The 72,089-nt window shown below is 37.1% G+C and overlaps 2 protein-coding genes across 3 annotated transcripts; both read left to right on the forward strand.

Moving 5' to 3' along the window:
* The first annotated feature begins 23,297 nt into the window (after positions 1-23,297).
* On the forward strand, positions 23,298-32,395 carry LOC103966217 (transcription elongation factor SPT6 homolog). Its single transcript, XM_048573341.1, is given in 18 exon segments — positions 23,298-23,511; positions 23,624-23,719; positions 24,259-24,388; positions 24,698-24,773; positions 24,901-25,048; positions 25,143-25,275; positions 25,402-25,648; positions 25,732-25,917; positions 26,004-26,129; positions 26,220-26,606; positions 26,686-26,796; positions 26,889-27,668; positions 27,874-28,015; positions 28,095-29,254; positions 29,594-29,803; positions 30,223-30,289; positions 30,292-30,717; positions 31,624-32,395. Coding segments are annotated over 18 exon segments (4,947 nt in total). The 5' UTR covers positions 23,298-23,480; the 3' UTR covers positions 32,115-32,395.
* An 8,186-nt stretch (positions 32,396-40,581) lies between these two features.
* LOC103966218 (4-alpha-glucanotransferase DPE2) lies at positions 40,582-58,958 on the forward strand. 2 transcript variants are annotated; one of them, XM_009379373.3, is made up of 23 exons: positions 40,582-40,859; positions 41,048-41,472; positions 42,016-42,133; positions 42,239-42,294; positions 42,450-42,577; positions 42,694-42,820; positions 42,960-43,156; positions 44,007-44,085; positions 44,255-44,293; positions 46,351-46,470; positions 46,589-46,690; positions 46,845-46,928; positions 47,038-47,280; positions 47,376-47,501; positions 47,629-47,703; positions 47,879-47,950; positions 56,177-56,293; positions 56,689-56,786; positions 57,008-57,167; positions 57,289-57,387; positions 57,729-57,926; positions 58,116-58,209; positions 58,361-58,958. In XM_009379373.3, the coding sequence occupies exons 2-23, from the start codon at positions 41,107-41,109 to the stop codon at positions 58,597-58,599; spliced, it is 2,937 nt and encodes a 978-aa protein (XP_009377648.2). In that variant the 5' UTR covers positions 40,582-40,859; positions 41,048-41,106; the 3' UTR covers positions 58,600-58,958. The 2 variants fall into 2 exon arrangements, with proteins under 2 accessions (XP_009377648.2, XP_009377649.2); XM_009379374.3 differs by having other exon boundaries at positions 41,054-41,472.
* Positions 58,959-72,089: the final 13,131 nt, after the last annotated feature.

The raw sequence follows: 72,089 nt of genomic DNA on the forward strand, positions 1-72,089 counted from the left end.
AAATAGTTAATCCATGGACAATGGATCGATGGAAGAAGTAACCTAATGATGTTAGATTACAGAGACCTTCTTCTCATAACCATCATGTCCAAAAAGGTTCCTGGTCATAAGGATTGTCGGAGGGATACTGACAATCCATAGACCGGTACATACTATGTCCGCTTCAATTGGAAGGATGGAAAGTCTCATCCCATTCGTGTAGCGACACTAAGACAAGCATGTAGGTGCTCATTAAGGGAATGAGTTCACTGAACACAATCGAACGAGAGTACTTGCATGGAGGTCTACTCACATGTCAAGCAAGTAACTCTAATGGTTGGAATAATGTAAGTAATCCTTTGACCTGAGGCATCGTCGTTGTCTTGTGGTTAAGTACTTAATCTTTGATTATGTTAAAGTCATTCCGTTCGCGAGTGTCCAAGGCATCGTTGGGGTTAAGCCACTTAGCCATGAAGGCAAGTGAATGCGCAACAAGGAATCTCTAATCCTCGATAAGAGAGGATGAATACTCTAAGATATGATTCGGGAATCTTCGGCCGAAGTATCGAGCATAATAAAGGAAAGCGTTCCTATACGTCTTAAATGAATCGTATAAGAAGGAATAATCACATTAGGGGTTTGACATTATAAATCCATACCCTAGTAATGTGATTGAGAGTATTGTTTTAGAGAAGGATCGAATTACATTGTAATTCCAACTGAATAGGTTCTCCGAATAACTTCTACATTAGCTTGGGTAGCCATGATATATGGTTAGATGTCACTCATGGCTTGTGAGTTCTTCTAAATGATTAAATGTAGTCATCAAAAGGAAGGTGAATAAAAGTAAGTTTTAATTCACTAAGTGATTGGATAATCAATTGGATTGGTGCCAATCACCTCACTGCCTTGCTAATTAGAACCTAAAAGATTGTTCACCAATACACTCTTGTAGTGAGTAACTAATGGATGAAGGAAATAATTAATTGGATTAATTAAGTGTTTTGATTAATTTAGAAAGTCTAAAGAAATCATAAAAGCGATAAAGATCGTTTTGGGCTTAAAGAAACGTTCGGGTTTAATTAGGCCCATTGGGCCAAAACCCATTGGGCTTTTATTCAAGCATTGGATGACTTGAAATAATTAAAAGCCCAAAGCCCAAACCAAACACAAAGGGCCGGCCACCAAGGGAGAGATAGGTTAAAATGTTGACTTGTTTCTTTTGTCTATAAAAGGAACTTTATAACATTTTGTTCATTAAGGGTTTTATGTGTTCTAAATACAACAAAAGAGAAAAAGAAAAGCTCTCTCTCTTGAACACAAAGGGCCGGCCACCAAGGGGGTGATTTAACTAATCATCTATAGACTCTTTTGGTTATTCCTTCATCTTTCTCATTACAAAGTGGGTGAGGATCTTTAGAGGTTTTCATATCTTTGGAAACTTGAAGAGAACCTAGGAGCACTTACTTTACAAATTGGAGGAAGCAAGGAGGGAGGCTAGGCTCAAGGAGTTTGAGGAGCAAAGATCTTGAAGGTGGTCCATCTTTGGTCTAAGATCTAGATCAAGAGGTACAAAACTAAACCTCTAATTTGTTCTTCTTATAAATTTTGTTTTGATGCATCTTATATAAACCTATGCATCTTGAAGGGGATTTGCATGACTATAGCTTTGATAAAATGTATGACATGCTTCCGTTGCTTTCGTATATAAATTTTGAATTGTATATGCATGCTAGTCACTAGAAATCCCACATGAATCTCATAGATTTCCCTTCAAGTGGTATCAAGAGCCAAAGGTTTATGTATGATGTGTCCTTTTAGATTTTATGCATATGGGTTTTAATTTTATGTATGTCATATTATTGCTTCATTCAAAATATGTTTATCTTTTGTTTTTTCAAAGTGTTGAAAAATTGTAAATCAAAAGTTGAAAAAGGATATGCAAGAAAAGTGTTTTTGATGCATGAATGAAGTTTGAGTTTAAATTGTTTTTCATTCAAAATATGTTTATCTTTTGTCTTTTCAAATGTTGAAAAGGTGTATCAATAGTTGAGAAAGATATGTATGCAAAAATGTTTTGGATGCATGATGAAAAGAGGGTTTAGAAACAAAAATTTTGGGGTTTTATTCCTCAAAGGGGGTTCGGCTAAATGGGGATTTTTTTGTTAGTGTTTGTGTTTTGTTTTGAACCTCACACACACACTTTGAAGCTAGAAAGTAGTGATCTTGTCACTTTTGTTTTTTGGGTTTGAAAAATCACCAAGAACATACAAATCTTGAAAATATGTTCATGGTTTTGTTCTTGGTGTTCATGGTTTGGTTTTTGGTGAAAATGGTTTTACATGCATTGTTTTGTGGTTATGGATGATGTACATACCATCCATAGCCTACACCAAAATTTAAATTAATACCTAGAATTGTCTAGATATATATTTCCATCACCCTTTTTCCCTAAAGTCCTTAAAGCAAAAATAAGTGACAAACAAGATATATTTTTCTTCTACTTTATGTTGGTTCAATGCAAAATTGGGTGAGATATCCCATCCCTTAAAAATGTGGCCGGCCACCCTTAGTGGATTTCCCACTTGTGGGGTTTTTGTAATTTAAAAAGTTGTTTTTACTTTTGAGTATTTACGGTTTAACCCCTAACTTTTTCATATTTGCATTTAGGCCCTTACTATTTGTTAAAGTTAAAATGTTTGATTTTAATTGTTTGAACTCAACATAATATTATGCCCATATGCACTAAATCTAATTGTTTATATGTTGCATTCCATTTGATTATTTAATATGATTAAGTAGTTAGAAAATGGGTGACTATGGACTTATGCCTTAAACGATAATTGAGCTATGAGATAAGGCGCTAAAATCAAATTGTTTGAACCTTGGGAATGTGTTTTAATTACTGTTTCAATTGGACCTTGTCATGTTTCGACATTAATCTATCTCTCCCTCTTAGTATGTGTAATTTGTAGGAATTTGTACAAATCGGTTTGTAATTCTTATTACTTCTTAATCTCTTTTAGTTAGTTGATTCCCTCTAGTGCTAGACTAGAGTTTCTTTAACTATTGGTAAGGAGACATAACTAAAAGAGGGTTTTGACATGAGATTCAAGATTAAATGGGTCCAACGCCCTAATAAGCAATGAATGATTGTCTTTCATTTCTAATGGCTCAATGAAAATGTTTTAATTGGATTGAAAAGCACGTAATTAAAATGACACAACCTCCCCGATATCTTATTCAACAATGTTGGCTCGTTGTTGCAATAACCCAATAAGTCCATGGTCATCCAAGAGCCTAAGGTAACTATAAAGTCCAATTTCAAAGGATTGCAAAAACCGTAGTAGTAGTAGTTACTTCCAATATTTGAAAAATTCGTTTTTGATATTGATTTGTTTTTCTCAAAACAAATAGTGGGAGTATCATACGCTACTAAACTATAATGATTTCAATTAGTAGTTATATATATCTCCAATATTTTGAAAAATGTTTTGATATTGATTTGTTTTATGAAAAACGAATAGTGGGGATATCATATGCTACTAATTTCATTAACTTTGGACTAGTAGTTGTAATAGGACAATTTATTTGAATATGTTTAAATAAATAAAATTGATGAGACCTTAAAATCCCTCAACCAACAAAGAATATTAAGTTGATAAACGAGATATGTTTTTGAACATTTCTTCGTAGGCCTTCCACCGTGGTGGGCTCCAATCGTTTATGACTTGTACACCGCCTTCACCCTATCATGGGGGAGTGCAAAGTGCATGCTTATATTCAGGAGGAATCTATTTAAAGACATTTGATGTGGTGAAAATAGGCAACGAGTGTAACCAACATCATATCATCGTGAGGTTATACTTGGACCCCTATCTAAACCGTCATGGTGGGTAAGAACTTAACTAAGAAGAAATGGTGCCAACATCGTATCATCGTGAGGCATTATTCTCTAGAGGCCAATAAGATAGGTAATCACAAGAGGTTGTTGTGAATGGGTAAGTGTACCCTCTCATTATTATTTTTGCTAGCCGACATCGTATCATCGTGAGGTGGGCTTGGTAATAGTGAGCCTCCTATAACCTGCTAGGAGCTTTCTTTGAAATCTCCCGGATTCCATCTTGAGGGATATGGAATTTGCCAAAAATGGTGGGTGGTGTCATTCGGTTTAAAGACCCGAATCGTGTGACTTAATCAACAATCAAACTAATTTATTTTATTGTTTATGTATTAAGATATGGTTGGAAGCACGTTCGCGAAAATACTCGACAAACATTGCCTAGAGGGGCATAATTTCCCAACCTGGTATCGTAATGTCAAGATTCTCCTAACATTGGAGAAGATTATTTACGTACTTGACAAGCCTCTTCCTGACATACCTCTTGGCCCTGAGGCCACAGAGGATGAACGTGCTAAGTATGACAAGCACGTTGAGGATGATACACAAGCCAAGTGCTATCTGTTGGCTTCCATGAATGAGGAGCTACAGAGACAGCACGAGAGCATGGACAGTGCATTTTCCATAATACTCCATCTTACGGAGTTATATGGTGAAGGGACGCGCAACCGTCGCTTTAACACTGTTTGTGAACTTGTGAAGACCAAGATGGTCAAAGGGGCTCCAGTGCATCAACATGTACTGAAGATGATAGGATTCATAGAACAACTGGAGAACCTAGGTACTCCACTTGACGGGGAATTGGCCCAGGACTTTATATTGGCTTCTCTTCCTGATTCATTTTCGCAGTTTGTAATGAACTACAACATGAATAAGATGGATAATACTCTCTCTGAGTTACTAAATATGTTAGTAACTGCTGAGAAGACTATGAAAGAGAACGTTGTAGGGACTGTTGCAGTAGCCTACAACAAGTCATCCTCTTCCAATCCTAAGCCGTATGGCAAAGGAAAGGGGAAGGAGATAAAGTCTCCCACTCCTAAGCTGAAAGGAGGAGTGAAGAAAAAAAGAAAAAGGCAATAGAGCCCAAGAGGACTTGCCACCACTGTGGAAAGGAGGGGCATTGGAGAAGGAATTGCAGGTTTTACCTTGCAACTCTTAAGGACAAACCAAAAGGTATGGTTTATGTTCTTATCTTCAATTCTAAATGTTAGATCTTCTAAATATTTATATTTGATATAAAAGGCTAATCACTTGTATAATTGTATATATGTGAAGAAGCCAAGTAGAAGAGGAACAAGCAAAGGAAAGGTGGAGAAGGGTTCGATCACCATGTTTTTGCTTACTACTTCGGAAGTTTGTTAGGCATTTAAAGATTGTCTTTAAACTCTCTTATTTTGTTAAGAACTTATTGTGTGGCTTCATATGATGGATGATCACTAATATTGCCTAAATGTGTGAAGGTATTTTAATTAGTCTCTAAAAGTATAGAGCTAATGTCTTTTGTATTAAACATTATGAATGTTTGAATTATCATATTAATGTAATGTGAAGAATGCCTTCTAATATATTATTTCCTTAAAGTAGTGTTATGAATTGAATATTGTCTTGTTGTATCCTAGTTGAGATACAAGATTTATATCACATTATAATGATATAAGTAATAAGAAAAACGTTTTCTATGGTTATCACTTAAACCACAATAATCAAGGTCACTCTTGATTCAATTAGTAGTTTTGAACAACTAATTGGGCATTCTTAAAATTGTTTTAAAATGTTAAGTGTGTTAGTGATTAAAACCAAGAAAGAAGTGTCTAAATCTATAAAAAGTTTAAAGATTTTAATCACTTAATAACAAGGCATCAACTTAATGAAGGTTGAAACAAATGAGCTTGAAAGGTTTTAAAGCTACTGCACAATGTCCTCTACCCGTATATTCCATGTTTATACATTTTTGAATGTATGAAATTATTTCTCATTAAAAGTCATGAGAAATAGTGGGAGGTGTTAAAATGGATATAAACTTGAATATGATTGGTTTATAGTTGTCTAAATAATAATAGTATTTGACAATTATTAAGAGTTTGTAATTTTAATTGTTAAAAGACTCAAGCTCTTCAAAACGTTAAAAATCTATGTTGTGTAACATTCTAAAAGAATAGTCTTTGAATGTTGGTTTCGTCAACCTAGCATAAAATGGTTGTATGTTGGAAGTTGTCCATCATTCTCTTTTATGAGAACAAGCTAATAACAAAGCATATGGACAAGTTGATGAAACAAAAAGGGAATAGTTTCAAAATGAGTCACAACATATAGTTTAACAACAAGACAATCCAAATTCGTCACCTCATGGTTCAAAATTCGTCACCTCATGGTTCAAATCATAAAATTTAATTTAAGAAAGCATTTTCCTATATGATAGAAAATCATTTTCATATGTGTCATAAAATCACAAAAGGGACACATGTATGGACTTGTGAGTAGATATCCAAAAGTGAAAAACCATGGGTTATCACTTTAAGATATTACTATATCCCAGGATCAAAACCAAAGCAACTGATAGAGTATTATTGCCTTTAAGAAAGGAACATCAGAGTGGGACTTTGGAAGCGTGCATTCACTTAGGTTACGAACCAAAGTGAAAATAACCCATTTTAACAAATGGAACTTCATAATGGATGAAGTACTAATCATATGAATGTATTGTTAGTATCGTACTACAATGGTCTCAAGGTTGGAGCAAAGTTTGTATAAAGTATACAAACAAAATATATGTCGATATATTGTTTTAGAAACTGCTTCAAAAGGTGTTTTGAAAGGAAGGGGTTCTTTTAGAACCAGTGATTGAATCCAAACCATAAGGTCGTTAGTAGGATACTACGACATAATGGGGCGATAGCTCAAGCCATGGAATCAAGGTCTCATCAAAGTATTCGAACACAAGAAAGAGACATCATCAAAATGTTTTAGAAACATTTGATAAGTAAATCCCTTTTAAATTAAAAGGTGATTAATACATAACCAAGTTGACTTACGAGCATAAGCTCACTCAACTAGCATGTATAAGATACACTAGTGATTGACTTTAGTGCAAGTGGGAGATTGTTGGAAATATGCCCTGAAAGTCAATCTTTGGAAGAAACCTTTCAGGACAATGAATTGATGTATATATATGACTCTTATACATCGGAAGGCAAAGATACTAATTAGGACTATCTCAATGAACAAAATATGTCCTAAATAGTGAATCCATGGACAATGGATCGATGGAAGAAGTAACCTAATGATGTTAGATTACAGAGACCTTCTTCTCATAACCATCATGTCCAAAAAGGTTCCTGGTCATAAGGATTGTCGGAGGGATACTGACAATCCATAGACCGGTACATACTATGTCCGCTTCAATTGGAAGGATGGAAAGTCTCATCCCATTCGTGTAGCGACACTAAGACAAGCATGTAGGTGCTCATTAAGGGAATGAGTTCACTGAACACAATCGAACGAGAGTACTTGCATGGAGGTCTACTCACATGTCAAGCAAGTAACTCTAATGGTTGGAATAATGTAAGTAATCCTTTGACCTGAGGCATCGTCGTTGTCTTGTGGTTAAGTACTTAATCTTTGATTATGTTAAAGTCATTCCGTTCGCGAGTGTCCAAGGCATCGTTGGGGTTAAGCCACTTAGCCATGAAGGCAAGTGAATGCGCAACAAGGAATCTCTAATCCTCGATAAGAGAGGATGAATACTCTAAGATATGATTTGGGAATCTTCGGCCGAAGTATCGAGCGTAATAAAGGAAAGCATTCCTATACGTCTCAAATGAATCGTATAAGAAGGAATAATCACATTAGGGGTTTGACATTATAAATCCATACCCTAGTAATGTGATTGAGAGTATTGTTTTAGAGAAGGATCGAATTACATTGTAATTCCAACTGAATAGGTTCTCCGAATAACTTCTACATTAGCTTGGGTAGCCATGATATATGGTTAGATGTCACTCATGGCTTGTGAGTTCTTCTAAATGATTAAATGTAGTCATCAAAAGGAAGGTGAATTAAAAGTAAGTTTTAATTCACTAAGTGATTGGATAATCAATTGGATTGGTGCCAATCACCTCACTGCCTTGCTAATTAGAACCTAAAAGATTGTTCACCAATACACTCTTGTAGTGAGTAACTAATGGATGAAGGAAATAATTAATTGGATTAATTAAGTGTTTTGATTAATTTAGAAAGTCTAAAGAAATCATAAAAGCGATAAAGATCGTTTTGGGCTTAAAGAAACGTTCGGGTTTAATTAGGCCCATTGGGCTTTTATTCAAGCATTGGATGACTTGAAATAATTAAAAGCCCAAAGCCCAAACCAAACACAAAGGGCCGGCCACCAAGGGAGAGATAGGTTAAAATGTTGACTTGTTTCTTTTGTCTATAAAAGGAACTTTATAACATTTTGTTCATTAAGGGTTTTATGTGTTCTAAATACAACAAAAGAGAAAAAGAAAAGCTCTCTCTCTTGAACACAAAGGGCCGGCCACCAAGGGGGTGATTTAACTAATCATCTATACACTCTTTTGGTTATTCCTTCATCTTTCTCATTACAAAGTGGGTGAGGATCTTTAGAGGTTTTCATATCTTTGGAAACTTGAAGAGAACCTAGGAGCACTTACTTTACAAATTGGAGGAAGCAAGGAGGGAGGCTAGGCTCAAGGAGTTTGAGGAGCAAAGATCTTGAAGGTGGTCCATCTTTGGTCTAAGATCTAGATCAAGAGGTACAAAACTAAACCTCTAATTTGTTCTTCTTATAAATTTTGTTTTGATGCATCTTATATAAACCTATGCATCTTGAAGGGGATTTGCATGACTATAGCTTTGATAAAATGTATGACATGCTTCCGTTGCTTTCGTATATAAATTTTGAATTGTATATGCATGCTAGTCACTAGAAATCCCACATGAATCTCATAGATTTCCCTTCATATATGTGCTGATTCATTCGCTGCTTCTTCAAAAGCAAAAGTATCTCATATCATCAAGGGCGAAAGCAAAGGTATCTCATATCATGATCTTTCCCTGTCTTTTCCTTTGTCCTTGTTATTACTCGCATGGCAAAGTGAAGTGAGCAATCAGCCGGCACTTGGAGTCAGTCTTCCGATCTGGAACCGACTACCTGGAATCTATTCCCTGGTTGCTTACCTAGCGTTGCTCTCGAGTAGTCATCTTCAAAGGTTGATACACTTCCAGAGAAGGGACCACATCTGCTTGGAGAAAGACGAGTGACAATGAAAAATCAATCTTTCTAATTAGTATCCTCTAACCCTCTTCAATACGAATTGGAAAGATTGAACAAAGAAACAGGTCATAACCTCTACCTCGTGCTTGCCTGCCATGTGTCAGCATCCTCCAGCCCAGTTTAAGATTAGCCTGTGGAAAAACTCACGATCAAGCCTCAATGCAATCACCAAGGAGAAGATGGAATTTACACTCCATAACCAGATTTGCATCCCTAAACTCTTCTCTTTGTTAGATACATTCTGCCATGTTTAGTATGTTTAGTTGCTGTTTATGTGTTTACTTTTGTTTGGTGTGAATTTAGGCTTAAAACATTGAGGACAATGTTTGATTGAAGTGTGGGGGGGTAACTAAGTATGTTGATGCAAATTCGTTGGATTTTATCACCCATAACTTCAAGTGTTGTTCCTTGCTGTTTTAAAATGTTTTTAAGCTGATTTGGAGTGTTTTAGTGTGTTTTGTTTTATAACTCCGAAAATCACATAAAAATTTGAAAAACATGTTTTGAAAAGCCTAAAAAGAGTGTTTTGAGTCGTTTTGTGTGTTTGTGTCTTAGGGTACCTTCCAACACAATGATGAGGATTTGGTTTTTAATTGCATGACTGTTAAGAAGAGTTATAAACATGGAGAAAAGTTTGATATACTCTTGGTATATGCTTGGTTATGGTTATAATGTATGACTTCACATGCAATCCTAAAAGAAAAATTAGTTTTTGTAACATGCTTGAAGGAAGGAACTCAAACAAACGCTACAACCTTGTGAGACTTGAGCCTAAACGTTATTTGGAGAGTTAAAATCTGTGCATTATTGTTTCTAAAGTCGTTGCATGATCTCATTATTCTTTGCTTAGTTACTACTTAGAAGGCGTTTCATAATATAGTTCCAAATGCTAGAACTCATGCCCATTTCATTCAAAGCATGTTATTGATTTGCATAACATATATTCAAGAAGAAGTTGTGTAGTGACCACCACCAAAGCCAAATTGCCGTGTATCCTACTTCATTATATGTTTAAGTTAACCCCATTGAGCCTTGTTAAGCTTACGTTCTTTGTTAACCCACACTATCCTCACCTAGCCTAGATTAGGACCATCCACACCCTTATTCTTGAAGCATAGCAAAGCATGATTTGAATTGAACTCCTTTTGATTAATGTATGGCAGAAAACAAGTGTGGGGGAAGTAGTTTTCATGTGAGTTAGTGTGCCATAGGCACGGGTGGAAAAGAAAAAAAAAAAAAAAAAAAAAGGAAAAAAAAAAAAGAATTTCGTGGAAAAAGAAAAAAGAAAAGAAAAAGTTGTGAAAAGAAAGAAAAAAGAGTATGAAATAAATGAAAATAAGTTCACATGTTTGTGGTAGTTGAAGAAAGGGTCCAAAATGTTGAATATGGCCCTGAGTGTTGCTTAGATCTTCCCTTTGTGTTAAAAGTTGATTTCTGTGTTTTAAAGTGAGTTCTAAGTCTCAATTTCATTACTTCGCTTGCTATTGCTTTAAGAACCTTTGTTTTCCTTTATCCTTCCATTGTTAACCAATACCCCAAGCCCCATTACAACCCTTGACTTCTATTTTGAGTGTTGTGCATTTCAACTTGTGGAGTTTGAAGTTGGTATGAGCATATGGTGTCACTGGTTCTCGCATCTAAGTCGTAGCATTCCATTCATGAGATCATATCTAAACATGCTTATTAACTCCAGAAATTGCTTTCTTTGTGATATATATATATGTGAGTGCTCGTTTTCATTAATCTTCTCACATATAACTAGATTAAGGTGTGTAGTAGAAAATCTGAGTGAAAATTGAGTGCATATCTTGTAAGGAATTGAGCAAATTCTCTAAGGCATGTTACTACATTCAAAACATCGTTTTAAGTGGTTATTTGTGAACTAGTAAGTAGTGACTATGATTAAGCATGTGCTCGAGTGTAAAGATGGCTAAAATATGTGGGAATAATGATTTTTAACATGTCATGTGCATTGGAAATCCCTAAGACGATTGTTGGAAGGTTTAGGTTGTGTTTTACTTGTTTAGTGTCGTTTTGTTTGTTTGTTATCGTTTTGTTTTGCTCGAGGACTAGCAAAAGCTAAGTGTGGGGGAATTTGATAGGAGCATATTTATGCACCTTAGTTTAGCTTGTCTTATGCATTTAAAGTGTTTTTCCTTAGTAAAGTAGTCTTTTAAGCTAGTTTTATGTATTTTCAGGATTTAATTGCAAAGTATGCAAAAGGATGCATTTTGGAGCATTTTGGAGCAAAATTGGGCTTGGAATGGATAGCATATGCTTGGAGCAAAAGGAATGGACTGAAATTGAAGACCTAAAGGAGGATTTGGAGTTACATCCTTTCCTAAACTAAGTAATAAAGCCTTAGGATATTTTCTGCCCAATATTTCCCACCATAGCAGCACCCTACATGCATTCACTCTTCATAATTCACTCACATGCTCTCCCATCATCATTCCACACCTCCATTGCAGCCACCAACCAACCTAGCTGTCACCCACATGCTCTCCCATCATCATTCCCTCTTTAACCCATTCAGCCACATCCATGCACTCTTCATGATGGTAGCCACCAACCAACCTAGCTGTCATATTCCCTCTTTAATCATTCATCCACCTATAAATAAACATCCATTGCAGCCACAAAAGGACCATTCATTCATTCACCATTCACGCCAGAAATTCATCCCCTCTCTATAACACATCCATACTTGATGCGAGAATTATACGCACACAAATTAAACCCTCTTTTTGACAATTGTAGTAAGTATGTAAGTAGGGATCGTTCAGGACCGGGGATTAGGAGGGATTGTTAATCACTTGGATTTCACTCAAAAACGTAAAAACACAATATAAAACACTATACTAGACTCAAAGAATGCAAAACTAAACTTTAAAACACTAAAACAAATCAAAAGACTCAAAATAGCACAAACACACTCAAATCTGCCTAAAGACCACTTTCTGGGCAGTTTTGAGCACAAACCCAAATTTGGACGAAATTAAGTTGTAACTTGACTCAAGACTCTTAAAAACACAAACTAAATTGATTTCTAACTAATTTGACAATAAAGTAAAGGGGGATTTAGGGTTTGACGAAATTAAACTAAATGAACAAATTGCAATTAAAACAGAATGTAAATATGAAATTGATGAAATGGAATGAATGGATGCTAGCCAAGGGGTTCATCTCCACACATGTTACACTTGCATAATAAAAAGATTTCCAATTGCATTTCAATAAACCATGAATTCTCAACACCCCAAGTTAACCGTGATGCACTAATTAACCTTCAAATCTTCCTAACGTTATTGAATTAGATGATTGCATACGACAACCCAAAACATTCCCCACAAGTCCCCTACATGATTGCATAATAGAGATACAAGCAAGAATCATTACGCTCTATGAAAATTATAAGTGTTGACGAGGCATTCGTTACTATGATTGCATGAAACTTATGCCAAGAATTCGTTTAACGCGATTGTTTATAAGCAACCTCCACTACTTGTGAATACAAGTTCGTAACTATTAGGTGAAACTCACTTATATTCTAGCGTCATATTCATGCACGAAAATTAAGCGTGTACTCTCAATAAACATACATAAATAAGTTATCAATCAAACAGTTAAACAAATTGAATCCACAACTTATGAAACGCAATTAGAAGTAATCAAATCAAAATGCAAGCATAAACATATATTTCGAATCCCCCCTAGCCAAAGGGGGGTTTAGTTCCTCATACGTACAAAACAAAGAGAATTGAAATTAAACATTGTAATCGAGGAAAAGAAACACCTAAACATTCCAACAACTCAAACTTGAATTGTATGAACGTTTAGGCACTCTTCTCCTCCTCTTCGTTGTAGCACAAGGTCTAAGGATAGTTTGATGGTGTGGATGTGTGTTTGAATGAATGAATTTCTGAAATGGAAGAGTGTATGAATGAATGAATTTCTGAAATGGAAGAGTGTATGAATGAATGAATCCATTGTGGCTGATATGGATGCTTATTTATAGGTGAAAAGGAGGGAATATGACAGCTAGGAACTTGGTGGAAATCTGGAATGGTGATGGGAGATGCATGTGGCTGATTTATGCATGTGATTAAAGGGTGGGAGTGCATGTGGAGTGGTTGGAACAAAGGGGGAAGCATGGCACAAAGGTGGAATGACAGCTAGGTTATGATGATGAATGCATAAAGGTGGAATAACAGCTAGGTTATGATGATGAATGCATGTGGATTAGGTTGGAATTGCATGTGGAATGGCTTAAAGGATGGAAGTGCATGTGGCTCTAATGTAGCCTTCTAGAAATCAGGTTTTTAGGCCCCCTTGCAACTCCCTAACTGAATTCAAGCCTTTCAAATTCGTCCATCCTCATGCCTCCATGCTTGCACTATCCAATCTTGGCCCAAAAATGCTCTAGAATGCTCCAAATTGCTTCTTTTTGCATACTTTGACACTAAAACCTGAAATTGCACGAAAATAACTTTAAACACTATAATTAACATAGTTTAGCTAATTAAATGCAAGAAAACAAGCTAACTAAGTCGTATAAATATGCTCCTATCAAATTCCCCCACACTTAGCTTTTGCTAGTCCTCGAGCAAAACAAAACAAAAGAAACCAAAAACAAAACAAAACGAACAAAACACAACCTACACCTTCCAACATTTGCCTCAGGGATTTCCAATGCACATGACATGTTAAAAATCATTATTCCCACAGATTTTAGCCATCTTTACACTTAAGTACATTCCTAATCATAGTCACCACATACTAGTTCACAATTAAGCATTTAAAACACATTTCGAATGTAGTAACATGCCTTAGAGAATTTCCTCAATTCCTTACTAAAATGCACTCTATTTTCACACATATTTTCTGACTACACACCCTACACTAGTTATATGTGAGAGATTGATGTAAACATGAAAGACTAGTATCTCACATATGTTATAACAAAGAAAGCATTTTCTGGATTTACGATAATGACATGAATATGATCTCATGAATGGAATGCTATTACTTAGAATGAGAACCAGTGATTCCATAAGCTCATATCAATTCCAAACTCCACATTATTGAACACATACGATCAAGATAGAAGTCAAAGGGGTGTAACGGGGCTAGGGTATTGGTTAACAATGAAAGGTGAAGGATAAACAAACATTCTTAAAGCAATAGTGAGCAAAGTATTGAATTAGGCACTTAGAATTCCCTTTTGAATGAAAACTCAACTTTTGAACAAAAAGGGAGAACAAGCTCTTTTTTTCTTTCTTTCTTTCTTTTCTTGTCTGTTTTTCTTTTTTTCATATGTTTTTCACAATTTTTTTTTCTTTTCTTTTGACTCTCAAAACATACATAAACACTTAAGAACAAAACATTCTCTCCCCCATACTCATTTTCTTTCATAATGTACTCAAAAGGAATTCATTTAAGTCATGCTCACTATCTTTTAAGAACAAGGGTGTGGACTGTCCTACACTAGGCTAGGTGAGGATAATGTGGGTAAACAAAGAATAAAGGCTAAACAAGGCTTAACGGGGTTAAAACTTACAACATATACGAAATATGGGAAGTAAGGCTATTTGGCTATGATGGCAACTACACAACTTCATCTTGATATATGTTATGCAATTCAATGTCACGCTTTGAATGAAACGGATATAAGTTCTAGCATTTAGTTCTATCATGATACAATTTCATTCTAAGTAGCAACCAAGCAAGGAATAATGAGATCATGCAACAACTTTAGAAAACAAAGAATCACAGATTATAACTCTCCAAAGAAGGTAATGGTTCGAGTCTCACAGAGGTTGTAGCGTTTGTTTGAGTTCCTTCGTTCAAGCATGTTACAAAAACGAATTTTTCTTTTATGATTGCATGTGAAGTCATACATTATAACCATAACCAAGCATATACCAAGAGTAAATCAAACTTTTCTCTATGTTCGTAACTCTTTTTAACAGTCATGCAATTACAAACCAAATCCTTATCATTGTGTTGGAAGGTACCCTAAGACACAAACACACAAAAACAACTCAAAACACTCTTTTTAGTCTTTTCAAAACATGTTTTTCAAATTTTTATGTGATTTTCGGAGTTATAAAAACAAAACATACTAAAACACTCTAAAACAACTTAAAAACACCTTAAAACAGCAAGGAACAACATTTGAAGTTATGGGTGATAAAATCCCACGAATTTGCATCAAATATACTTAGTTACCCCCCCACACTTAAATCAAACATTGTCCTCAATGTTTCAAGCATAGACTCACACAAATAACAAACAAACAAACAAAACAACATCTAACAACCTAACATGGCATAAACAAAATCAACAACAAAGAGAAGAGTTTAGGAACGCAAATCTGGAATTGGAGTGCTTTCTCGGCCTTCCTTTGTTGAATGCATAGGCATGATCTTGGTGATTCCACAGGCTTACTCTTAAACTGGGCTGGAGGATTCTTTTGGTTTCCTCCAATCGTTGATTTTCCTTTGTGCTACTCTTGAACTGGGCAGCAGGATTCTTTTGGTCTCCCTCGAAGGTCTGAGCTTACTCCTTTTATCTGTTTCTTTGTTCAATCTCTCCAATTCGTATTGAAGAGGGTTAGAGGATAGCTCAGCATATACAGTTGTTGCTTGTCTCCACATGCTTCAATGTATCAATTTCACTTGCCTTACTTGCTCCCCTTTGCAGAAGTGGTCCCTTCTCTAGAAGTGTATCAACCGTTGAAGATGGCTACTCGAGAGCAACGCTAGGTAAGCAATCAGGGAAGGGATTCCAGGCAGTTGGTTCCAGATCGAAAGACTGACTCCAAGTGCCGGCTGATTGCTTCTTTTACTTTGCCATGCGAGTAAGAACAAGGACAAAGAAAAAGACAGGGAAAGAGCATGATATGAGATACTTTTGCTTTTGACCTTGATGACATGAGATACCTTTGCTTTTGAAGAAGCGGTGAATGAATCAGCACATGTATTTGTTGTGCTTGTCTACTGTTTCCTCCTGGGTCATCTGTACTCCAGGCATCTGGTATCATCTTTGGGGAAGAAGAAAAAATTGAGTATTTCGAAAGGCTTTGCTGGGCGTGCGCCCTCAGAGGTGAGGAAGAGTTGGGCATTTTCTTCAGGTCTGCCTTGCCATAAAAGATGAAGGTCGACATATATAGGGATTTCCCAATAGCAAATGGTGGTACTGTTCTTTTACCCTTGTCGACAAAAGTTTTGATCCCGCAAATCCGGCCTATTGAAATAGTGATGACTCTTTGATTTCTGAACGACGCCTCTTCGATTTCTGAACGAGCGCTTCTTTTGACAAAGTTGGACCCGTTTTCTGAAAAGCCGAGAAAGCGTCGCCTAACTTATGCAGGAAAATCCGGCTTTTGAGATTTGCAGAGCGATATCTCTTCAACTTTTGAATAAGCGGCCCTTCGATTTCTGAACAAGCGCCTCTTTGATTTCTGAGCAAGCGTCCTTTCCTTTTTATAGAGGTATCGATCACCTCTAACATGCACACTTTGAAGGTTGCTCATTCCTGAAAATCATCTCCGGCCCTTTGAGTTTTAACTCCATCCACCCATCTCTTTTAACACCTTTGAAAAATGGATAACCCATCGAACCTTAGCTTAGAATTGAGTCTCAGCAGTGATACGGGCGCGCCGCGTCAAGGTAACGTATGGTGCCCTTCTTTCTTATCTTCTAACGGTCCTCTTACAGGTGAAGACTCAGTGATGCAGGATGCAACAACAGCTACAATAGTAGCTAGGAACCTCCTCACTCCCAAAGATAGTCAGCTGCTTTCAGGACGGTCCGATGAGTTGGCCGTTCAAGAGTCCCTCGCTCTCAGTGTTCAGTGTGCGAGCTCTGTGTCCAACATGGGCCAACGCCTACTTGCTCGGTCCCGTCAAGTGGAATCATTGATGACAGAGGTGGAAAATCTTAAGCAGGAGATCAAACAGCTTAAGTACGAGAATAGAAGTTTGCATGTGCTTGCAAATAACTATTCGTCGGGCATGAAGAGGAAGCTTGATGAGCTGCAAGAATCTCAAGGTCGAATGCAAAGTGACCGTCAAAGGCTTGCGTCTTTCTTCCAGATGCACCTTTTTCCTGGGTCATCCAGCGTTCCGCCAAGTATTGAGGCCTGGAATGCTCTATCTCCGATGCCTTCCGCTCCAATGCCTCCTGCTCTGATGCCTTCTGCTCCGATGCCTTCCGCTCCGATGCCTTCCGCTCCGATGCCTTCCGCTTCTAGAGTTTTGCCTCGTGGTGGGTCTTCACGCAAACAACCCTTGTGAAGACTCCATCTTTTATTTTTTATTTATTTTATTTTTTTTTTTATTTTATTTTATTTTTTTTGAATCAAACGGCATGGAATTGATCTTTGAATGGAAGGTGATACTTGAAATGATCCGGTAATGGTTTAAATTCTAGAGTGGGTGCCTGGATCATTAACAACATATTAGTATAAAAGAAAATTGAAATTCGGGGAGGTGGCTTACCTGTGTGCTCCAACATAAACTCAAGAATAAACACCCCTTCTTTGAACGTTTCAGGGACTTTGCACTCGGCCAGATGTGGTGTGAGGATTGGTCCTTGTCCTGTGTCATAAAATTCAACTTCTTTGGGGTTGTTTGCCTCAAGAACATCCTCTTTGACGAATTCTAGACATTCCCCAGTCACATCTTGCTCTTGATTCTTTGGAAAGGATTCGAAGATGCCTTTCTCACCCTCTTCTTCCTTGGATTGCATGATTCTGCAAGGAATAGGGACATTCGGTGGAACGGGGTTAGAAATAATTAAATTTTGAACAACCTTACCTGAATTGGATGGTGTAGGATCAATAGGTGCCTGCAACAAAGGTGTTTCCACCCTTGCCATAGGTTGCGTGTGTTCCTCTTCCTCAAATTGCAATCTTGCATCTTCCTTGTAATTTGATTTTGATGGTTGAGGGTCCGTTCCAACCTCCTTGCTACTTCTCAAGATGATTTCCTTGGCAGTTTCAAATTCTTCCTTCGGATTTGCAATGGTTGAGCTTGGGAGCTTGCCTTGGTCTCGGAATTGTCCTACGAACTCCGCTATCTGCCCAATTTGCTTTTCCAAGTTGTCCAACCTTTTGTCTTGATTTTGCATTGCTTTGTTTTGATCTTCTTGCCCCTGAGACAAATTGGTGAGTAACTCACTAACCGTATCATTATACAAAGACTTACTTGAATTTGTTTGGGCAGGTTGTGGTGGCTGCATAGGTGTTGTATAGAACTCCTCATATGGTTGCCAATATTCTCCTTGTTGAGCCTCCTCGATTTGGTTTTGTGAGCCCTGCACCAAAGAAATTAATTCATTAAGAGCTTGATTATAATCTATTGACAAACCTGAGTTTGGTTGGGCATATTGTATATGAGGTTGTGGTGGATGCATAGACGTTGAATAGAACTCCTCATAGGGCTGCCAATATCCTTCTTGTTGAATATGTTGAGGTTCCCACCACATAGAGTTTGAATGATCACTCCAATCTGAATTGTAAGTATTGGAAAACATGTTATTCCTTGATTGAAGATCAAATATATCAACGCTTTGCATTTGGGACCTTTCCATGAGCTGTGACAATAGAGAAGCATTATCAAGTGCCATGTTGTGCTTCTCTAGTACTTGAATTCAACAAACAAAATACAAATAAAAAAAACTAAAACTAAAATACATAACAGAAACGAACAATCCAAGGGATTAGCAAATTTGCTAATCCCCGGCAACGGCGCCAAAATTTGATGCGAGAATTATACGCACACAAATTAAACCCTCTTTTTGACAATTGTAGTAAGTATGTAAGTAGGGATCGTTCAGGACCGGGGATTAGGAGGGATTGTTAATCACTTGGATTTCACTCAAAAACGTAAAAACACAATATAAAACACTATACTAGACTCAAAGAATGCAAAACTAAACTTTAAAACACTAAAACAAATCAAAAGACTCAAAATAGCACAAACACACTCAAATCTGCCTAAATACCACTTTCTGGGCAGTTTTGAGCACAAACCCAAATTTGGACGAAATTAAGTTGTAACTTGACTCAAGACTCTTAAAAACACAAACTAAATTGATTTCTAACTAATTTGACAATAAAGTAAAGGGGGATTTAGGGTTTGACGAAATTAAACTAAATGAACAAATTGCAATTAAAACAGAATGTAAATATGAAATTGATGAAATGGAATGAATGGATGCTAGCCAAGGGGTTCATCTCCACACATGTTACACTTGCATAATAAAAAGATTTCCAATTGCATTTCAATAAACCATGAATTCTCAACACCCCAAGTTAACCGTGATGCACTAATTAACCTTCAAATCTTCCTAACGTTATTGAATTGGATGATTGCATACGACAACCCAAAACATTCCCCACAAGTCCCCTACATGATTGCATAATAGAGATACAAGCAAGAATCATTACGCTCTATGAAAATTATAAGTGTTGACGAGGCATTCGTTACTATGATTGCATGAAACTTATGCCAAGAATTCGTTTAACGCGATTGTTTATAAGCAACCTCCACTACTTGTGAATACAAGTTCGTAACTATTAGGTGAAACTCACTTATATTCTAGCGTCATATTCATGCATGAAAATTAAGCGTGTACTCTCAATAAACATACATAAATAAGTTATCAATCAAACAGTTAAACAAATTGAATCCACAACTTATGAAACGCAATTAGAAGTAATCAAATCAAAATGCAAGCATAAACATATATTTCGAATCCCCCCCTAGCCAAAGGGGGGTTTAGTTCCTCATACGTACAAAACAAAGAGAATTGAAATTAAACATTGTAATCGAGGAAAAGAAACACCTAAACATTCCAACAACTCAAACTTGAATTGTATGAACGTTTAGGCACTCTTCTCCTCCTCTTCGTTGTAGCACAAGGTCTAAGGATAGTTTGATGGTGTGGATGTGTGTTTGAATGAATGAATTTCTGAAATGGAAGAGCGTATGAATGAATGAATCCATTGTGGCTGATATGGATGCTTATTTATAGGTGAAAAGGAGGGAATATGACAGCTAGGAACTTGGTGGAAATCTGGAATGGTGATGGGAGATGCATGTGGCTGATTTATGCATGTGATTAAAGGGTGGGAGTGCATGTGGAGTGGCTGGAACAAAGGGGGAAGCATGGCACAAAGGTGGAATGACAGCTAGGTTATGATGATGAATGCATAAAGGTGGAATGACAGCTAGGTTATGATGATGAATGCATGTGGATTAGGTTGGAATTGCATGTGGAATGGCTTAAAGGATGGAAGTGCATGTGGCTCTAATGTAGCCTTCTAGAAATTAGGTTTTTAGGCCCCCTTGTAACTCCCTAACTGAATTCAAGCCTTTCAAATTCGTCCATCCTCATGCCTCCATGCTTGCACTATCCAATCTTGGCCCAAAAATGCTCTAGAATGCTCCAAATTGCTTCTTTTAGCATACTTTGACACTAAAACCTGAAATTGCACGAAAATAACTTTAAACACTATAATTAACATAGTTTAGCTAATTAAATGCAAGAAAACAAGCTAACTAAGTCGTATAAATATGCTCCTATCAATACTTCACCATTCTTCATATTTTCTGCCCAAAAATAAGCCTTGAAGTCCCCTACATCCATCCCTATCCTAAACACATCATTCTACACCATCCATAACCCTCAAAACCTATCCTTAGACCTTGTGCCGCAACAAAGAGGAGGAGAAAGGCCTAAACGTTCATACAATTCAAGTTTGAGTTGTTGGAATTTTTAGGTGTTTCTTTTCCTTGATTTCAATGTTTAATTTCAATTCTCTTTGTTTTGTGCGTATGAGGAACTAAACCCCCCCTTGGCTAGGGGGGATTCGAAATACATGTTTGTGCTTGCAATATGATTTGATTACTTCCAATTGCGTTTCATAAGTTGTGAATTCAATTTACTTATCTATGTGAATTAAATTGATTTGTGTGTGTTGGTTGAGAGTGCACGCTTAATTATCATGCATAAATTGGATGCTAGGATATAAGGAAATTTCACCTAATCGTTATGGAATTATATTCACAAGTAGTAAAAGTTGATGATCTCAATCGCGTTAAGTAAATTCTTGGCATAAGTTTCATGCAATCATAGTAACAAGTGCTTCGTCACTTATGGTTTTCATAGAACTTAATGATTCTTGCTTGTATCTCTATTATGCAATCATGTAGGGGACTTGTGGGGAATGCTTTGGATTGTCGTATGCAATCATCCAATTCAATAACGTTAGGAAAATCTGAGGGTTAATTAGTGCAATTCACGGTTAATCTGGGGCGTTGAGAATTCATGGTTTATTGAAAAGCAATTAGAAATCGTTTTGTATGCAAGTGTGACATGTGTGGAGAAGAACCCTCTAGCTAGCATTTCATCCATATTTTCATCAAATTCATCTTTACAATCTGTTTGAATTACATTCTGTGCATTTTATTTAATTTCGTCAAAAACTCAATCCCCCTTTGCTTTATTGTCCAACTTAGTTAGAAAGTGTCTTAGTTTGTGTTTTTAAGTGTTTTGATTCATTTTATTACCCAATTTTGTCCAAAGTAGTCAAAGTGCTCAAAACTGCCCATAAAGTGTTTTTAAGGCTGTTTTGAGTGTTTTGGGTGCTGTTTGAGTCTTTTGGTTTGTTTAGTGTTTAGTGTTTTAGTGTTTTAAGTGTTTAGTTTTGCATTCTTTAAGTCTAGTTTAGTGTTTTAAACTTTATTTTACGTTTTTGAGTCAGTTTCCAAGTGATTTTGCAATCCCTCCTAATCCCCGGTTAAGAACGATCCCTACTTATACTTATACTACAATTATCACAAGAGGGTTTTAATTTGTGTGCTTATTTAGTTAGCATCAATGCCTTCTGAAAGTGTCAGTCCCTCCCCTTTTATCTTTTGGATATATTCTTTGGTGGAACCATGTGAACTTTGCAGAATACTGAACCAAGTTTGTACAGTTGTTTGAAGCATATCATCAATATTTTTGAAAAATTTTGTCCTAATGATTAAAAAGAAAGTATTTTGGGATTTTTTGGTTAGTTTTCCCATAGAAAAACCCAAAACCCAAAATAAAACAACACTACTTATCTCGTCCCTAATGAACTTCCTACATGTTAATTAGCCTAACTATATTATAGCTAACTTGCAGACTAAAACAAAAATAATGGGCCAGAGCCGAATTGGATTCCATTTTTTCAATTGCATGTGGTGTGATCTTGTCTATATGGAATATTAATTGCATATGCATGAACATGCTTATATATATGTATATATATATATATATATATGCAATATGTAATAGTAAAATTATGAGATAATAGATTGGGGGTTAATGTCTTATAGTGAATGTTTTCATGCAAACATGGGCTAATAAGATATCAAGTCTGTGTTTTAGAAGAAACTAATCGACTGGAAATAAAGCCTTTGAATGCAATTTGTAGAAGGTTCGTCTCCCACATTCAAGATTTCATCTACAATGCATGGTATCACGTTCAACACAGAAAAAATAAATTGAATAAATAAAAGTATATTAATTTAATAAATAAAAAATCGGTCATAATAAGAATGACCGAAACGTAATACTTCCTTGATTAAAGATAGATAAACTCTCCTTAGTACAGTGTCAAGAATGTGCTTATAACGTTTCGAGCCCTATTTAACTAAAGAGTTAGAGAGAGATGGAGAGAGAGAGGGTGCGACAATGAATAGAGAGAATTGAGTGAATTTTAAGGAATGATTTCTCACTCTCATTGTGCCTTTATTATAATCAGGAATGATAAATTCCTTACCTTTGATTTATGTGAGGTGGGCTAGTACAAGGGGCTGATGAGGAGAGATTTTCCAATGTATCGTAGGAATATAACTCGTATATCAAGTGTTATAATATAAGTTTTTGAAACTTTTTTTAAGAATTTAATCACTTATATTATGAAACATTATGTGTTTAGCCGTACTCTCGATATAATAAAGTTTCTCACTAATAAAAACTGCATGATTTAAAATGTATGGTTCGAATTGCCTGGTCTGTCGGTTCGGGACACAAATCCGAAGAGGATCTCGAGTCTCCCCTATTATATTAAACATGGGCGCCAGACAAACACAAGGCAAGTGGCGACTACTGAGTCATATTTCTTCTTGGTGCTCAGAACTTGAAAGATCTGTGACACTGACCGACTCTCTCAAAAAAGGCAAAAAACCACTCTCCCTCTCCATTTCTTCTGAATCTTCGCATCCCTAACCCTAACCCTAATCTCTCTCCCCCTTCCACCACAACCATGGGCAAAGCTGTTGTCTCTGACGAAGAAGGTGACCCACTCGCATTTCCATTTCTACTTCTCTCCTCCCTTTTGGGTAAAAATTAGCCCTAACCCAAGTCCTAACGCCCTTTTTCATACTTTGTTTGGTTCAATCTGTTCAGATGAGGTCGAGCTCGACGAGGACGACAGGGAACCTCTTCACGGCGATGCCGTCGATGACCAGGATGGTGGCGACGAGGACGAGGACGAGGAAGAAGGTACGGCCTCCAATTTTTTTCATCCGTTTGTTAAATGCATGTGGTTGTTTGCTCGGGGTTCAATTTTTCAGTTCTATGGTGAATAATTGGGGGTTGGAGGTGTCGATGGAGGGATTAGGGTTTCCTTGCTCGAACTAGGGTTTCTGTTTGTTTGAAAAGATTGGACTTGGTTTTTTTTTTTTTTTTTTTTCCCTGATGAAATATATGAGAGAAATGTGTGGGAAAGGGAAAGCAACTGGTTCGTTTAACTGTCCAATGTACTGGTGATTGTTTCGTCGCAGTTCTATCGATTTTTTCCCCTGTGTATCAAGTTGGCCATCTCGTTTATGTCACTTGGAATTGTCTTTGCAATGCTTCATCATTTTGCTTATACTTCCTCTTTTCCATATTTATTTTATGGTTCATTTATTTTGTTATGTTTTCCCATACTGTTGTAGTATTTATATTTGTACGGTGTTCATGTACTATAGAGAGTCAATTTTAGTGTGTTTTTTGGATTTGCTGAATATGTAACATATCATCATTTATTCATTTTCCAGAAGGGCCAGATGAATATGAGAAGGATGATTTTATAGTAGATGATGTAGACGAAGACGATGAGCAAGAGGAGGAAGAAGAGAGAGCAGACAGTGATGAAGAACGGCAGAGGAAGAAAAAAAGAAAGAAAAAGTGAATTTTCTGTATTCTGAGCTATTATCTCTTTTAAAGTCTAGCTTTTAGTGGTGAAATTGTTAGAAAAACAAAAACTCTGGCTTGTTTTGGATGCCATCTTGGATCAACAGTATTATTTATTTTAATTGATCACTGAAAAGAATGCATCAGTTTTTTGGGTATGAGAGTGGCTTTCTTCTTGCCTGTTTTCAGATGATGGTGAATGCACTGCCAATTGTTGCATTCATCATCGTCGTTATCTTCTTTTAGCATTAAACAGAGGGTTAGATATCATTTTGTAACCTCTTTTCCTCTCTATTTTTCTAGAGAGGAGTATGTCCTTGATGAAGATGACTATGAGCTCCTTGAGGACAATAATGTAATTGCACCCCGAAGGAAGGCTGTAAGTATTGTTCATATTTTCTTATATTTTTTTTAATGTGAAACTTGTGCGTTTCTTTCTTACTCAATATAAATAGTTCATGATTTGGAGTGTTCGTTTTCTTATTTTTTGTTCAAACATTTTTCAGGGGAAATTTAAGCGTCTGAAAAAAGCTCAGAGGCATGGTGTGGGGGAGCCTGGGGAATTTTCTGACGAGGAGGAGTTTGATGGTAGTGGTAAAGGTGGAAGAACTGCAGAGGAGAAACTTGAGCGCAGCTTATTTGGTCATGATGAAGGTATATCTGTCTATGCATGTGTAGAACTCAACTTGTAGAATAATGAGAGTAAAATTTGGTTCATTGTTATTGCTAATAAACTATAACCCTATAGGTACTCCATTTGAGGATATTGTTGAAGAGGAGGAACCAGAAGAAGCAGAAGATGATGGAGAAGTTGGTGAAGAGGATGAAATGGCAGACTTTATAGTCGATGAAGAGTTTGATGAGACTGGGACTCTTGTGAGGTATTTCTCTGCTGTGTTCGCATGCCCGTGCTTGAGCTTTTTTTTTTTTGTTTTTGTTTTCAACTCATTTTCTCATAATTTGAATAATTGACTCTTTTGTTTTTTGGTTGTTAATTCCTTGTTTAGACAGAGGAAGCTTAAGAGAAAAAAGTCTAGGCAGGCACCAGGAGTATCATCAGATGCTTTGCAGGAAGCTCACGATATATTTGGTGATGTTGATGAATTACTACAGCTCCGTAAGCAAGGTTTGGATTCCAGTGAATGGAGGGAAAGGAAGCTCGAGGATGAATTTGAACCAATTATTCTTTCTGAAAAGTATATGACAGAGAAGGATGACCAGATTCGGGAGCTTGATGTTCCAGAAAGAGTGCAGGTTCTTTTCACTCACCCTTTGTTAATATACTGTAATTTCGGATTTCATGTCACATCAGCTGTATTTTATTCGTTTCTGTGTAGGTATACGAGGAAACCACTGGTTCTTTTCCACTGGATGGAATTAGTATAGACGATGAGAGTACCTGGATATATGATCAAATTGCAAGTGGTACAATACCTTTGTTTAGCAAGCCAGGCTTGGCGAATTCTATAAGCAGGGAAGATATCAACAGATTTTTGGACTTGCATCATGTGCAGAAGCTGGACGTTAGTATTCTGATTAGTGTTTGTCTAGTTCTGTTTATTTATCTGAACTTTATTCTATTAATCTGTCAAACTCAACTTGTTTTCAGATTCCTTATATTGCTATGTATCGGAAAGAGGATTGCCTTAGTTTATTGAAAGATCCTGAACATCTTGAATTGGAAGATGTAAATCAGAATGAAAATGAGAAATCGTCTGGGCTAAAGTGGCACAAGGTACTCGTCATTGACTACTAAATGTGTTGCTGGTTTAAGATTGAAGATGAATAAGCAATATGTTGAAACTGTTTCCTTTTTTCTGCATAGGTACTTTGGAATATTCAGGACTTGGACAGAAAATGGCTTCTGCTTCAGAAACGAAAAAGTGCTCTGCAATCTTACTACAATAAGCGATTTGAGGAAGAATCCCGACGTATATATGATGAGAGCAGACTTACATTGAATCAACAACTTTTTGAGTCAATCATGAAGTCGCTCAAGGCTGCAGAATCAGAGAGAGAGGTTGATGATGTTGACACCAAGTTTAACTTGCATTTCCCTCCAGGTGAGGCTGGAGTGGATGAGGGACAATATAAGAGGCCCAAGAGGAAATCTCTTTACAGTGTCTGCAGTAAGGCTGGCCTGTGGGAAGTTGCAAGCAAATTTGGTTACAGCTCTGAGCAGTTTGGACTGCAATTATCTCTAGAAAAAATGGTAAGTCTGGTTTGTCTTCCAGTTTTCAATGTCTAGTCTAAATAGAGAGACACAAGTTTCATAGTTCATTTGATTGTAGAGAATGGATGAGTTGGAGGATGCGAAGGAGACACCGGAGGAGATGGCGTCGAACTTCACATGTGCAATGTTTGAGACACCTCAAGCTGTGCTCAAAGGGGCTAGGCATATGGTATGCATTAATAGTTTTGTAGTTTATAGAAATGCCCGTTCAAATGATGTTTTCTTGTAAGTTGTCTGATGTTCTTTTATGGCTTGTTTCAGGCAGCTGTTGAGATAAGTTGTGAGCCATGTGTCAGGAAGTATGTTCGATGCAACTACTTGGATACCGTTGAGTTATCGACAAGCCCCACACCCGCCGGAAATGCGGCAATAGATGCTTTTCATCAGTTCTCTGGCGTGAAGTGGTTGCAAAGAAAGCCATTAAATAAATTTGAGGATGCACAATGGCTGCTTATCCAGAAGGCTGAGGAGGAGAAGCTTCTTCAGGTTACTATTAAGTTGCCAGAAGACAGACTAAATAAGTTGATAAGCGACTTTAATGAGTACTATCTTAGTGATGGTGTTAGTAAGTCTGCACAACTGTGGAATGAGCAACGGAAGTTGATATTACAGGATGCTCTTTTTAGTTTTCTTCTTCCTTCAATGGAGAAAGAAGCAAGATCGATGTTGACCAGTAGAGCAAAAAACTGGTTACTCATGGAATATGGAAAGGTTTTGTGGAATAAAGTCTCAGTGAGACCATACCAAAGGAAGGAAAATGATAATAGCTCAGACGATGAACCTGCACCTAGGGTCATGGCTTGCTGCTGGGGCCCTGGGAAGCCAGCAACCACTTTTGTGATGTTAGATTCATCTGGGGAGATTCTAGATGTACTTTACACGGGGTCCCTCACTTTACGCTCTCATAATGTTAATGATCAGCAACGAAAGAAAAATGATCAAGAACGTGTTCTGAAGTTCATGACTGATCATCAACCACAAGTCGCCGTCCTAGGCGCTGTTAACTTGTCTTGTGTTCGCCTAAAAGATGATATTTATGAGGTGTGTGTTACTATAGTATTGATATCTTTTAGCTGATATAGCATCCTAGTGCCACTAGTCTGATGAAGTCGGGAGATGGGTTTACTTTTGTCGTTTTTGATCTCTATGTTATTCATCTAGGGATTGTCATCTTTCTTTTTTCCTATTTCAAAATCTACGTATATTACACATGATGCTTATTTTGTTCAACTCTTGCCATTATCAGATAATTTTTAAGATGGTGGAGGAAAATCCTAGAGATGTTGGCCATGATATGGACGGTTTAAGCATTGTATATGGGGATGAATCTTTGGCCCGCCTGTATGAAAATTCTCGGATTTCATCTGATCAGCTACCTGCACAACAAGGTATAAATTGTTCCCACACTCCAGTTCATATCTTATTTTCTCTTAAAGATGTCTTGATGTTTTTTTCTTGTATTGTCAGGAATTGTCAAGAGGGCTGTGGCTCTTGGGCGTAATCTTCAAAATCCATTGGCAATGGTTGCCACACTTTGTGGACCAGGAAGAGAAATCTTATCTTGGAAACTCAATCCTTTTGAGAACTTTCTCACCCCAGATGAGAAGTATGTGATGGTTGAACAGGTCATGGTAGATGTCACGAACCAGGTAGGCCTTGATATTAATTTGGCTATAAGCCACGAATGGTTATTTGCACCTTTGCAATTCATTTCTGGGCTTGGACCTAGAAAGGCGGCATCTTTGCAGAGATCGTTGGTAAGATCTGGTGCAATATTTACTCGAAAGGATTTGGTGAACCCACACGGGCTTGGTAGAAAGGTATTTGTTAATGCATCCGGTTTCTTACGTGTTCGGCGGAGTGGATTGGCTGCTAGCAGCAGCCAATATATTGATCTGTTGGATGATACGAGAATTCATCCAGAATACTATATAATTGCGCAAGACTTGGCCAAAGATGTTTATGATGTGGATGGTAACAACGATGATGAGGATTTGGAGATGGCTATAGAACACGTCCGGGATCGACCTAGTTATCTAAAAAACCTTGATGTTGAAGCTTATGCTAAAAGTAAAAAGCTTGAGAATAAGATACAAACATTTTATGATATAAGGAGAGAATTAATACAGGGTTTTCAGGATTGGCGTAAACAATATGAAGAACCAAGCCAGGATGAAGAATTCTATATGATTTCAGGTGAAACCGAGGATACCCTTGCTGAAGGAAGAATTGTACAGGCTACAGTTCGCAGGGTGCAAGGTCAGAGGGCAATTTGTGCTCTTGAATCTGGATTAACTGGCATGCTTATGAAAGAAGATTATTCAGATGATTCAAGAGATATGGAATTGTCTGACAGACTGAATGAGGGCGACATTCTCACTTGCAAGATCAAATCCATTCAAAAGAATAGGTACCAAGTTTTCCTAAGTTGTAGAGAGAGTGAGATGAGAAATAACCGTTATCAGAACACTCAGAATCTTGATACCTATTACCATGAAGACCGAAGAAGTCTACAGAGTGAGCAAGATAAAGCTCATAAGGAGAAAGAGCTTGCAAAGAAGCATTTCAAGCCAAGGATGATTGTTCATCCTCGCTTCCAAAATATAACTGCAGATGAAGCAATGAAGGTATGCTGTTAAGAATGCTTTTTATTTTTATGATATCTGATGTTTATATTAATGTGTTAGGTTGATTTGAATTTTTTAACTGTAATTGGTTGTTAGTCATATTAACTAATGCAAAATCATGTTATATTATGTGTTCTATGTGCCTTTGTGTTACACTATGCATCAACATGTAAGCCTCTGGGAGGTAAAGGAGGTTTAACCAAATTTGAATATTAAGATCTTTATATTTACTTAGTAGTCGTAGTGGATCAGTAGGTTTTTGAATTATATACTGTTCATTTACATAGTATTCCCAGAACCATTCACCTTCTAAAATGGTTCATTTGTTATGTTTAACAGTTCTTGTCTGATAAGGATCCTGGGGAAAGTATCATTCGTCCCAGTTCCCGCGGGCCTTCGTATTTAACCTTGACTCTCAAGGTTTATGATGGAGTATATGCTCACAAAGACATTGTTGAAGGTGGAAAGGATCATAAGGATATCACGAGCTTACTCCGCATTGGGAAGACTTTGAAAATTGGGGAGGACACTTTTGAGGATTTGGATGAGGTCAGTATTTTTTGTCAGAAAGTAGGATATATTTGTTGTCTTACTTTTCTCTCACTTTACTACTAATGGAGGTTAATTGTTTTCTTCTAAGTTTCGTTAACTAATGAAATTGCCTTTTATACAATACGTAATGCTTGAATCATTAATGGTTACGAGTTTGGGACAGAAATTACAAATTTTGTGCTATATTGCAGTTGTTACAGATATTGAACTAGCTCAATATAATCTTAACAAAGGGCTCTTAGAAATTTTTGAACTTTATCCGTGTCTTGTTCTGAGACAAATTTTTTTATCACATGCTTGTTTTGTCTAGATAATGGTGGTGTGTCCTGATGTTGAGGAATAGAAATGTAATGGCACACTACGGAAGTGAGTACCGAACGGAATACTGATGTGCATGTTGACCAACTTAAATGCAGGTAATGGATCGTTATGTTGATCCCTTGGTAGCTCACTTGAAGGCAATTCTAAATTATCGCAAGTTCAGGAAGGAACAAAACAAGAGGTCGATGAACTTTTGAAGATTGAGAAATTGGAGTATCCTATGAGGATAGTTTATTCTTTTGGGATATCGCATGAACATCCAGGCACTTTCATCCTGACCTATATACGGAGTACAAATCCACACCATGAGTATGTTGGTCTATATCCGAAGGGATTCAAATTCAGAAAAAGGATGTTTGAAGACATTGATCGGCTTTTAGCATATTTTCAGCGCCATATTGATGACCCTCAGCATGAGTCAGGACCATCTATTAGATCAGTCGCTGCTATGGTGCCGATGCGAAGCCCTGCAGCTGGGGGTTCTTCAGGGGCATCTGTGGGCAGTGGCTGGGGTGGATCAACTAATGAGGGTGGTTGGAGAGGCCAGTCTTTTGATGGGGATCGGTCATCTACACCGAGTTCACGAACAGGTGAAGTTGACTTAAAGAAATCGCCTATGGATTTTCAACTTCTATGTTTGATGAACATTGAAATTTGCTTGGTTGCATGGGTTTAACTGTTTTCTAGATTTCACTTGAGTGCTGCTAAGATCTACCTTATACAGTTTTTAGCATATAAACAAATCCCTGTTTCTTTTACTGTGACGCAAGCTGGCTGGAAGCTGATCTAGAGCTTTCAAAGTCTTTCCTGGCAGGGATGTTTTTGACTTTTGGGACCTCTGATGGATTAATTATCTTCGAAAAATAGGAAACACATTATAAACACTGGAATCTGGGCCACATGCCATGTGTGCGATTAAATTTGCCTCTACTTTTCTTGTGAATTATAGTTGCATCATTTTTCCTGGTGGTTTAGGCGTCTGTAAGCCCTTTGAATAGAATGGCAATACCAAATAAAGAATTAAAAGCTACTAATATAATAGGTCTTCATGTTTCCACATATACCTTAAACAATTTGACTGGAATGTTCATTCTACTCTTGTAATACGGACTACCCTTAACAGAGGCTTATTTCTGCACAATGTGGCCGGCTGGGTGGAAAACTTGGACACATGTTCATTGTTCTCTGCCATATATGAAAATGGCTAGGATTTTTTAGCTCTCATCTTCAGTTAGCTGATTGCTTTGTGTGTTTTTTTTTACCATTGTACTCACTTCGATGGAATTTTGATGGCAGGTTTGGTTCTGTTGTATTTGTCTCTTTGATGTAGTACAAATATGCACTGGTCATGTTGGTCTTGTTTTATCCTGTCTTTAGTGACACCAAACTCATAGAATTCATCGCTTAATACTTCTTTTCCCATCTGACTCTTGCTTCCTTTGTCGAGAGACTTCTGATTTTCTATTGACTTATTTTTAAAGTTTTAATCTTGACAGGTCGAAGTGATCATAGAAATGGTGGTAGTCGGGATGGGCATCCAAGCGGCCTACCTAGACCATATGGTGGGCGTGGTCGTGGTCGAGGAGCATATAACAACAGAGGAAATAGCACTGGCAATGAGAGGCAGGATTCTGGTTATGATGCTCCTGCGTGGGGTTCAGATTCCAAGGATGGGGATGATGGTTTGGGCAAATTTCCAGGTGCAAAGGTCCAGAACTCACCTGGAAGGGAAGCTTTCCCTGGTGGTTGGGGTGCTGGTGGAAGTGGGAGTGGAGGTGGTGGCAGTAGCTGGGGCGGTGGAGCTGGCTCCAGTGGAAATGATGCATGGGGCGGTGCTGCTGATAATGGGACTTCAGGATGGGGTTCTGACACCAAGAAAAAAGGTTCTGGTGATGGAGATTTGGGATGGGGTTCTGAACCGAAAAGAAGTACCCAGTCTCAGTCTGGAAACAGATGGTCTGGAACTGACGGAGGTGGCGGTTGGTGAAGGGGACAACTATATTTTGTAATTGCCACTAGTAACAGTTTACAACTACCGGCTGCTGTGGTGATGGATGGTTTGGAAGCAGCTGCTGTATGTTGCTGAAGCCCCATGACCTCTCTCCTGACTTGTTTCGGCCTTTGGTAGGCTCAGTTTTAGCGTTATGCAAACTATATTAAGAAGTTTCTGCTGCGGCAAACAATTGTAACGGATATAACTATATGCTCTGCTGCCTTGTGCGTTTCTCTATTATTATTCGTATATTATCATTATTGTTATTATGATTATTACTACTACTACCACCAATACTAGATGAAGCACACGCTTCTGTGTGTGTAAATATAATAAATAAATAAACAGGTGGAAGAGAAATTTGAGATAAAACCCTTGAGAGAATGTGTAAGAGGTTCGGCCTTTTATTTTTAAAGTTTAAAATTAGAGACAGATGACATCTAGGTAAGAGAAGAATAAAATATAGGAAAATTTAACTTTAGCAAAATGATATTATTGCTCATGATTTTACTTTGTGAAAGAAGACCAAGTAATTTTTTAGTTGTTTAGGTTACCAGGTGAAGCATATACACTGCGTAAATATAAAATGAAAAAATGAAAAAAATGTTAAATTGAAAAGAGAAGTTGAAGATGAATGTGAGAGAGAAAAAAAGAGGTGAGTTTTTTATTCTTTATGAATTTCGTCAGAGATAATATAATGAGATGTGGGGGAGCTTTGAAATAAAATAAAATTTGGTTTGTGTGAAACCACATTACTGCACATGATTTTATTTTCTGATAGAAGATCACATTGTATTTTTACCTCTTTCGGTTGACAAAGAGGATTTTATTAATTATAACTGTTGAAGCCTACACAGTGTGTGTGTCAATATAAAATATTCTAAAATCAATGCCACCTTATCCCACTTAGTGAGGTTGACTGTATGAATCTAAACACCACTACACAAGGTTTTGTGCCATGTCTTTCATTAGCTCCAAGTATTCTATATATTTTCTTAAAGAAGTCTCTTTCCAAGCCTTCCTAGGTTTTCCACCCCTTTTTGCCTTGAGCCTCCATCTTATAGCCATCTTCTGACCAGAGCATTTGTAGGTCTTCAGTTCATGTATCTAAACCATTTTAATCTATTTTTGTCTCGTCTTATCTTCAATTACGGCCACTCCTACTTAATACCTCTATAGTTTGTGCAATTTTATATGTCGTCCTTATTCTTGTAAATAGGCACCAAAGTGCTTTTTCACCACTCATTTGACAACTTCTTCATTTTCAAAATCTTATTGAAAAGGTTTGTGAGTCAAGTTATACCCGTCCCACCTTCCACACTTCAATCTCTATATAGTCATGACGCATTGCTTTTTTATGCCTCATATTTTTCAAAGCTACTTCCTCTTTTCTAAGTTGGGGGTAGAAGAAGTAATTTCCATTCTTAGTTTCTTAACTCACCCAAAGAAGTACTCATGTTGTGTCTTTCATTGAAAAGATTATAAAAATAAGCTCTCCATTTGCCTTAAGACCAACCCACTTAGCTTCTTGAAGGCACATAATATTTATCCTTCTCCTCACCAAAAGTTCTACTACTTTCATAGATTTTCCCGTTAAGATTCTTATATTTTATGTTCCTAACCGCATTCTACTCTCTTGAAAATATATGGAAGAGAGAGAGAGAGAGAGAGAGGATTGTTTTTCGAATTAAAGATTCTATGATAACATGTGGGTAAGGTTTGAAAAAAAAAAAAGTAAAAATTTGATTTGGTTGACAAAGAATTTTGTTAATACGTAGTTTAGATTAAAAGCATTGTGCTAGTGGAGAGGTTGATTCCATCTGCCCTATTAACTAATTAGTGAAAAGTGTCATGACAAAAGCATATAAGGTGGGTGAGAAAATAAGTCAAGATAAGTGGACACTTATGTTTCAACTCTTTAGTGTGGGTCAAAAAATAACTTTGGGCGGGAAAAGATTAGGATCCTATTTCAAATTTATTGTGGGTGGGATGAACATAGGAGCACTTTAACTAAATAGTATCGTGGGCATTAAATGCTAAAATCAATCTTTGAGTAGTTTGAGTGACTTATGAACACTTGAAAATAATTTTTTTCAATTCTAACCCATTATTTTAATCTTTCCCTCCTTTTTTGAGTAATTTAGAGTAAAAATGTCATATATATTTAATAAGTAAACAATTAAGTTTATGAAATTACTATGTGATGTGAGACAATGAGTGGATATTGTTATATAACTTTCTAATTGGTTGAGTATCCCCAACAAGAGTTTGCTATTTTAGCTAGCCAAATACCCAAAAGCTATTATAGCTTGTCCGTTTAGCATCAAGATGGTCCTGAATTTGAAAATTGATCAATGTAAATTTTGTTAAAAAGACTCTTTTGTCCTCTCTATTAGGCTCTTCTTCTTGCTGAACTGGAGCTTGTGAGAAAATGAGAAGGATTCTCTATCCTCGTATTCCCTTCCCCTTTCCTTCCCTCCTCTCACACTTTGATTTTTATCTTTTTGTCTCTATAATAAAATCAATATAAGATGTTGATGTGACTTAATCGTAATCATTCAAATAGGAAGGGAGTGAAGTTTTTGAAAGTTAAATAATTTTGAAATTCTCTCTTCTTAGCTACATGTAGCTGGTGGAAAAGGATCTGGTGATTATGGCCATTCATCGTACATTGTGCGATCAGAAATCATTTAAATTTTAAATTAAATATAAATTGTACCTAAAGAAAACATGATGTATAATGAACAGTCACGATCACAGGAATCCCCAGGAAAAGGATCCAGCGAGGATCCTTTTCCGTAGCTAGTGACTCTTCAGTTTTTAATTTAACTAGTAAGATAGTTAGTGCATGTTTGGTGCAAGCAAGGATTATGTTTAATGAGACTAAGCTGGACTTGCTAGGATTAAATGCTTCGCTAAGGAGCCTTAGCAAGACCCCCCCCCCCCCGAAAAGGAGATGATTGCTAATCCCGTCTCCTACACTTGCTTTGCTTCATCTCAGGCTCAGTTCAGGACTCCAGTATGCTTCGCATCGTCCTCATAGCTGTCCAACGATCGACGACAGACCTGCATTGTTGTTGAAACCCAAATCCCCAAAAGACGAGATATTTGAAAGAACGTTGTCGGATGAGCGCTGTTGTAAGACGCAACGACGCCAGAAGTGTCCCCAATCCCAGCTTCAACAACGGTGTTGCAAGCACAAATCACCATTTCAACGAGGTCATACCCAAAATCGAATGGATCTAGGCCAACCAAGCTTGCCCATTCGGGATTCCACACCCACCGAACAAAAACTTGAAAAACCAAGCTCGATTCTTCGTTTTGCAAAAAAAATTTTGGCAATTAATCTGAAAGAAAAAAAAGGGAATGGAAGGAGAGCGTGGGATGGAGAGAACAAGGGAGATAAAAGGGAGAAAAATATGGACTGATGGAGGCTTTAAGAGAGAAAGAGAGTTTTTTTAGAATAAAAAAAGGTAGAATTAATTAATATAATATTATTAGATATGAATTAAAAAATATAATATTGTAGTTTGGTATTATCCTTCTTTTTAGTTGGACATTGCACCAAACGTTTCACTAAGTCAATTTAGTTTAGTGTAGTCTAAGCCAGTCTAGCTTACTCCCTGAAGCTAGTCCAGTCCGAGATAGTTCGATGCAATAAACGCACCCTTAATGTGTTGGACTTGAATTTTGGAGAGTTGTGAGCTAAAAAGCAAAAAATGCTCATTGAGCTTTTGATAATATAGTGATATTATTCAGACTTTTTTGCCTAGTTTGTCAGACACTTAAAACACGTCACGTCAAATCTAATCTTGTCAAACCACAATAATACATTTCAACCAAAAAAAAAAAAAAACCCACAATAATACATTAATTATAGACACTTACTAGCCATGATGTTGAGAGGCATGTTATTCGTTTGAATGTGAAAACTAACATTGCAGTTTGCATTATCAAATACTAGCATTTGCCTACATATTTTTTGTGTATGAACACATTCTTTTAGAAAATAAGAAGGAGAGAGAGAGAGAGAGTGTGCCACATCCCGGCCCGGGACGGATCACTTCCCGGGCTAGCTCCACCACTGTAGCACGATATTGTTCGCTTTGGGCTTACCATTCCCTCACGGTTTTGCTTTTGGGAACTCACGAGCAACTTCCTAATGGGTCACCCATCATGGGATTGCTCTAGCCCCCTTCTCGTTTAACTTTGGAGTTCCTATGGAACCCGAAGCCAGTGAACTCCCAAAAGGCCTCGTGCTAGGTAGATATGGGAATATACATATAAGGATCACTCCCCTGGGCGATGTGGGATGTCACAATCCATCCCCCCTTAGGGGTCCGACGTCCTCGCCAGCACACATGCAACCAGGGTTAGGCTCTGATACCAAATTGTCACTTCCCACCCCGAGGCGAATCACTTCCCGGGTCTGCTCCACCACCGTAGCACGATATTGTCCGCTTTGGGCTTACCATTCCCTCACGGTTTTGTTTTTGGGAACTCACAAGCAACTTCCCAGTGGGTCACCCATCATGGGATTGCTCAAGCCCTCTTCTCGCTTAACTTCGGAGTTCCTACAGAACCCGAAGCCAGTGAGCTTCCAAAATGCCTCGTGCTAGGTAAGGATGAGAATATACATATAAGGATCACTCCCCTAGGGCGATGTGGGATGTCACAATCCACCCCCTTTAGGGGCCCGACGTCCTCATCGGCACACACGCGGCCAAGGTTAGGCTCTGATACCAATTTGTCACATCCCCGCCCGAGGCAGATCACTTCCTGGGCCTGCTCCACCACCGTAGCACGATATTGTCCCCTTTGGGTTTACCATTCCCTCACGGTTTTGTTTTTGGGAACTCACGAGCAACTTCCAGTGGGTCACCCATCATGGGATTGCTCTATCCCCTTTCTCGTTTAACTTCGGGAACCCAAAGCCAGTGAGCTCCTAAAAAGCCTCGTACTAGATAGGGATGAGAATATACATTTAAGGATCACTCCTCTAGGCGATGTGGGATGTCACAGAGAGAATGAGAGGTTTTTGTTTTTGGTTTATATATATTGGAGGTATTTTAACATCACCGGTAGGTGAGGTTTCAATAAAAACAGTAAAATTTGGACCTGTGAAATTACATTATTGCTCATCATTTTTTTTGTGTGATAGAAGACTTAAGTAATCTTGTTTACCCTCTTTTAGTTGACAAAGAAATTTTCACTAATTAATAAAGATTTAGTTGAGCTACGTTTAACTATACTTGTGTGAAAAAATGTCACCCCGCAAGTGCGCAACGAATTTTTCGGAGGTTAAACAATGTTTGTAGTATGATGCCAAATAAGAAAAAACATAAGGTGATGAATCTTCATAATATGTTCACTCAAAGGGGTGGGCTAATATAATCAAGGAAAAATGGAAAGATAAAAAAATCGGATAAACTAGTTAAGTGAGCTTAATATCACTAGCATTGTTTTATTTTACATTACATTGGACTTATTAATCTGATCAAACATGGGCTAAATATCTTAAATTTGAATTTAAGGCTAAATAAAAATGGTAAAATAATAAAATTAAACATTTAAAAGATAGGTAATGCTAGGGAGACTAAATTTGTGAACAAAATTTATAAATTAAATGATGTGTCACCAATAAAAATGAACACATTTATTAACGCTTAAGTAATAATCAAATCATCAACTTCCATGGGTAATTCTGGAACTTACCCTATCCTGCTAGAGTGTATAACAGCTCTGCCCTTGGTCACTCTTATTTATGATGAGTGAATCCTAGATATTAAGGATTTCTAAGAGGAGAATTTATCCTATATGACTAAGACGTACCTTCTCATTTTATAAATGCCCCAATATTTATAAAAACTATTAATTATAATAACAAAAAAAAACCCCATCTAAATAGACTTAGATGTCCTAAATATTCCAGGAGAATCCTCGCCAGATCCTTTTTGTGAGGATCTTGGGGATCCTCCAATCACATCCGTTTATCGTACATCATGCGGTCAGAAATCATTGTAAATTTTTTTTATTTAAAATTGAATATAAACAGTACCTAACAAAAACTGGCCGCACAATGTATGATGAACGGATGTAATTGGAGGATCCCCGGAATCCTCACAACAAGGATCCGGTGAGGATCTTCTCTCCTAATATTAACTTAGACTGCCAAAAAGTGTGATTTATACCGACGGTTGAAGTCGAGGTCACTTTTATTGATGTTGTTGTCGGAGCTGTGAAGGGCATCGATGTTGAAGAGATTGAAAGCGATGGAGAGGGTGGCGGTGATATGCTCTTGTTGGCGTGGGGGATAGGGGATAAGACAAGTGTGGTTCGAGGTGGGGGATGAGGCTGCTTGGTTCGAAGTAAGGGGATGGGCAAAAAGGATCCTATGGATCCTCACATCTTATCCGCACGATGTACATGAACAGATAGGACGTGAGAATCCTAAGGATCCTCATAAAGAGGATCCGGATGGGAACCAAAATGGGGGATGGGGTTATTAGATAAAATAACCTTATTTTATTATTATTTCTTTAATTTTTAATTTTTTTAGTTACTATCAACGTGGGCGCTAAGACGCTATGTGACGATTTACGAGAGGGTTTGATAGGAAGGTGTTGACCCCAAAAATTACAATGCCTACGTGGCGTGTAGGCCAAATAATTAATAGGCTAACTACATCATTCGGTTGTGTGCGGGGCGTGCTAACTCGTCGGCTGAGCTCGGTCGAGGAGTAAAATTTGTTGATGTTGCATTGAGCGCACTGCTGACTTCTTAATCTTGCAACTGTGAACGAGAAAGGAACACGTCTCGCCCTTCGGGTTCTCAAGCCTGAAGACAAGGCTGCTAGTTCTGCGAACTTCACGAGTTGTCGATGCTGAGTTCGGTCAGGGTGATTATATTCGTAAGAGTATACGCACATCAAATCAACTCCAAACTATACAGACACAGGTACTCAAAAGAGATGTATGTCTTGATGGTAAATGTGGTTCGGCCGTCAGAATGTTGAACTCTAAAACTCACTTGTGAGTATCCAATCCTAAAATCACTCAGTGTTCAATGCGCCAAATGTAGTAACTTGTAACACCTTACTTCGCCGGGAAGGCTAATAAGATGACCTCTACTAATAAGAATTCGAAAACCCTTCTTGACTGAGACTTGGATAGGTAACCAGTCGGCCTCGACGCAGTGTTGCTTATCCAAGCTGAAGGTGCTCCTCGGTCGGCTGATTCTACGGCAACAGTGCTGTTTATCCAAACTGAAGGTGTTCGCCGGTTGCCTTCACAGTGTTGTTTATCCAAACTAAAGGTGTGTTGGCGGAAAAAGAAAATAAAAAAAATCTCAAAGTGTTTGAGAGGTTTGTGCAGGGCAATTTGTGTGTTGAATTGGAGAGCCCTGAATGTTGTCCGCGACACTATATTTATAGAAGCAAATGTTATGTGCGCGCGGCCAGATAATTTTGTAGAGTCCAACTACAACTCTAATTCACAGAACTGAACTTGATCCACATCAGAAGCCAAGGCATATCCTTCAAGTTGATCTGTGGGATTTGTTCCTTGACTTTTCAAACCTAAAAATTAAGCTTATCACATCTCATCAGAAGCCTAGCCTACCTAGGCTTCTTATCTCATCATAAAAAACTCCATCAGTAGCTTTTAAACCCATCTGACAACATCTATCACCATGCAAAAAGACCTAGTCTACCTAGGTTGCTTATTTCATCATTATCCAAGACCATAACTTTAAGATCATCAAATCCCATATCCTAATCTCCACTCCAAGCTACTTCAATCTACATGTCCACTGACAGACATCCTAATCAATTTGAACTGTACTACTTGCTTTATTATTTGACGCCGTGTATATCCCAATATTCCACCATCATTCAAATTAATTGGGATTTAGACAAATTTTAGGTTTAAATAATTTAATATATTACTAAGAGATAATATCATGATTAAAATCACAATATTATTTCTCAATAATAACTAAAAATCATTTCAACCACTTTGTCATTCTATGGTCTAAAATTCTACTCATTCTGTCATTCAACGACCATGATTACTCGGACTGATAATGTAAAATCGAGTCCAAACAGAAGACTAACAGAAGTACGAAAGTTTCACAAAATTCTCACTTTAAATATAAAAGTAAGACAAAAAAACTTGATGTATGAAACTATGAAAATCACAATACCTGAAGGGAAAACTTTGTCGTTAATGAGTCTGTTTCCTCAATCACGTGATTGAGTTGAGTGAATTTAGTTTTTAAAAAGGAAGAAATATATTGTACGGCTATTAGAGTTCTAAAAGACAGCAGCATATGATATTTCCATTTTTTCTGCAGCTAGAAATTACGATTGGAAAAAGTCCTTCGTTTGCAAAGTTAAATGTAGAGAGTAAGGGCGTGATCTCTCTCTCTCTCTCTCTCTCTCCTCGGAACCAACTGTCAAGTGTCACTCTCCCGTGAGAGCAGCTTTGCTTTGCATTTCCTCCTCATTCTCCAAAAATAATAAGTAAATAAATCTGTGTTTAATTCAATTCATAGAAAGGGAAAAAGAAATCTGCTTTTTGTTTTTTTTTCGAATCAAACAAATGACCATCTCTGATATTTTCAATCTGTTTTGCATCTGATTGTATTGGTTGGCCACTGTTGCTTTTACTCGTGTTTTGATATGATAAAACGAGCGAGCCAACCGACTTGGAACTAGGGAACCAAAAGCTTTCGGTTCATGTGAGTGAAGCTCTGCTTTGATTTTCTTGGTTTTGATTTGGGTTTGTCTTAATTTTCTCGGGAAACAAACAGTGGAAAGGAATTCCCCTTCTGGATTTCGTAAATTTCACTGCTTTTTTGCTTTCTGAGCATTATTATTGTTTGTGATTTGTTCATGCTTCTTAATTACTCATCTCTCAATTGCCCAGGACCAGAAACTGATAGAAACTTGAGATCTGGGACCGATCAGTTTTTGAAGAAAAAGAAAATGGTGGAATTGGGATTGTTGTCCGGAAGCAGCAGCAAGTATGGTAGTAGTAAGCCGGTGAATGTGAGCTTCAGGATACCATATTACACTGAGTGGGGTCAAAGCCTTCTGGTGTGCGGCTCCGAGCCGGTGCTTGGTTCATGGAATATCAAAAAGGGTCTGCTACTGAGCCCTGTCCACCATGGGAAGGAGCTCATATGGTTTGGGACCATCTCTGTTCCAAAGGGCTTCAAATGTGACTACACTTACTATGTCGTCGATGAGAAGCGAAACGTTCTGAGATGGGAAATGGGAGATAAGCGTAAAATATTACTGCCTGAGGGGATCCAAGATGGAGAGGCAGTGGAGCTTCATGACCTTTGGCAGGTCTCATTCTTTCTTTCTTTCTCGACCTTTTCGGTTATTAATACTGTTTGTTTACCATTAACTTAATAATCCCCTTTACTTTTATTGCCTGATTCTGGTTTTTATTTATTTTTATTTTTATTTTATTATGATTGACACAGTAAGAGTTAGCCATTGGATGGTATGTTGGGATATTGGGAATGTTATAGTAATTGCTTTTTTTTTGTGATATGATTCGTTCAGTCGCTGTGCCTGTGATTGAAGAAAGAAAAAGATAAAACAAATTCGGAATTTTGCAACATTCCACCAGAAATTGTGGTTTCGTAATCTTAGTGTTTTTGTGTTTGGTTTTCTTTGCTTTCTTTTAATCAAAATTTGGCATCTAGCCTTTTAAGCTTTAATTAAAAACTTTAGAGATGCCATGTTAGAACTGAGTAGTATTTCTATTTATTTTTAATAATATTATCTTCCACTTAGCTGCCTTCCTCCAGTTGTTAGAACATAACATGCAGAGTAATGTTAGGTTCATCAACAACTTGATCTAAAAGCTCTGTTCATATCCAGGTGGGTGCTGATTCACTTCCTTTTAGAAGTGCCTTCAAAGACGTCATCTTTGGTCCGAAATTGAGTTTGGACATTGAAGTACCTCCCGGAGTCATCCGAAACACATTGGACCAGGATGGTAATTGTATCCAAATTGAAGATTATGGTTACTGCTCATGTAATATTACATTTTCATATTCTTTTCTTTAGCTAAATCATGTGATATGTGCCTTCCCATTGACAGATTCTGTTCTTGTCCATTTCAAAATCAGCTGTCCAAACATAGAAGAAGAAACAGCGGTAACTGTCCCTTATTCTCTAGTCAATTGTTCATACTTATCTGCAACTATACTTGCAAAAAATATATTTTTTTTCAATCAAAGTGGGGTTACTTCCGGAAAGATATCCAAGCTTGATTATTGCAGTTTTTTTATTTTTGGTCAAAACTGTTGCAGATATTTATTATTGGTAACACCTCAAAGTTGGGACAGTGGAATGTTCAGAATGGGCTTAAACTAAGCTACGCTGGTGAATCAATTTGGCATGCTGACTGTGTTTTGCCGAAGAGTGATTTCCCTATAAGATATCCTTGTCAAAGCTTTATCTTGGACAATTTGACCTTGTCCTTGTCATTAAATTTTAATGTGTTATGGTTATTGTTAGACCATCCCTCTCTTTCTTCCTTAACAGATGGTCCACATATAAGTATTGCAAATATGGCAACGCAGGAAACTTTTCTCCAGAAAATGGTCCAAACCGTGACCTTGTTCTTGACTCCTCAAAAACTCAACCGAGATACATTTTTCTTTCAGATGGCATGATGCGAGTAAGCTAGTGAACTCCTACTTACCCTGAATTATGATTAAGTAAACATTCAGTTGCATAATGGAGAAAATATATAAGCACATGCTGTAGCGTAAGTGTTCCTCTGTGTTGATCATTGTTTTTTGGATTGATGATGTTAGGAAATGCCTTGGCGGGGTGCTGGTGTTGCAATCCCAATGTTTTCTGTTAGATCAGAAAATGATCTTGGAGTTGGAGAGTTTCTTGACCTGAAATTAGTTGTTGACTGGGCTGCAGATTCTGGCTTTCATTTGGTTCAGCTTTTACCTATTAATGATACATCAGTGCATGGAATGTGGTGGGATTCATACCCCTACAGGTATGTTGACACCTCATTATCATAATACTATAACGTTTTTGTCTTCCTTGATGCCATTGGCTATTTATAAAAGCTCAATCAAAGTTTGATGCATAAAACTGGCTTGAAATTTTGTAGGGAGACAATTTCGGTTGTTTGCCACTTTTAGCTGGATAATATGTGCATTCTTAAGTTCCTATGTCTCTAATTATTATCTAAACATTAAATCCAATACAATAAATGAGAAAAGCTTTCTTGTTGTATTGAATAGCAATTGCCTTGGAAAAGTAACTTCCATCTGGTGGTTTCATCTTCTCTAGCTCCCTGAACGGTACACCAATGTGATCTATGGAAGGGAGGGTGGATAATTGGAAAAATGGATGGGGAAATTACACGGGAAGAGTAAAGCAATCAGGGAAGGATGTTATTTTCTCTTTTCTTGGTTGGCATAAAGAAAGGAGAAGTGGTAAGGAAGGGGAAAACGAGTGTAGATATAAGTTAGCCGATGTACCTGGTTTCAAGTGGGGTTTGTTGGAGGATAAGAAGGATCAAGAACAAATTGAGACGACTCTTCACCTCACCTTTCCACTTTGAACTCCCTCCCAACCAAAAAATGAAGACTCTCTCATTTCTCCCCCACCTTCCCCTCGTCCGTGATCCTTTTCTCTCTCCCTCCAGTCCAATAGAGTACAAAACTACCCTTTTTATCTTCATATTTTTTCGATTACAAAACCACCTTGTTGTATTCTGTTCATTGTTCGCTGACTAAAATGCACATCAAAATTGCATTGTTTTTTTCTATGATACTTATGTTATTATTTTGAAAGTTCCATCTCATTCAAAGTTTGGCTTTCATTTCTTCATCATGCAGCTCACTTTCTGTATTTGCATTGCATCCTTTATACCTAAGAGTACAGGAACTTTCAGAAAGTATGTCTTCGGATATCAAGGTGATCTTTATAAATCTTTTTTTCACTTGTATAATAAGAAAAACTTGAGTAATTATTATGCTTTCCTTTGAAGGATGCTAAATTGTCACTTGATTCCTGATTTTTTCCTTCGTTTTTTCATTATTATCACTTGATTCCTGATTTTTTTCCTTCGTTTTCTTTCTTATAGCTCGAGATTGAGAAGGCAAAAGAACAATTGAATGGAAAGGTAGTTCCTTAAAAGATTATATTTATTTCTTGCATATCATTACATCACATTAATGAGTTTACTATTTTAACTATGAATGACTAGTACATTAGTAGGCAAGCTGGACCAGACTTCGAAATTTGAAAAACATTTCGTGCAAGAGGCCTTCTGTTCATTAGTGATGGTATTATCTTTGAACAAGTAGGGGAAGGTGCAAGTTTGGCACAAAATAATTACAATTCAACTATTAAGAGGCTTGTTTTCCTGAACGTCTATTAAGAGGCTTATTTTGATTGACAACCACTACAAGATAAACCATTTTTTATTTTTCCTATTTTTTCGATTTTTATTTATTAATAACTTTTTATAGTTTCTTGTATTGTTTCTAAACAATTTGTGAGGCTTATTTTAATTGAAAAGCACTACAAGATAAACCATTTTTTAATTTTTCTTTTTATTTTTCCCATTTTTTCGATTTTTATTTATTAATTTAATAACTTTTTATAGTTTCTTTTATTGTTTCTAAACAATTTGCGGGTCCATCTACTGCCATGTCAATACCTCTTGATGACAAGGCTGAAGGTATAATCTATCCTCAAACAAAAGTTTGTATATGAAAAATGTCAAGAAAAAACCTAGAGGTAGTAAAGGCTGAAAACGGTTAAACTTCCAGATAGCAAAATGGAAATAACCCTATTAAAGACCACAAGATTTTAGGATGGGCAGGAGGCCCAGTTTTGAATCATAGCTTGTTTCAAACAGAGTCAAACGCATTTTATGAGGTTTTAGGAAATCCTAGCCAACTCTGACCCATTGAAGGTATCTGCACTAGTCATAAAAGCAGAATAAGGCAGAATCCTTGTTCTGTGTCTTTTCATCCATGAGAAGAAAGACATGAGATGAGAACCTGAGTAAGAAGAGAAATGACACGAGATCTGGGCAACAAGATTAATGGAACCTATGGAACAGTAACAAAAAAGAAGTATGTTTTCTTGTTTTTTTATTTTGTCCTTTTTATGGTCAAAAAAGGGTAAGGGTGACAGTGGTTTAGGTCTCAAGCGTTACCCTACTACCATGTTTAAAAAGAGAAACACTTGGATTTCAGTTTCGAATGGAAGTACTACATTTTTTTATAGAGTTCCAGGACATAAATTCCTTTAGTAATCAACTCTATAAATTATAGCATAATTTTGGATAGATGCCTGATAATCAACTATTAACCTTAATTCCTAATATTCATTATGTGTCACTGATACCTTGCAAGCCAGTTTCCAGAGGATCAGTTGTACCCACTGATTTAATATGATCTCTAGTTGCAGGAGGTTCTGCCTAGCTAATTTCAAGGTGCAGGTGGTCTGTACTAATCTGTTTTTATGTGTCTGCATTTGTCTGCCTCACCACGTGCTGGATGTGGCTCCATGTCATGTGAAGGAGAGTGTTTGGTTGATATACATTGTTTACCTATTTCCCAACGCCTTAAGCTCTTATGGTTTGTTGTCTTACGGAAACATGGGTCTACGTTTCCAAACATTATTACATCAAAGTGGAAAAACCTATACTGCACCAAACATGGGACCATGTAGTAGCAATGCAGTCCAGGCTAAAGTAAAATCCATTTATTGTTCTAAACTAGACCTTTGTCTGATGTAAGACAACGATCACAAATTCTTATTCGAAAAATAAGTTTTTCATTGTGTAGGGTCCACTCTGGACATGAGAATCATAAAAGATTATCTAATGATGACAAACAAATTGTTATTTATTCATTATTTCCTTTCTTCTATGTTTTTCTTTTTGCCACTAAATGTTATCCTTTGTTCTGAAAATGAAAAGATGACGTCCTTATGTATTGGAGTGTGAATATTTAGATATAATCAGGTTACTTCAAAAATAGCACATGACTGTTGAGCACCATCTGTTTCACCCTAAGGTTGGAAATCTTTGGTAGTTCTGTTTGTTCTTGATGACATGAAAATATTATTAACAAATTTCATGGACATAAGTATGATGGTCTCTAAATAACGCTAAGTATACAAAGTGATTTTGAAATTAACATATTTTGGTTTGCATCTTTGTAGGATGTTGATTATGAGGCTACCTTGACTACCAAACTTGCTATTGCGAATAAAGTATTTGCTCAAGAGAAGGATTTGATTCTTAACTCCAGTTCCTTCGAGAAATTTTTTTCTGAGAATCAGGTTACATAGTTTAACTCTTCTTCTTGCTATTATAATAATATTTGCATATTTTAGAAGTTTTCGGCTTCCCTTTTCAACTTGAAGTGCTAAGATTTTCTCTATTGATCATTGTTTATAGGATTGGCTAAAACCCTATGCTGCCTTCTGTTTTTTACGGGACTTCTTTGAAACATCAGATCACAGTCAATGGGGTCGGTTTTCTCATTTTTCAAAAGAAAAGGTGATCACCCTTCTTTGTGTGGACTTTTTTTTTCCTTTGTCAACTGTGTGGTACTTCCTTTCATATATATTGCTAATTAGTTCAAAATTTGAGTTCTGATTATATAGATATTATAATATTAAAGCTCTAACGTTCGGCTTTCTCTTTCTGACAGCTAGAGAAACTCGTCTCCAAAGACAGCTGTCACTATGACATAATCTGCTTCCATTATTATATCCAATTTCATTTGTATGGACAAGTAAGTAGTATTTATTCTAACTACTAGCAACATCTGCACGTTCTGTTATTATATCCAATTTCACTGTGGCATCCATTGTTGATTTCTTTGGTGATTTCATGAACGGCAGCTGTCAGAAGCTGCAGATTATGCAAGAAGGAAAGGTGTAATATTGAAAGGAGATCTACCTATTGGTGTTGACAGAAACAGTGTGGATACCTGGGTCAATCCAAATTTGTTCCGCATGAACACATCCACTGGAGCTCCTCCAGATTATTTTGATAAAAATGGGCAGAATTGGGGTTTCCCTACCTACAATTGGGAGGAGATGTCGAAAGACAACTATGCATGGTGGCGTGCTCGTTTGACACAGGTTTTTCTTGCTAGATTTCCCTAGTATTCCTTCTTTATTGTACCTTTTTTGTTGCTTGCATTTTAGATAAATATCTTTCTATGTTTATATGACAGATGGCAAAATACTTTACCGCTTACAGAATTGATCACATTTTGGGTTTCTTTCGTATCTGGGAGCTCCCAGAACATGCCATGACTGGGCTTGTTGGGAAATTTCGACCTTCCATTCCACTAAGTCAGGTAGACTTGTTAGTCAAATATCATTTGGCAAGATGAGACAATGGCTACAACATTGTGACTTGTTATCAAGGATTAATTTTTCTTCATTTTCAAAGTTAGTTCACAAAAATTAATCCTTCTGTTGTAGGAGGAACTTGAAAGAGAGGGCATATGGGATTTTGATCGCTTGAGTCGCCCATATATTCTGCAGGAATATTTACAGGTAAGCAAGTCTTCCTAGTCATCTATAATTTACTTCTCCTAATGTATTATCAACTTATTACAGATTTGCAGCTGAACTATGATGATTTTATCGTACTTTTGTAAGCTTTGTTGTCTTTTATTCTTGTCTTTATTGATCCCTTTTGTGTTCTATAAATTTTACTTTCTTGTTTCAGGATAAATTTGGAGCTTCATGGACTTTTATTGCCTCAAATTTTCTAAATGAATATCAGAAGAACCATTATGAGGTGAAAATTATTGGTTAATCTTGGAGATTTTTATCTGCTTTTTCATTAATAACCATTAATCACTCACTAATGATCATGGAAATCACTCACTAATGATCTTGGATGAGATTTCTTCCCTATTCTGAACTTTGTATGCGCTGTAGATGCACCTGAAGAAATATGGACAACTTCATCGATATTGTTGATAAAGAATGTTTGATTACCTCTATTCCCAAATTTGAAGTTGTTAGGATGTAGGCTAACAATACTTTTATATTCTAACACTCCTTACATGCGTCTCTCTCCACCATTAGAGCTTAAACTTATGGAATTGAATTTATAGTGGGAGTGTGCTATTGTAGGGATTCCAACTCATGACCTCTTGCCTTGATGTCTGATGTGAAATATTCTAACACTCAAATTAAAACCCTGTGATTGTAGTATATGAAAGTAGGGATCGTTTTAGGCCGGAGATTAGAAGGGATGCTAATCTACTCTAAACTGACTTAAAAACACAAAACTACACTTAAAAACACTTAACTAGACTTATATGACTCAAAACAAACTAAAAAGACTCAAAACACAAAAACTAAGTTAAATTGACTCGAAACGGACTCTAAGAAGTTATTTGGACGAATTTTAGACTATTAAGACTCAAAACACTAAATTGGACATATTTGAACATGTTTCTAACTAATCTAACACACTTAATTAAAGGGGAGATTGATTTGGACGAAATTAAAGTACAAACAAACAGATTTAAAGACTTAAACAACTTGGACGAAATTGGGGAAAAATATGGGTGATAAGCTAGCTAGAGGGTCATTCTCCACACATGACACACTTGCGTACAAATTAATTTTCAGTTGCTTTTCCAATAAACCATTAACCTCAACACCCCAGATTAACGATGAACAGCACGAATTAACCCTCAGATTTTCCTTAAGTCATTGAATTGGATGAAATACGCATCGACAACCAAATTATTCTTCAATAGTTCCCTACATGAACAACATAATAGAGATACAATCAAAGATCATTAAGTTTTGTGAAAATCATAAGCATTGACAAGGTATTCGTAACTATGAACAGCATGATACTTCCTGCTAGGAATTTACTTAACACGATTGTGACTAGCAACCTCTACTACTTATAAATATAAGTTCATAACGATTAGGTGAAACTCCCTTATATTTTAGCATCAAATTCATGCATGCAAACTAAGCGGGCCCTCTTAATCAACACACAAGAATAAATTCTTAATCAAGCAGTTAAGTAAATTATATTCACGATTTATGAAATCACAATTGAAAGTAATCAATTCATATTGCAAATATAATCATGGTTTCAAAGTCTCCTCTAGCTAAAACAAGTTTAGCTCCTCATGTTCGCAAAACAAAGATAATTAATCTTAAACATTAAAAACAAAGATAAAATACACCTAGAAACATTTCAGGCGGCTCCTCCTTCCTTCCTTGCTGCCAACAATGGGGATTTGTGTGAATTTAGGCTCTTGAGGTGTGGTGGATGGTGTGGTGTGAATTTGTGGTAGAGGGTGGTGGTTTTTGTGGCAGATTCTAGAACTTCTAGAAGGGTTACATGTGGCATAAACTTAATGCACGAAAATAGGGCTTCTAGAACTTGATATTTAGGTGATTTAACGTGAAAAGGAGTCCTCTTTGAAGTTGGAATTAAGGTAGGAAAAGATTAGGATAGGGTAAGATAAGATAAGGTTGGATAAGGTGTGGATAAGATAAAAAAATTTGGATAAGGTTCCTTATTTCTTGCTCTTTCCTTAGCTTCTTTGCATTTGGACTTCTTTCTCCAGATTTTTAGCCTTTTCTAGCATCTCTTGAATTCAATTTCGTCCATCCACATTGCTCCATAGTTAAGCTATCCAATCTATGCCCAAAACTGCTCCAAATAGCCTCAAAATGCACTTTCTTGCTCCTTTTGCCATTAGGACATAAAAACATACGAAAATAGCTTAAAAGACTAAAATAGATAGTAATTAAGTAACTAAATGCAAGGAAACAACATAACTAAGTAGCATAAATATGCTCCTATCAAATTCCCCCACACTTAGCTTTTGCTAGTCCTCGAGCAAAATGAAATAAATAAAACAAACAAAACACAATCTAGACCTTCCAACAATTGGCTCAGGGATTTCCAATGCAACATGACATATTAAAGATTACCACTCACATAGATTTTAGTTATCCCTACCCTCGAGCATATACTTAACCATAGTTACCACACACTAGCTCGCATTTAATCAATTAAAACATGATTTTGAATGTAGTAACATACCTTAGAGAATTCCCTCAATTCCTCATTGGATATACTCTCTATTTTCACATAGATTTTCTGATTACTCCCTACACTAGGTATATGTGAGAAAATTGATGTAAACATGTGGACTAATACTCACATATATATAATCAAAGAAGGCACTTTCTGGAATTATTAACATGTATATGATCTCATGAATGGAATGCCACTACTTAGACGCGAGAATCAAGGATGCCATATACTCAAACCAATTTTAAACTCCACATATTGAAACATATAACAATCAAGATCGAAGTCTTAAGGGTGGGTTGTAACGGGGCTAGGGTATTGGCTAACAAAGAAAGGTAAGGATAAACAAAAGTTCTTAAAGCAATAGTAAGCAAAGTAATGAAATAAACACTTAGAATTCACTTTTGAATGCAGAAATCAACTTTGAACACCAAGGGAAACTTCACACAAAACTCAAGGTCAAATTCAAACTTTTGGACTCTTTCTTCAACAATCAACACTTGTGAGTTCATTCTCACTTATTTTCAACTCTTTTTTCTTTCTTTTCTTTCTTTTTCACGTTTGTTTTTTTTTTCTTTTTTTCGTGCTCTATTCTTTTCTTTGGCACATAAATCATTCATCCCTCTAGATTCCCACGAAAATCCTTCCCCAACACTTGTTTTTCTGCAAATTGTAGAACAAAAGGAATTCCCTCTAAGTTATGCTTTACTATACTTTAAGAACAAGGGTATGGATAGTCCTATTCTAGGCTAGGTAAAGACAATATGGTTAACAAAGAAAATTAGGTTAACTAAGGCTCAAAGGGGTTAACATACAATACATATGCAAAGGGTAAGGTTTTTTGGCTCTCGTTTTAACTAAACAACTTCATCTTATTTTATGTTATGCACTCAATTTTATGCTTTGAATGAAATGGGCATGAGTTCTAGTATTTGGAACTATAGTGATGAAACGCATTCTAAGTAGCAACCAAGCAAAGAATAATGAGATCATGCAACGACTTAGAAAACAAGAAATCAAGATTAATAACTCTTCAAATAAAGTTTAGGTTCAAGTCTCTCAGGGTTGTAGCGTTAGTTTGAGTTTCTTCCTTCAAGCATGTTACAAAAACTTAGTTTTTTTCCTTTGTGGTTACTTTGAATTCGTAAATGTCAACTACCACTAAGCATAAACCAAAGAGCATATCAAACTTCCATCCATGTTTGTAACTTTCTTCAATAGTCATGCAATTAAAAACCAAATCCTCATCATTGTGTTGGAAGGTATCCTAAGACACAAACAAAAACGACTCTCAAAACAATTCTTTTTGGGTTTTTAAAACACTTTTTCGAATTTTTTTTTTTTTTTTTTCAAATTTTTGGATTTTCTGTTTAAGACACATGCAAACACTTCAAAACACACTAAAAACACTTAAAAACAGTGAGAAACAACTTTAGAAGTGATAGGTGATAAAATCCCATGAAAATCATGCAAAAACACTTTGTTTACCCCCTGCACTTAAACCAAACATTGTCCTCAATGTTTTAAGTATAGACTCACAAACAAATAACCACATAATACAACTAACAAACACGACAATCATGGCAAAGTAAAAGCAATAAAGAGTAGGGTTTAGGAACGCAAATCTGGTTATGGAGTGTTGGAGATTCCTAGGTCTTCTTTATTTGCATGCATAGGTTGCCTCCCAAGAAGCGCTTGCTTTAACGTCTTCCAGCCGGACGATACCTCCTTTTAAGCTCCCCTAGGTCCCATGGCATGAAATTGATCTTTGAATGGGAGATGATACTTGAGATGATCCGGTAATGGTTTAAATTCTAGAGTGGGTGCCTGAATCATTAACAACATATTAGTATAAAACAAAATTGAAATTCGGGGAGGTGGCTTACCTGTGTGCTCCGACATAAAGTCAAGAATAAACACCCCTTCGAAAGTTGTAGGACTAGAAAATTCAGCTAGATTTGGTGTTTTGAGAGTTATGACTTATCCTGTGTCATAAAATCCAATTTCTTTGCGAATTATTGTCTCAAGTATATCCTCTTTGATGAATTCTAGACATTCCCTAGCCACATCTTGCTCTTGATTCTTTGGAAAGGATTCGAAGATGCCTTTCTCACCCTCTGCTTCCTTGGATTGCATGATCCTGCAAGGAATAGGGACATTTGGTGGAATGGGGTTAGAAATAATTAAATTTGGAACAACCTTAACCTATGGTGGACGAATTGGGGTCTTGAGGTGGCTGCGGCAAGGGTGGTTCTACCCTTGCCGTGGCTTTGTCCAACTCCTCTTCCTCAAATTGCAATCTTTAATCTTTCTTGTGATTTGATTTTGATGGTTGAGGGTCCGTTCCAACCTTCTTGCCACTTTTCAAGATGATTGCCTTGGTAGTTTCAAATCTTCCTTTCGGATTTGCAATGGTTGAACTAGGGAGTTTGCCTTGGTCTTGAAACTGTCCTACGAACTCCGCTATCTGCCCAATTTGCTTTTCCAAGTGGTCCAACCTTTTGTCTTGATTTTACATTGCTTTGTTTTGATTTTCTTGCCCCCGAGAAAAATTGGTGAGTAACTTAATAAGCGTATCATTATACAAAGACGTACCTGAATTTGTTTGGGCAGGTTGTGGTGGCTGCATAGGTGTTGTATAGAACTCCTCATATGGCTGTCAATATTCTCCTTGAAGAGCCTCCTTGACTTGATTTTGTGAGCCCTGCACCAAAGAAATTAATTCATTAAGAACTTGATTGTAATCTATTGACGAACCTGAGTTTGGTTGGGCATATTGTGTATGAAAGTGCATTTTGAGGCTATTTGGAGCAATTTTGGGTATAGATTGGATAGCTTAACTATGGAGCAATGTGGATGGATGAAATTGAATTCAAGAGATGCTAGGAAAGGCTAAAAATCTGGAGAAAGAAGTCCAAATGCAAAGAAGATAAGGAAAGAGCAAGAAATAAGAAACCTTATCCAAATTTCCTTATCTTATCCACATCTTATCCAACCTTATCTTATCTTATCCTATCCTAATCTTTTCCTACCTTAATTCCAACTTCAAAGAGGACTCATTTTCACATTAAATCACCTAAATATCAAGTTTTAGAAGCCCTATTTTCGTGCATTAAGTTTATGCCACATGTAACCCTTCTAGAAGTTCTAGAATCTATCACAAGTACCATTCCTTGTCCTTCTTGGAATCTGATTGAAAGTGTCATTGTTCTTTGGTGATTTGGAGTCCTAATTTCTCTCCTTTTCAATCCAAATTCGTGCCTCCCCTTCACCCTATAAATACTTGATGCCACAACACTCAAAAACCACCACCCTCTACCACAAATTCACACCACACCATCCACCACACTTCAAGAGCTTAAATTCACATAAATCCCCATTGTTGGCAGCAAGGAAGGAAGGAGGAGCCGCCTGGAGTGTTTGGTTGGGCATATTGTATATGAGGTTGTGGTGGCTGCATAGGCGTTGAATAGAACTCTTCATATGGCTGCCAATATCATTTGTGTTCGACTTGTTGAAATTCCCACTACATAGAGTTTGTATGATCACTCCAATCTCTTTGTGCACATTGATTTGCTTGATATTCTTGCCTATAAGAACCACCAAATGTAGGGACACTTTGCATTGTAGACCCTTCGGCATACTGTGATAACTGACACGTAAGATTCGCTATTTGAGCTTGAAGATTAGCAATTTCCATGTCTTGCTTCTCTAGTACCTGAAATCAAAGAAATAAAACTAAATCAAATATAAAAAAAAAATAAACAAACAAACTGAGGGATTAGCAATTTTACTAATCCCCGGCAATGGCGCCAAAATTTGATGTGAAATATTCTAACACTCAAATTAAAACCCTATGATTGTAGTATATGAAAGTAGGGATCGTTTTAGGCCGGGGATTAGAAGGGATGCTAATCTACTCTAAACTGACTTAAACAAACTACACTAAACAACTAGACTTATATGACTCAAAACAAACTAAAAAGACTCAAAACACACAAACTAAGTTAAATTGACTCGAAACGGACTCTAAGAAGTTATTTGGACGAATTTTAGACTATTAAGACTCAAAACACTAAATTGGACAGATTTAAACATGTTTCTAACTAATCTAACACACTTAATTAAATGGGAGATTGATTTGGACGAAATTAAAGTAAAAACAAACAGATTTAAAGACTTAAACAACTTGGACGAAATTGGGGAAAAATATGGGTGATAAGCTAGCTAGAGGGTCATTCTCCACACATGACAGATGTGTACAAATTAATTTCCAGTTGCTTTTCCAATAAACCATGAACCTCAACACCCCAGATTAACCGTGAACAGCACTAATTAACCCTCAGATTTTCCTTAAGTCATTGAATTGAATGGAATACGCATCGGCAACCAAATTATTCTTCAATAGTTCCCTACATGAACAGCATAATAGAGATACAATCAAAGATCATTAGGCTTTGTGAAAATCATAAGCATTGATAAGGCATTCGTAACTATGAACAGCATGATACTTCTGCCAGGAATTTACTTAACACGATTGTGACTAGCAACCTCCACTACTTATAAATATAAGTTCATAACGATTAGGTGAAACTCGCTTATATTTTAGCATCAAATTCATGCATGCAAACTAAACGGGCTCTCTTAATCAACACACAAGAATAAATTCTTAATCAAGTAATTAAGTAAATTATATTCACGATTTATGAAATCACAACTGAAAGTAATCAATTAATATTGCAAATATAATCATGGTTTCAAAGTTTCCTCTAGCTAAAACAAGTTTAGCTCCTCATGTTCGCAAAACAAAGATAATTAATCTTAAACATTAAGAACAAAGATAGAATACACCTAGAAACATTCCAGGCGGCTCCTCCTTCCTTCCTTGCTGCCAACAATGGGGATTTGTGTGAATTTAGGATCTTGAGGTGTGGTGGATGGTGTGGTGTGAATTTATGGTAAAGGGTGGTGGTTTTTGAGTGTTGTGGCATTAAGTATTTATAGGGTGAAGGGGAGGCACGAATTTGGGCTGAAAAGGAGAGGAATTAGGACTCCAAATCACCAAAGAACAAGGACACTTTCAATCAGATTCCAAGGAGGACAAGGAATGGTCCTTGTGGCAGATTCTAGAACTTCTAGAAGGGTTACATGTGGCATAAATTTAATGCACGAAAATAGGGCTTCTAGAACTTGATATTTAGGTGATTTAATGTGAAAAGGAGTCCTCTTTGAAGTTGGAATTAAGGTAGGAAAAGATTAGGATAGGATAAGATAAGATAAGGTTGGATAAAGTGTGGATAAGATAAGGAAATTTGGATAAGATTCCTTATTTCTTGCTCTTTCCTTATCTTCTTTGCATTTGGACTGCTTTCTCCAGATTTTTAGCCTTTCCTAGCATCTCTTGATTTCAATTTTGTCAATCCACGTTACTCCATAGTTAAGCTATCTAATCCATGCCCAAAACTGCTCCAAATAGCCTCAAAATGCACTTTCTTGCTCCTTTTGTCATTAGGACCTGAAAACATACGAAAATAGCTTAAAAGACTAAAATAGATAGTAATTAAGTAACTAAATGCAAGGAAACAGCATAACTGAGTTGCATAAATATGCTCCTATCAATGTCATGATAAAGTTTGTTCTTTTACCACTTCTGCTAAAAGCTTAAACTGTTGGGATGTGGGGCAGTAATTATGTTCATTCTATTGTACAGCTACATTTTGAAAGCATTGACATTTGGGCTGGTTAAAAAGTTAGTTTTAAACAATTTGAACCGTATATAAACTTCAGGCTGTGAAATCCAACACTCCTACTTCGGTCTTTTGTATGATCATTACTTCTAGTATTTTGCTTCAGTGTCCATTACTTCTTGTATTTTCTGTTATAGTCGACCACGGAATTAAACTTTGTATTCAAGAACATTTTTTCTTTCCCATTCTTGATTATCAGTTTAAGGAGGACTGCAACACTCAGAAGAAAATTGCTTCCAAGCTGAAGTCATTCGCAGAAAGGTCTCTGTTGCAGGATGAAGACAAGATACGGCATGAACTCTTTGATCTTATACAGGTAGTTTTCCTATCAAAGAGTTTCACACTGTTAATTCTAGACTGATGTTCCTTTGATCTTATACAGGTAGCAAGTGCTAATAATATAAGGCCAGTGACTTACTATGTCAATGCTATGTCAGCATTATCAGTTAGGCTTGTTATTAGTCAGTTAAGTTGAGTTAACATAATTACATTGGATGAATGAACACAATTCTGATGTACTTCTCAGAACTTTTAGGGTCTGTAAGTGTTGCAAACCTGTTTCTAGAAAATGATTCTGCAAAATGAAAACAAGAAAACTGGATTCTTCTAGACATATGCTAGAAGCTTTTCTTGCGTTTCCCAAGTATTTTAAAGGGATTGCCACTGGTACTGCTGTTCGTTGGTTAATATTTTATGTAATTGTTATTGCAGAACATAGTGCTCATAAGAGATACAGAAAATCCAAGGAATTTCTATCCTCGTTTCAATCTTGAAGATACTCCAAGTTTTAATGATTTGGACGACCACAGGTACTTCGAAAAGTTTCTGGTTTGGGAACATGAGATTAGGCTTATTTGGTCATATTATCTTGATGGAGAAGAATTTGGTAGGAGAACCATTTTTTAAAATCAAGTCATTTGGTTTTCTTCTGCTCATTGTTACAAAAGAGTTCCCCCCTCTCACCTCTTTTTGGTTTGTGCTGATTTACTTCCATCATATATATTTTCTTATCAGTTTTTGTGTGATACAGCAAAAACGTATTGAAAAGATTATACTATGATTACTACTTCCACCGGCAAGAAAATCTGTGGCGGGAGAATGCTTTGAAAACGTTACCTGCTCTGCTTAACTCATCAGATATGCTCGCCTGTGGGGAAGATCTGGGGCTTATTCCTTCTTGTGTTCATCCTGTATGTTTGCTCAGCCCTTACCAACCCACACAACCACTATAAACTTCAGCCTGATTTCGATGGTTGTTGGCCCTCTTTGTTTTTATTGATTTCTTATTTTGTGATTGGTTTTTGGATGCAGGTGATGCAAGAACTAGGATTAATAGGTTTACGCATTCAGCGCATGCCCAGTGAACCTGATTTGGAGTTTGGTATTCCTTCTCAATATGGCTATATGACGGTAAGATAATGAGTCATATTTATCGCCTTCATAATGATGGAGATCATGCTTCAATGATTTGCTTCCTAAGGATTAAGTTCCTAGAAATAGATTAATTTCCTCATCTTCTTAGAGAAAGATGCCACTCAGAAAATCATCTCTTGAAAGAGTGAATGGGGAACAAATTAACTTGATCCTGTTGTAGTTTTTGTAAAAAATTTAAACCTATAGAAAGCTTGGAATTTCTGTTATTTCTGTATAAAGCATAAGTTTATTGAGATTTTGTATAAAGAAAATTTGGTCGCATGGCTCAAGATCTCAACTTTGATTGAAATGTTGTTAATTCATATAACTGCATTTAGGTATGTGCTCCGTCATGCCATGACTGCTCAACCTTGCGTGCTTGGTGGGAAGAAGATGACGAAAGAAGGCAGCGATATTTTAAGAATGTGGTGGGGTCTGACATGTCACCACCTGCTCGATGTGTTCCAGAGATTGCACATTTCATCTTAAGGCAACATGTTGAAGCTCCATCAATGTGGGCCATTTTTCCGCTTCAGGTACTGTGCTGGACATTTTAATGTGTCTTTTGTGTGTTTTCAATTGGAGTTTGATACACCTTCGAAAGCACAACGCAAGACATTTTGAAATTTTGGCTCCTCCATAACAAGTCATACTATATAATACTACAGTATACAATGGTATGTTATTTCTTTTGGATCCTTCCTCATGAGTTCTGCACTTGATAGGATTTGTTAGCGTTGAAAGAAGAATACACAACACGCCCTGCAAAAGAGGAGACGATCAATGACCCCACAAATCCCAAACACTATTGGAGATACCGTATGTGAAGATATGTTTTCAAGATTCAATTTGCCACTAAGTTGGCCTTGCCTTTTCTTTTCGTTGTTTATATTTTGGATGTTCACTTGTTTCAGAGATGACAAAATGCATCTTGACTTTTTGGTTTCAATTCCGTATTTTGCGTTCTCAGGTGTACATGTGACAATGGAGGCTTTGATCAAGGATAATGAACTCATATCGACCATCAAGGATCTTGTCCGTTCGAGTGGAAGATCATATCCGGCAGTACAAGCTGAAAAACAACCTAGTCAGGAATCAGCAGCAGTTGCAGGTACAGAGAACCAGAAAATGTCCAGCAGCAAAGATAAGGTTCACCCGGCAGCGTCATTGAACGGAGTTCCACAAAAGGAGATCGTGGCTGTTCGCTGATGGTGTTCGTGTAATGTGAAGGAGCTTAGTTAATAAGCAGAAAATAAGCCGACTGTCAACAAGAATCTGCATATTGTGTGCTTGATTTAAGTCTAGTTCTCTTTCCACGACCATCCAAAACCTTTTAACAATAAATAATGGAATAAAAAATAATGGCAGTACTAATGTGTTGAACTATCAATACCCTATGAAATAGATTGGCTGGCTGGCTTAACAATGCGCTCTATTTTGGCAGGTTGTCAATTTTTTTCTCTTTTTTTTTTTTGGGGAGTTGTTATTGACACTTTAAAATGTTATTAAGCATCATTTTATATATAAAATTCTCTTGTATTTGGATAAATAATAACTATTTTGGAGTATCGATAATTGCCTTTTTTTTCTTTCCATATCACAAAAGTTACTTTCAATAACATAATGTATGTTGGGTTTTTTTATTGACACCTCACATGTTGAATACACTCCATTTAAAAATGTAATACTAAACAATTTGTGACTCTAATATGAAATGACCATTCGAACCCTCATAGCTGCTCTTACTCTCAATTGTAGAATAAAACCCTAAAAACACAAACAAGTTGATGAAAATATATCTTTTGATGAACGGAACAAAAAATCGAGTTATGCTCCTCGTTCATTCATTGGTTTTCACATTCAAGAAATTATTTAAATAATGGAACAAAAATTTGACTTTTTGCAAAGCCATGCTCTAATTGGAATCCAAGAAATAGGAAGAAAACTAGAGAATGTTGAAAATTTTAAGATGTAATTAAATGTAATATTCTCGTGGCTGTTTGATGATGAAGAAATTCAATGTTTTTTGGGTTGGTTGGAACTGACATGACCTTAGAGGAACAGTTCCTACCATTTGTCCATCAGGCTTCTTAGAATCCAACATGATTGTTCAAGAAAATTTAACGGATGTTTATAAATCAAACTGCAAGATGGAGATTTTATACAACTTAATTCATCTTTCTTGTCTTTAAAATGTGTATGAATTTAGGAAAATCTGATGGTTAATTTGTGCAGTTCACAGTTAATTTGGGGTATTGTCATTCATGGTTTATAGGAATAATAAATGGAGATCGATTTGTGTTGCATATTGTCGTGTGGAGAAGGACCCTCTAGCTAGCCTTTTACCCTCTTTATTCACCCCAATTTAGTATCAATCAGTTTGTTTTTTGCAAGTTACTTAGTTTTAGTTTTAAATTTTATCCAAACCAAACCCCCCGCCATTGTGTCGTGTTAGTTAGTTTTAAAATTCGTTCAAACCTGTCCCTCGTTAGTATTTTGAGTCAAGTCTAGAATTCATCCAAATCACCATTTAGTTCTTGTTTTGAGTCAATTTGTTTGTTTTGCGCTGTTTTGAGTCATTAGAGTCTAGTTTTGTGTTTTTAAGTCTAATTTGTGTTGATGAGCATCTCTTCTAATCCCCGGCCTAGAACGATCCCTACTTATGTATACTACAATTGTCTAAAAATGGTTTAATTTGTGTGTTAGTTTCTACCACATCAGCGATGTGAACATACACGTGAAGCCTGGCCTTTGCCCGGGCAAGTACAAACACCAATATAATTTGCATGATGAGCAGTAATATAAATATGATCATACTATGGAAACTTCGTAATTCACCACAATAAAATAATAATATTTGTAGTCGTAAGTATATTCATGGCATCACGTCAAAATATGTATAAATGTGCATCCCATAGAATTAATGAGAATTTCATAAATTCCGCCAATACGCTAATTCTTAAAAATGTTAGTCTAATATAAGTGTAACATAGAAAATTCTTTATCAAATATATAAACGGAAACTAAATAAATATATAATATTTAAAAGCAAAGACCCATTGACAAATCATGTCGTCGGGTCAAACCCACTTCGTGGGCATTGAAGATCCTTGAAATGCATTTCACCTAGAAATGAAATCATTTACGTAAATATATAACGAACTAACATAAATATGCGTTTTCATACAAAGTATAGCTCATAAAGAAACTATTTTAAAACGGTCGAATTTCAGAAAACGGATGGCAAATTAGGATTTGGCACGTCGAGAAACCTAAAGAAGGACCTCGGGTTCCTCCATAAGCCGCCATAAGGTGGCTGCACTGTCAGCCACGCGCCGAGGACTAGGTGCCACCCATGCGCGTCCACGCACCTCGAGTACCAATGTACTCGCCTTCCTTGCAAAGACCTGTGTTTTGCAGGTTGTAGGGCCATTTTCCCAAGCTCATTCTGAGTTCATCTCAACCAAAAATAGTGATTTAAAAGCCAAAGTGGAGTTAGGAATGCAGAGAATTGATTTATACCAATTTGAGGGCCAACGAATGCCGGAGACGGCCAAAAAATGATCTAAAAGGTGACTGGTCAGTCACAAAAAAACTAGGGAAAATTCCTCCCAGTGTGTGTTATGCATCAAATCATCCCCCAAACTTATTTTTAAGGTTAAAAACAACATTAGAGCTTCAAAATAAGAAGGATTCGAGAGTCTCGAGGCTCATTATGGTTAGAGAAATGAGTGAACAGTGATAAAAGTCACTGTGTAGTGTAAGGTTTCAAGTTCGTGGTCTGAGCTTGTAGACCGAGGTCCTAATTTCTAGCTGAAATTTTGACGAACTTTGTTGAGGTGATGAGTCCAGGTTGTGATGATGTTGGCCGCTGCACCTTCCTAGTTCTTCACCAAGAGAAGAAAGAGTTTGAGAGTTTAAGGGAGAGGTAGACGAAAGAAGATAGGGAGAAGAGAAAGAGAGCTGAGAGAGATAGGAGAGTTCGAGAGGGTCCCCAAATATGTGGGGAAGAACTACCACGTGGCCAGAGATGAGAGGAGAATTTGTGATGTGTGGACCCCACAGGCCAAAAATAAATTATTAAAATAATAAATAATTATAAGAAATATATAAAATAGTACCTTTTTTTTTTGTACAAAAGTATATTTCGGATTCATAGTTCCATAAAACCTCCATCGTAACTCCAAATTCGATTCCACTTACGGCTACGTGTTTGTAGTGATAAGTGCTACAAATTTCCCCGAAATTTGAAATCACTTGTTATACATTAAATACTCAAGATAGAAAGAAAATATCTATAGAAAAAATCAAGCTAGAGTGGTTGCATAAAAGAGAATGTCATTCCGTTGCGATTGGATTGCAATGATTCCTTTTTCATGCATCCAAACTCAAACTTTCCTTCTCCTTCAATACAATACTAAAATATAAAATCCTTTATAAAAACATAAAGTTAAAAATAGACGTATAATAACATAACATCAAAATACGTATATAATTAAATAAAGTTAACATAGTTGTACTGAAATTAAAACCCAACATAGAAAAATTTCACCTACGAACTCGTAACGTCATGTACTATGAGAATAAGTGTAGTGTCTTTGAGTCAAGCCCAAACAATATATAAATAAAATGTTAATGTAGACGGCCTACTTGCCCACTTGCTTAACGATTCCAACGAATAAGTTATCGATATTATGGTTTGCAACCTGCAATACTGACAACTCACTTATGTCTCGATAAGCAAATATTAAATTTCTGAGGGTGCAATATTACCATATTACCTTTCATTGGAAAATACATATAAATCAACTGAATAACGCCTCGATCACGCTCATGTACTACCCTCTTAAGTGACGCCGTCAACATTACATAATTTCTTATATTGTACTCTCAATGTGTGGAATACCTGTTCGCAATATTCATTTGTCAATCATATATTGTTCTTAAAATCACTATACATCGGCTCAAATGGTATCATAGCCAAACCAGAATAATAACTTGTTGGAAATATGCCCTGAAAGTCAATCTTTGGAAGAAACCTTTCAGGACAATGAATTGATGTATATATGACTCTTATACATCGGAAGGCAAAGATACTAATTAGGACTATCTCAATGAACGAAATATGTCCTAAATAGTGAATCCATGGACAATGGATCGATGGAAGAAGTAACCTAATGATGTTAGATTACAGAGACCTTCTTCTCATAACCATCATGTCCAAAAAGGTTCCTGGTCATAAGGATTGTCGGAGGGATACTGACAATCCATAGACTGGTACATACTATGTCCGCTTCAATTGGAAGGATGGAAAGTCTCATCCCATTCGTGTAGCGACACTAAGACAAGCATGTAGGTGCTCATTAAGGGAATGAGTTCACTGAACACAATCGAACGAGAGTACTTGCATGGAGGTCTACTCACATGTCAAGCAAGTAACTCTAATGGTTGGAATAATGTAAGTAATCCTTTGACCTGAGGCATCGTCGTTGTCTTGTGGTTAAGTACTTAATCTTTGATTATGTTAAAGTCATTCCATTCGCGAGTGTCCAAGGCATCGTTGGGGGTTAAGCCACTTAGCCATGAAGGCAAGTGAATGCGCAACAAGGAATCTCTAATCCTCGATAAGAGAGGATGAATACTTTAAGATATGATTCGGGAATCTTCGGCCGAAGTATCGAGCGTAATAAAGGAAAGCGTTCCTATACGTCTCAAATGAATCGTATAAGAAGGAATAATCACATTAGGGGTTTGACATTATAAATCCATACCCTAGTAATGTGATTGAGAGTATTGTTTTAGAGAAGGATCGAATTACATTGTAATTCCAACTGAATAGGTTCTCCGAATAACTTCTACATTAGCTTGGGTAGCCATTATATATGGTTAGATGTCACTCATGGCTTGTGAGTTCTTCTAGATGATTAAATGTAGTCATTAAAAGGAAGGTGAATTAAAAGTAAGTTTTAATTCACTAAGTGATTGGATAATCAATTGGATTGGTGCCAATCACCTCACTGCCTTGCTAATTAGAACCTAAAAGATTGTTCACCAATACACTCTTGTAGTGAGTAACTAATGGATGAAGGAAATACTTAATTGGATTAATTAAGTGTTTTGATTAATTTAGAAAGTCTAAAGAAATCATAAAAGCGATAAAGATCGTTTTGGGCTTAAAGAAACGTTCGGGTTTAATTGGGCCCATTGGGCCAAAACCCATTGGGCTTTTATTCAAGCATTGGATGACTTGAAATAATTAAAAGCCCAAAGCCCAAAGCCCAAACCAAACACAAAGGGCCGGCCAAAGAGAGGGAGAGAGTAGGTCAATTGTTGACTTGTTTCTTTATGTAATAAAAGGAACATTATAATGAAAGATGAGTTAGTGTGTTAGGTGGTTCATAAACACAAAAGAAAAAAGAAAATCACTCTCTCTCTAACTTCAAAGGCCGGCCACCATGGGGATGAATTAGCTAGTCATCTTATCACCCTTTTGGTTATTCCTTCATCTTTCTCATTACAAAGTGGGTGAGGATCTTTAGAGGTTTTCATATCTTTGGAAACTTGAAGAGGACCTAGGAGCACTCATTCTCAACAAAGTGGAGGAGGCAAGGAGGGAGGCTAGGCTCAAGGAGTTCAAGGAGCAAAGAGCTTGGAGGTGGTCAATCCTTGGTCTAAGATCTAGATCAAGAGGTATAAAACTACTCCTAAACTTTGTTCTTCAATAAATTGTTTTTGATGCATCATATATAAACCTATGCATCTTGAAGGGGATTTGCATGACTATAGCTTTGATAAAATGTATGACATGCTTCCGTTGCTTTCGTATATAAATTTTGAATTGTATATGCATGCTAGTCACTAGAAATCCCACATAAATCTCATATTTTCCCTTCAAGTGGTATCAAGAGCCAAAGGTTTATGTATGATGTGTCCTTTTAGATTTTATGCATATGGGTTTTAATTTTATGTATGTCATATTATTGCTTCATTCAAAATATGTTTATCTTTTGTTTTTTCAAAGTGTTGAAAAATTGTAAATCAAAAGTTGAAAAAGGATATGCAAGAAAAGTGTTTTTGATGCATGAATGAAGTTTGAGTTTAAATTGTTTTTCATTCAAAATATGTTTATCTTTTGTCTTTTCAAATGTTGAAAAGGTGTATCAATAGTTGAGAAAGATATGTATGCAAAAATGTTTTGGATGCATGAATGAAAAGAGGGTTTAGAAACAAAAATTTTGGGGTTTTATTCCTCAAAGGGGGTTCGGCTAAATGGGGATTTTTTTGTTAGTGTTTGTGTTTTGTTTTGAACCTCACACACACACTTTGAAGCTAGAAAGTAGTGATCTTGTCACTTTTGTTTTTTTTGGGTTTGAAAAATCACCAAGAACATACAAATCTTGAAAATATGTTCATGGTTTTGTTCTTGGTGTTCATGGTTTGGTTTTTTGGTGAAAATGGTTTTACATGCATTGTTTTGTGGTTATGGATGATGTACATACCATCCATAGCCTACACCAAAATTTAAATTAATACCTAGACTTGTCTAGATATATATTTCCATCACCCTTTTCCCTAAAGTCCTTAAAACAAAACTAAGTGGCAAACAAGATATATTTTTCTTCTACTTTATGTTGGTTCAATGCAAAATTGGGTGAGATATCCCATCCCTTAAATTGTGGCCGGCCACCCTAGTGGATTTCCCACTTGTGGGGTTTTTTGTAATTTAAAAAAGTTGTTTTTACTTTTGAGTATTTACGGTTTAACCCCTAACTTTTTCATATTTGCATTTAGGCCCTTACTATTTGATAAAGTTAAAATGTTTGATTTTAATTGTTTGAACTCAACATAATATTATGCCCATATGCACTAAATCTAATTGCTTATATGTTGCATTCCATTTGATTATTTAATATGATTAAGTAGTTAGAAAATGGGTGACTATGGACTTATGCCTTAAACGATAATTGAGCTATGAGATAAGGCGCTAAAATCAAATTGTTTGAACCTTGGGAATGTGTTTTAATTACTGTTTTGATAGGAGCATATTTAGGCGACTTACTTAGCTTGTTTTCATGCATCTATGTTGTTAATTCATAGTTGTTTTAGTAGTTTAAGCCATTTTTGTGTGTTTTTAGGTTCATATGGCTAAGGGAGCAAAAAGATGCATTTTGGAGCATTTTGGAGCAAAATTGGGCTTGGAATGGATAGCATATGATTGGAGCCAAAATGTTGGATGAATTTGAAGGCCTTGTATTCACTTTAGACATAAAACAAAGGGCCTAGCCCATTCTCTCTTAAACCAACCCCAAGGCCATGCATTTCCTTCAATTTCCAAAACCCACAATCACTTTAAAAGCCATGCAAATCCATATTCAACACCCTAAACTACAACCATGCATCATTACACCACCTTCTCCATCTTTATTCCACATGCATTCATTATAATTCACCCTAGCTACCACCATTCACACACACATGCACTTATTCTTTCATCATTGCACCACCAATGCAACACATGCATTCACACACCAACAACACTACCCATGCCGTGTATCCCCTTTCATTTTCTGCACCTTCCCTCCTTGCAATTCCACATGCATTCATCATCATAACCTAGCTATCATTCCACTCCTACCCATGCCATGCATAACCCACCTTCATCCCTTTAATTCACATGATTTCCCAACACACAAATCAGCCACTCACATGCATTCACACACACTTCACACAAACAACAAGTCTAAACCGTGCATTTCCTTTGCATTTCAACCATCACACTTCATCATTGCAGCCACTTCACCCTAATTGTCAATCACATACTTTCCCATTGTATATTTCATTCACATGCATCTTTAATCATGATTTCACAAGCTTTAACCAACAACAATACCACAACAACACATTACACAACACAAAGACCCATCCTGAAAATCCTTGCCGAGCACTTCACATTGACATTCCAACATCTTCACATGCTTTCCAGCTTTCCCTTGCCATTTCCAGCCATCATTCTTCATCATTGCAGCCACCTACATGCATTATTCATTAACCTTTCATCATGTAGACAGAAAATAAGCAAGAGAATATCATTGCCGTGGGCTTTCAATGCATTTTCAGCACATACACACACCTTCACATGCAATTCCAGCTTGCATATGCTTTCCTAGCTGTTTGTTCATCATTAATTAGCCACTTGCATGCTTAAACAAACAGCCATTCTCACCCATTCTCTCCCTATAAATACCCTTTCATTCTCATTCATTCAACATTCCTCATTTCATACACAAACACACCACAAACACACCATTTCCCAAACCTTTGCCGTGCATATCCTTCCATTTCTGTGCAGTTTTTCTCCTCCATTGCAGCCACTATCCAACCACTTCCCATCCCTCCAAAACACTTCACACCATCACACAACCTATCCTTAGATCTTGTGCTACAACAACGAGGAAGAGAAGAGTGCCTAAACGTTCATACAATTCAAGTTTGAGTTGTTGGAATGTTTAGGTGTTTCTTTGATTTCAAGGTTTAATTTCAATTCTCTTTGTTTTGTAAGTATGAGGAACTAAACCCCCCTTAGCTAGGGGGTGATTCGAAATATATGTTTATGCTTGCAATATGATTTGATTACTTTTAATTACGTTTCATAAGTTGTGAATTCAATTTGTTTAACTATTTGATTGATATCCTATTTATGTATGTTTATTAAGAATGAACGCTTAATTTTCATGCATGAATATGACGCTAGAATATAAGTGAGTTTCACGTAATAGTTATGAACTTATATTCACAAGTAGTGGAGGTTGCTTATAAACAATCGCGTTAAACAAATTCTTGGCATAAGTTTCATGCAATCATAGTAACGAATGCCTCGTCAACACTTATAGTTTTCATGTTGCTTAATGATTCTTGCTTGTATCTCTATTATGCAATTCATGTAGGGAACTTGTGAGGAATGCTTTGGATTGTCGTATGCAATCATCCAATTCATTAACTTAAGGAAAACTTGACGGTTAATTTAAGCGGACCTAATTAACCCGGGGCGTTGAGAATTCATGGTTTATTGAAAAGCAATTAGAAATCGTTTCGTATGCAAGTATAACATATGTGGCGATGAACCCCTTAGCTAGCTTCCCATCCATTCATTTCCGTCAAATCCATATTTACAATTTGTTTTATTTCCAAGTTTCCATTTTTAAATTCGTCCAAATCCAATCTCCCCCCTATTTCGTTGAAGTCTTAGTCTTAATCTTTCTTATTTTTAGTTTTGCATTCTTTGAGCATTAAATAGTGTTTTATATTGTGTTTTTACGTTTTTAAGTCAAATCCAAGTATCCATTTTAGTTTAAAGTCGTCCAAATCCAATCCCCCTTTACTTTATTGTTCAATTTAGTTAGAAATCAATTTAGTTTGTGTTTTTAAAGCATTTTGAGTCTTTTGGTTTGTCTTAGTGTTTTAACGTTTAGTTTCACATTCTTTGAGTCTAGTTTAGTGTTTTATCTTGTTTTTACGTTTTTGAGTCAGTTTCCAAGAGATTAACAATCCCTCCTAATCCCCGGTCCAGAACGATCCCTACTTATTTATATACTACAATTGCCACAAGAGGGTTTTAATTTGTGTGCTTACTTAGTTCGCATCAAATTTTGGCGCCGTTGCTGGGGATTAGCAACTTTGCTAATCTCTTGGATTGTTTTATTTTCTTTTGTTTTTATTTTATTCCAAATTCTTAATCTTGTTTTGTTTCTTGTTTTAGGTACTAGTTTATGACTCGGAGTTCTCATCCGATTCGTGAACATATCTCGAGCTTTGACGGTGATTTTGAACGCACTTTGAGGAGAACGAGGAGTCAACAAGACCCACCACAACCTCCACCACAACTTGGGCTTGAAGAAGACAAAGTAGGTGTAGAAGAAGAGCCCACAGATCAAATTTTTGAAGAAGAACAAGCCATGGCAGCAGATAATAGAACCATCAAGGAGCTTTCGGCCTCGGGTTTGGATAATGCATTGCCTCTTTGTATCCAATACCCCACGGCTGCTGAGGGGAAGACTGAGGTGTTTGAACTCAAATCCAGTTTGTTACACCATATTCCGAAGTTCCATGGCTTGTCTATGGAAGACCCCAACAAACACTTGAAGGAGTTCGAGGTGGTTTGTTCAAGCATGACCCCCGTCACTGTGGATGGGAGTATATTGAAGATGAAGGCCTTTCCATTTTCACTTATGGACAAGGCCGAAGATTGGCTCTACGAACTAGCCCCGGGAACTGTGACTTCGTGGGAGAGTATGAAGCGTGCTTTCTTGGAGAAATTCTTCCCTACTTCGAGAGTGATTCTCCTACGGAAGAAAATTAGTGGTATTCAACAGAATCATGGTGAGACATTTCCGGCTTATTATGAGCGCTTCAAGGGAAGCCCCAAGGAGTGGGCCAAAGGGAAGCCCCACGGCAACAAAGTGTAAATGAGGTGAGTGCTATCTCTGAAATTCAATCACAACTTGCTAATCTTACTTCTCTTGTTTCTCAGGTTGTGATTGGTCCAAAAGCACAAGAACACCAAGTTTGTGGCGTGTGCTCAATTCAAGGGCATCCATCCGACAAGTGCCCTCAACTAATCGAGAATGGTGGGTGGGAATCTGCCAATGCAGTTGGTTTCCAAGGACAAAATCAAAGGCCAAACCCCCCTGGTTTTTATTCCAAGCCGTATGCACCCCAACAATCCCAACAACCTTCGGCATCATCTCATTCAGGTACGTCCTTGGAAAGTGATCAAGCTATGCAATTACTAACCTCTATTTCGCAGGGGTTGCAAAATCAAAACAACCCGATAGCAAATAACGAGAAGGAGATGATGGATATGAAGAAACAAATAGGGCAGATTTCTGAGTTCCTTGGACAGATTAGAGAGCAAGGAAAGCTTCCTAGCTCAACCACAGTCAATCCAAAGGGAGGATTCGAATCCGCCAAGGCCATCACCCTAAGGGGTGGAAAAGAAGTTGGGACCGAGCCAAACAATCCCAAATCTGCCCAGAAAGTAGATGAAGAGACTACACAACCTGAGGAAGTGTCTAGCTCACCCACGGAAAGGGTGAAAAACCCAATGCCGCAGGCCCCCAATCACCCTAACTTGGTCAAATCAGGTAATTTAAGTTCAAATTCATGTACTTCACGTCCTAATCTGCCCAATGTACCTTTTCCTCGTAGGTTCATGCAAGAAAAAAAGGAAGAAAGCGAGAAGGACATTCTTGAAACATTCCGGAAGGTGCAAGTGAACATACCGCTTCTCGATGCAATCAAACAGGTTCCAAAGTATGCTAAATTCCTCAAGGACCTATGCAATACAAAGAGAGGAAGGGCAAACAAAGAGGTAGTGAAGGTAAGCGAGAATGTGTCCGCTGTTTTGCAACGTAAACTGCCTACCAAGTGCAAAAACCCCGGTAGTTTCACGATTCCTTGTGTGATTGGACATAATCGTTTTGAACATGCCATGCTTGATTTAGGTGCATCCATAAATGTCATGCCTTATTCTATTTATGCATCTATGAATTTGGGTGAATTAAAACACGATGGTGTAATTATACAGTTGGCCGATCGTTCTAACGCGTATCCAAAAGGAGTTTTGGAAGATGTGCTTGTGCAGGTGAACCATTTAATTTTTCCGGCTGATTTCTACGTCCTAGACATGGAGGATTCAGCCCATTCTACATCTTTGCCGATTCTCCTTGGTAGGCCATTCATGAAGACGGCCCGAACGAAGATTGATGTATACAAAGGCACCTTGACAATGGAATTCGATGGGGAAGTGATTGATTTTAATATTTCTGAAACTATGAGATATCCCGTTGATGACCATTCTTGTTTTTCCATTGATGTTATCGATTCTTTGGCGCAGGTATACCTTGAAGAATTGAACGAGGACGCCCTGGAAACAACCATCACTAAGGCCATAGAGTGCAAAAATGAAGGATTTGGGCCAATGCAAGGCCACGGCAAGGAGGAGGAATTCTTTGCCATGGGTTCTAGTGAAGAAATAATTGAGGTTGTGGCAGCCCTTGAGTCATTGCCACAACAATATGGTAAGGTTCCACTCTCACTTTCAAATTCAGTTTCCACTAAGATGCTACCTTCTGTTGTTCAAGCACCATCGCTTGAACTTAAGCCGTTGCCGGACCATTTGAAGTATGTGTTTTTGGGAGAAGGCGAAACATTGCCCGTCATCATTTCATCAAGTCTCACGGCAATGGAGGAGGAGAAGCTTGTGAGGGTGCTGCGAGAACACAAAACGGCCATAGGGTGGACTTTGGCCGACATTAAAGGAATAAGCCCTACCACATGCATGCACCGTATACTTCTTGAGGAGGGGACTAAGCCATCCCGAGAGGCTCAACGCCGTCTCAACCCTCCGATGATGGAAGTGGTGAAGAAGGAAATAATCAAGCTTTTGGATTGCGGAGTGATCTACCCTATCTCCGATAGCCGTTGGGTCTCTCCAGTTCAAGTCGTTCCCAAGAAGTCCGGAGTAACTGTTATCAAGAATGATGAGAATGAGCTCGTGCCTACACGCATTCAGACTGGATGGCGAGTATGTATCGATTACCGAAAGCTAAATGCCATGACTAGGAAAGATCACTTTCCTTTGCCATTCATCGACCAGATGCTCGAAAGGTTAACCGGTCATGCTTTTTACTGTTTTCTTGATGGATACTCTGGATATAACCAAATTGTGATAGCCCCGGATGATCAAGAGAAGACCACATTCACATGTCCCTTTGGAACATTTGCTTATCGTCGCATGCCATTTGGCTTATGCAACGCACCGGCCACTTTCCAAAGGTGTATGGTAAGTATATTTTCCGATTTTGTTGAAAAGATCATTGAGGTTTTCATGGATGATTTCAGTGTGTTTGGGAGTTCATTTGATAATTGCTTGGATAATCTGACCTTAATTTTAAAACGATGTGTTGAAACTAACCTTGTCTTGAATTGGGAGAAATGTCACTTTATGGTGAAACAAGGTATAGTTTTAGGACATATTGTTTCAGAAAAAGGAATTGAAGTAGATAAATCGAAAATAGACCTTATACGTCACTTACCCTCTCCTACTTCGGTTAGAGAGGTACGTTCGTTTCTTGGCCATGCAGGGTTCTATAGGCGTTTTATCAAGGACTTCTCCAAGATGTCCAACCCTCTTTGCCGATTGCTTCAAAAAGATGTGCCATTCAAGTTTGATGAAGAGTGTAATTCGGCATTTAACCAACTCAAGGAGAAGCTAGTCTCGGCCCCCATTATTGTACCTCCAGATTGGAGCCTTCCGTTCGAGCTCATGTGCGATGCATCCGACTATGCATTAGGAGCTGTTCTAGGACAAAGAAGAGACAAGCGGCCGCATGTCATATACTATGCCTCTCGGACTCTCGATGATGCCCAATTGAACTACTCCACGACGGAAAAAGAACTTCTAGCTGTGGTTTTTGCTTTAGATAAATTCCGTTCATATTTAATTGGTACTAAAGTAATCGTTTATTCTGATCATGCAGCTTTGAGGTACTTGCTCACGAAAAAGGAAGCAAAGCCGAGGCTTATCCGTTGGATTCTTCTTCTTCAAGAATTCGATATTGAAATCCGGGATAAGAAAGGAAGCGAGAATGTAGTGGCTGACCATTTAAGCCGAATGATCTACGAGGAGCATGAACATGCCG

The sequence above is a fragment of a genome, unplaced genomic scaffold (assembly GCF_019419815.1).
Source record: "Pyrus x bretschneideri cultivar Hongxiangsu unplaced genomic scaffold, Pyrus_bretschneideri_v1 Contig66, whole genome shotgun sequence".
Lineage (NCBI taxonomy): Eukaryota > Viridiplantae > Streptophyta > Magnoliopsida > Rosales > Rosaceae > Pyrus > Pyrus x bretschneideri.

Coding starts and splice junctions, on each gene's coding strand:
- LOC103966218 (XM_009379373.3), top strand. CDS start 41,107: ATGGTGGAATTGGGATTGTTGTCCGGAAGCAGCAGCAAGTATGGTAGT. Junction 41,473..42,015: donor AGCTTCATGACCTTTGGCAG/GTCTCATTCTTT, acceptor GTTCATATCCAG/GTGGGTGCTGATTCACTTCC. Junction 47,502..47,628: donor CTTCCATTCCACTAAGTCAG/GTAGACTTGTTA, acceptor CTTCTGTTGTAG/GAGGAACTTGAAAGAGAGGG.